We start from the raw sequence: 72,089 nt of genomic DNA, 5'->3' as shown, positions 1-72,089 counted from the left end.
ACAAAAAGATTGTCTCATTGTGTGTAGATTTATTTTTATTAACGCTAAATATTTTCTGAACGTTATTTATGACACAATATTTCAATTAGGGGAAATTTGTCCCACAATATTCTAGCCCCATATCAATTTCTGATAAAAAAACTGGGTAGAAATGAATAAATATGCTGTTCATTGGCTTGGATTTAAAAGTGTTGCAAATTGCAATTGCTCAATGTGATTACTGAAACAACAGTGGAGGAAATAATTTCAGGGGAAAAGCCACCTATTCAAGGACTTCTGGTATTTTGGGTCACCTGGGGGTCATGATCGCCAACCCGTTGGGTCTGGGCTTTGAATCCGCCTACTGACTACGGATGGATGTATACCATTCTGAGGCTGCCTGCACCGGGTCATGGACTAGCATCTAATCATACCAGGGAATATTTACCAACATTTCATGCAACACAGTGCAAAAAGGGAAGTCACTGTATTGCGTTGCATGAAAGGAAAAGAGCTGAAATATGGCATTTCTACTAAGATATTGCACAGTTCTGCTCTCTCGTACAAAGGAGCATTTCTGGCTGTCACCAATGCAGCACCCTTAAACATGACACAAGGGTTCCACCGTTCTGTCAAATAATGAACATGCCACATCAAAAAGTCTAATGGAGAATGACTCAATCACCCTAAAAACGGTGGAGAAGGGTGGAAAAATTGTTATTCTCGCTACAAAAGACTACATCAAGGAAGCATACAGACTACTACAGAATTATATGAATTTCAAGAAACTAAACAATAATCCAATTTAAAAAATGTCAGTACCCTTAATGAAAGCCTCAGGCAGTGGCATTAATATCTTTTGATAAACAATGTTAAATATAAATACATGAAGAAAGACCATCCTATGATGCCCACGTTCTACTTTTTACCTAAAATCCGTAAGACACTAGTAAATCCACATGGGAGGTCCATCGTATCGGCATGTGATTCACTTTTTGAAAATGTATCGAATTAAGTAGACTAGCATTGGGCTGCAATAGTCCAGACACTCAGGGGCTGATTACAAGTTTGCCGGGTCATTGGACCGCCAAACTCGCGGTGGCATGACGGGAACTGCCCCACTGGTGGTCCTACCATTGCATTACGAGTGTGGCGGTCCCTCCACCACAGGGCAGCCGCAACCTCAGGTGATCTGTGATCCCTCGGCTGTGGCGCCGTGGTCTGGCCCAGAAATATGCTGGTGATCCCCTTTTGTATTGCGATGCTGCTGCAGCACCACCAAGCATATTATGAGTTTCCTCACAGCAACAGGTTTCATGGTGGTGAACAGGCCATGAAATCTGTGCTAGTGAGGAAACTGAGGGAGCACTACAGGGTCCCTTTTTGCATCTGAGCCAGGGGACGCATGCAGCCTCAGTTCCTTCACAGCATGAACTTCACAGTCCATGCTGTGTGGAATGTGCTTTGGCACTCCCATTGCAGTGCCTTGCTAACAGGTACTGCCGTGGGACCGCCAAAGCACCGCCCATCAGACAACGATTAACTTGTAATCTGGTGGGCAGTGTGCAGATGAGTTTGACAGTGTGGGAGCAGGGTGGTGGCGACCCTTTCCCACACCGCCAAACTCATAATCAGGCTCTTAGTTCTTACATAAGGGATACAGGTAACATCCTATGTATATTAGAGAATACCAGTTGGAACAGTGATTACCTTCTGTTTACTATTGATGTGATATCATTGCACACTTCCATCAGACATGGGGTGGAACTAAAGGCCTGTGAGTATTTTTGATGCAACGTAACATTGAGGAATTACAACCTATGCAGTTGCCAAACATCACATTCAGAGCCATAAAAGCACTGGAGGACATTAAGATACTATGGAATAGACATTGTACCTAACCATGAACTGAACAGGGAGGGGATCGCATAAAAAAGCTATGCTGATTGGAGTCCAAATATATACTTCAACTAACAAAACAAGTCCCCTTTGGCTTGAAACAATGACGAAGAACTTTATTTACATCTGTAACAAATATTAAAAAATTGTGGTATTTTGGTTTGTATTTAATGAGTACTTGTAATAAATATGAAAACATGGTTAAGTTAAAATGTATGGCAATAATAATGGCACTAATCATAACCTGAAAAACGCAAAAAGGCCCTACACCATATAATGAATGATATATGGATCATATGTTGATGAATAGTACAGACAAAAGTACAGTAGGTATTCACAATTTTCAAGGCACAACGCCTCTTAGTCATGAGCTAGCAAAGACACAGAATTGCTTCACCTGTATTTTCACTTATTTATTGGTTAAGTTGGACCGCCTAAAGTAGGCGTGGCACACCACCATTGCACACCACCATCGTGCATGGTATGCTGGATGTTGCAGTCCTACAGGTACATTGTACATTTCCTATAGTAGGTCCCATGTCTCTGCCTTAATAATGCCAATGAAATTAAATGCCTTTAGTAGGGAAGGATTTTAGATATATACATATATAGACACACACACAACAGAGACATGGTGTCATGGAACGCCTCTCCATTCGGGTCGGGGCTCGCCACGAGCGGATTCCACCATTTTCCAAATAATCAAATAATATTACCGATTTCCAGCAAGAACAAGCCACTCCGATTGTGGATGCGAAATTAGTAATTTTATCGGACAAACAAACAAACAATGCTTTGTGACCTATCCAGGTCTTGGTGACATGACCATATTCACAAACCTTCGTATTCTCGAGTTTCAATGTGCCCCACATGATGCAACAACATAGTAGAAAGACTCAATTTAGTTTGTTACAGTGAATTTTGTAAAAAAAACCTACCCAAATTATTGATTTAAATGTGCATTTCAATGATTATTAATCAAAATAAAAGTGCAGGTGGAGTTAGGCTAACATTACATCAAATCTATACGTTTTATACATTTGTTCATATTCAGAGCCCTCGGAGCACCATTTGGGCTTAGCTTCCTCATCATCAGGTTTAGGACCCTTAATTAATGCCCCAAAACCTTTGTCATTTAAGAGGAAATTTACATAGCATTTTAATTATAATGTTGTACCGCAAATTCTCACCGCTATGATTCTCACATAAAACAGGAAATAATATCTTCCATTATCAGGGTACAGTACCTAAAAGTCATCTATCAATTCTTCCTCCAATGTCAAAGTATATTATAATCATAATCCCAACAATTCATCTCATGGCTCTGTGGTTTTTCATGAGCATAGACAAGCAATTAACAATTACAAGATTTCTTTAATCCTTGATCTAAATTATGACATTTCTTTTAAGGAGGATAACGGCTGTTACTAAGAACAGTTCCTGATCTCTGTGCTTTTAACTTCCTTATTTAGTGACTGGTGTTAAGAACCGTGGTTCATGGAGACATTCTGTAAAGGGACTATAAAAAAGAGGAAAATTATGTTTACTTTTTACTAAATATCTAAATAGGATACTATAGATTATTTATTCACTTGTTATTCAATTGTGATCTGTGAGAAAGTGCCATCTTTCTTGCCTTGGTATGCCTCCACTTTTTTTCTGAACTGCTGATGTGCTTTGACTGAGTGTGCCCTGGGTCCCTGCCAATCAGGTACCCAGGGCCTGTGTTCCTTCCCTAAAAACTATGCTGAAACAAAAATACCCAATTGGCAACTCTGGCCCCCTGTCAGCCCCTAGTAAATGGTACCCTAGGTACCCAGGCCATGGGGACCAGAGAAGACCCCTGAGGGCTGCAGCACTGATTGTGCTACCCTCAGGGGCCATGTACCCTGGGTACAGAACTAAAACGAGAGTCGACATGGCACACATCCTTGTGTGCCATGCCCACAGAACCCACTGCCCTGGCATACCTCAGCCACCCGTCTAGCTGGGTGTCTTATGCCAGAGGTGAGGGCACAGGTGCATGAGCCCTGTGCCCCTACAGTATCCAGGGCCATTCCTGGGCACTGTAAGTGCAGTGATGCCATTTAAAGAGTATATGGTGCTGGGAAGTTGTCATTACGAACTCCACAGCACCATAATGGCTACACTGAAGACTGACAAGTTTGGTATCAAACTTCTGAGGACATTAAACCCGCACTGATGCCAATATGGGATTTAAAGTAACATGCACCAGAGGGCATCTTAGGGATGCACCCTGAAAACCTAACCTACAATCCCCGTCTGGGCTGAGTGGCCGCAGAGGCTGCCACCCAGCAGACATGTTGCTGGACCCCTGGGTAGGAGAGCCCCCCGCCTGGACTACGGAAACACCCTATACGCCGGTACCACCGCAAAACTCCAGAAAAAACTCCAACGCATTCAGAACACATCAGCAAGACTCATACTAGACATCCCGCGTAAAGACCACATTTCTGGTCACCTGAAAAACCTCCACTGGCTCCCCGTCAATAAGAGGATAACATTCCGCCTCCTAACCCACGCACACAAAGCACTTTACGAACTTGGACCCGAATGCCTCAACACACGACTTTCCTTCTACACCCCCTCCCGCCAGCTACGCTCTTCCAACCAAGCCCTTGCTGCTGTACCTCGCATCAACAAAACCACCATGGGAGGAAGATCCTTCTCCTACCTGGCGGCTAAAACCTGGAACTCACTTCCCATTCACCTTCGCCTCACTCAGAACCACCTAGCATTCAGAAAGCAACTTAAAACCTGGATATTCGACAAGTAATTCCCCACCCTTCCCCAAGCGCCTTGAGACCCTCTGGGTATGTAGCGCGCTATATAAATTAATTGACTTGACTTGACTTGACTTGGGTCTGCAACAAAGTACATCCTGGGCGAGGTGCTATGTCTCCTCCCCCAGGATGGACAGGGGGAAGCTTCAAAGGCATACCGCCTCTGAGAGCTTCTCCAGACCATTTGCTGTACCCAGCAACCAGCCCCCCACCAGTCCTACCCCCTATCTGGCGGGAAGACTGGTGGGAAAAACTACGTCAGGAAGGGGTGTGTGCCAACCTGTGCCAACTCAACCCCTCAGGTGGAGGAGGAGAGGTGAAGCACGACCCCAGGCTCTGGCCATCTTGTAGATGGGGAGCCCTGCCCAATCCCAGCTAGGCTCCTGCCCCCTCCCACAGGAGAGGAGCAGGCTAGGGGGTGTACTCACCCCAGGGAAGGGACCCATTGGTCCCTGTCCTTGCCCTACCTGTAACGCCCCTAAACTTAGTGTTTAGGGGCTCCCTGAACCTTCCTTCCTCAGATTACGATACGAAAAAATAAGAAAGAAGATCAAGAAGAAGAAGACCCGCCGTGCAGCTGCTAATAACAGGACGACGACAACTGACTTGTCCCCAGCCCTACCGGCCTGTTGATCCTGGAACCTGCTCCTGCCTAAATCCGGCAACCATCGCGGGCAGCCACCTTGGGACACCCAGAGGACCTGCCTGCCTTGACCCTCTCGACGATTGGGACTCCCACCAGCAGAGGCTCTGCTGCAACAACCCACCTGGTGCCCACCAGGAAGCTCCGGACCAGACCACTCTGCACCAGCCGAGCCCGCGGCGGGCCAACCCGAACCAAGACTACGAGGACGTCCCCCCAGCGACTGGGACCCGAAGTCCAGTGCCCAAAGACCCTCCTCGATGAACCAGCCGACGCCTGCAGACTCAAAACCAGGGCCCCCCCCAACCGCGACCAGCCGAGGGTAAGCTTTTCCGACACCCAAAGACACCCCTGCGCCCGGGACCCTACAGCCCCCTGTGCCTCCCTTTGGGGTACCTACCTGTGCTCCAACATCCCAACTTACCTTTTGAAGTGCTGGTTGCCACTGAAGAGTCACCGGCCACGAGTCTGCAGCCTTTGTTCATTTAGCATGATCCTCATTGGATAACATTGAGCGCCCGACGGCTCAAAAGCACCCTGCACCCAACCGCCCGAGTGCCCTGGCTGTGACCTCTTTGCCCTATCCTACTTCCCCCCTTGCCCAGAGCAAATGACCAGGAGCCCAGCTCCCAGAGCTGCGTGGCCTGCTAGCCAGCAGCCACCAACCGAAGGCCCCCTTTCCCTCATTGGATAACATTGGGCCTACCTACCTCTGCACCCGGCCGCCCCTGCGCCGCTGGGACTGAACTAACTGTACTCACCTGACCCTGGGGGACCCCTGAGTCTACGCCCAGAACCCTAACTTCACCAACCAAGTACTCACCTAGAAACCGGTAATTCACTTACCTGCCATTGGTTAACATTGACCCATTTTTGACTCGAAAAGTTTCTAAGTGTGAAGTTTTGAAAACTGAAAATATTCCTATAAAATCAGCCAAAGTCCGAATTGGAAAATACTCACATGTGATCAGGAGAGAAGCCAGTACTGTACCTTTCAGCCCAGTACTGAACCACAAAAGTAATCCCTAGCGGGTTTACTAGTAACCTGTATTTTCTCCATAGGAACCCATTGTCTGCTTTTCTATGAAATTCCTTCGGTGTCTACTTTTGAAAACTGCAAATATTCATTAAAAATCGTACAGCATACTGAAACGCAATTACCTACCTATTTTGAGCTAAGCCCCCAGTGCTGGTCCTAGGAGACTAGTGCTGGGCTACAAAAGTAACGCGATCGTACTGTACCTGCAACCTGAATTTCCTCCCATTGAATAACATTGTGAGAATCACCTCGAAAAGTTTCTAAGTGTGCACTTTTAAAACAGCTTTATATTCAGGAAAAATCATCACTGTAACTAGAACGTTTTTGCTAATCTGGTTTCAGCTTAGACCCCAGGACTACATCCAAGACCTAGTCCTGTAACTACCAAAGTAATCCATAAAGTAATCAACTGTACTTTCCTATGAAAACCCATTGAGCTCAATGCTAGAGTGTGTTTCAGATCTGTATTGCTATTGGCTAACCTGTGATTATTGTGTGCACAACCTGTATTGCTCCTTTGCAAAGTAATTAAATGAGAGTACTCGTAACGAGGAAAGTATATTTTTTATAACTGTTGGTTCTAAAAATAAAACACCTATATCTGTGGATATAAAAACAATTGGCCTGGAGTCAGTCCTTGAGTGTGTGAAACCTTTTGCTGACTGAGTGTGTACAACAAATGCTTTACACTGTCCTCTGGTGCTGCCTTACTGCTCGACCAAGCTACCACTTTTGAGAGTAAGGTCAGTTCTGACTTTAACCTCTGTTATACCTTTGGGGTTTGTGGACTCTATACACACTGTACTACCTTAGTGTCCAGTATATATAGAGCCACTTTCTCACATGATCCCAACCTTCTGTCAAAATATTAATTCAATCAATAAATACTCAATTATACATTAGTGCAAACATCTGTGGTAATATACAAACAAACAAGAAATTGCTTGAGATCATATTTACAATTAATAGAACTCCGGAAACTCCTGTTCTAAAGTTCATGCGGTCAACCTCTAGCCTCTCATAAGTGTACATGTACCTCCTCATCATAGTTCATAAGTGTACATGTAACTCCTCATCGTTATTCATCCCTGCGGGGAAAACACTGCCTGACTGAAGGATAAACCTTGACTCTGTTCTACGTAGAGCTTGGATATGGTTGCCACCTCTGGGATTCTTAGGGACAGTGTCCAGACCAAAATATTTTGCAGTGGTCTGATCTCCCCCATGTACCTCATAAAAATGTTTGGCAGTACTATAACCAACATCTTTATTGGTTATAGCCCTACAACGCTCTAAAATTCTTTTCTTCACAGGAAAAGTTGTGGATCCAATATACCATGGCCCACAGGGACAAGTGATGACATAAACGACATAATCAGTTCCATACTGGATGCTTCTTTTGATCTTCCACTGTCTATTAGTTCACAATATTTTAACCTCATTTACATTCTCACTACGGCTACAGGCTTTACACTTTCCACACCTATGGAAACCTCCCCCTTCTCCAACTAATTCTTCTTATGTTGTGTCATGTGGCTCCTAACTAGAATATCCTTCAGGGAAAGACTTCTTCTGTACGTGATGGCTGCACTTTGTCCCAGTTTGGCCTTTAGGACGGGATCTTGCGTTAAGATGTCCCATCTTTTTTTTGATGATTTGCTTAAATTTTGTAGACTGACTACTGAAGTTGGTTATAAGTCTGATGGGGGGGCATCCTTGTCCACTGTCTCTTGACCTGTCTTAGGTGGTTGATATAGGGCTTCATTTCTATTGATGGTATCAGCATTCTGAGCTCCTAACTTGAGCATTTTTAGTCGATAGCCCTCTGTTCTCAATCTTCCCATCATTTCCCTTTTGTTCCTCTCATAGCTATTTTTGGAACTGCAATTCCTTTTGACCCGCAAGAACTCACTGTACGGTATACTCCATCTTAAATTGGGGGGGTGGCAACTGGCTGAGTGGAGTATGGAATTCTCTGCTGTTTCTTTTTTAAGCAGATCAGTGTGCAGTCTGCCATCTTGGACAGTTAACCTAATGTCCAGAAAGGCTGTGCTGCATCATGAATTTCAAATTTACAGTGTTACAATATATATATTTACGCATATATATATATTTAACACAACACAACCACTCACATACCCATACAAGTACTCACACAACTACCTACTCATCCATGGAGCCGCTGGAGCCACTCATACACCCACTCACTCATACAGCCACTCACACAGCTACTCACTCACCCATACAACTACTCACATACCCACTTATTCACACATAGAACAACTCACTCACCCATACAGCCTCTCAACACAGCCACTCGCTTACCCATACAAGCACTCACAAACCCATAAAACCACTTACATACCCATGCACACTCAAACATCCGCTTACTCACCCATACATCAATTCATACAGACACTCACTCTACAAGTGTCACTCCTACACCAACTTACTTAACCAATCACCCGCTCAAACAGCCACTTACTTACCCATACAGGCACTTACATATCTAGTCACTCACTGATACCGCAATTCAGACACACACTCACTCACCCATATAGCCACTCATGCAACCACTCGCACGCATACTGCCACTGACACAGCCACTAACTCACTCACCTATAGTCATTCACTTACCACTCACTCACCCATACAGATACTCACACACCTACTTATACACCCATGCATTCACTCAGATTCCCACTTACACACCCATATAGGCACATTGATACCCACTCACACATGGATACACAGTCACACAGCCATTCATCTAATATATGTTAGAAATAGTATTAATCATTAGTGGTACACAAAGAATACTATTTTTACTTTTGTAGTATCTTACTATATATGTTTAATACTCACGCACTTTCAGAAAACACTCACAATCACTGAATGATGTTATCAGTGATGTCATTTGAGATGTCATCAGTGATGTCACTGACCATGCCATTAGTGATGTAATATGTGAGGTCATAAGCAGTGCATTGCAGAGGCGTAAAGTTATAGTTGGCTCAGATAACTATAACTGCTGAATTTCACTGGTTTGATAGGAGTGAAATATGAGCCTAACTATAATGTCCCTGTAACCTTCGTTTTTTTCTGTGAATTTCTAAGGCTTTATCAATTCTATTTCCTAACTATAACATCCTTGTAACCTTTGTTTTTTCAGTGAATTTCAAAGGTTTTTCAAATTCCATTTATAAAGTAATATGTCCCTCTATTGTTTAGTTGTTCAGCTAATTTGTGTTTTTTTAATACTAAGTGTACTACAATTTATTTTGATTTTAATTTAGGTTTTCTTTTCTACTGTAGACGTTCTTTGTATAAATATACTTTCTATACATTTAAAAACATGCATGTACCTAATGTGAAGTCTAAGACGTTTTGTTAATGTAATTAAATACATTTTATTTTTTTTAATAATTTTTCAGATACCACCATTAATTTTGATCATGTGATCGTAAATAATCTGCGAGTCTGAATCCACAGATTCTCTGGAAATTTTATACATGACTCCAAATATGTACACCTCTCCATTGTCATTAATGACATCAATGTGAACATATTTACAAGTGTATATATAAACCACCTTACATTTGTTTTTCAACAAAGTTACCCATTTTACAAGTTTGGCGAATCACCAAATTTACTGGACGTATTCGCGAATTCACTGCAAAACATACCCCAAACTTGTCTTCTGGTTGGATGTATAAAGATCCCCCCCATGCACATGGAAAACCACACCCAAAAGCAGTAACCTCTCCAGTGTAGTCTCTAGAAGGAGGATTGAGAACCAGTGGTGCTCTGCTCTTACACAATGACTGAAGCTACATCATCCATCCAAAATGAGCATCCACAACTTGCAGTGATAGTGAACCTACTCGGTGCTGTGGTGTGACACTCCTGGGCTTTTCCGTACCATCCTGAGCCTGGGAGACGCCCCCGGACTTTGCTGCTGCCTCCCTAACTTCCAGCTGGCTTCCCTAGACCTTCATCTGCGGACCGTCTACACTGATACCCCCGTGGTCCAGCAGCCTGGGCATGCATCTTACAGCCTTCTGTCACCTTGGGTTTTCTAGCTGCCCCCCCTCCGACTGTACTCTGTGTAATCATGCTCTCTGGGTTTCCTTCTGGATTCATGATTTCTGTGACTTTTGTGCATCCCGCCATTTTTGGAGATGGTCTCCGTCAATTCCCTTGATCCGGACCCACCATCGTATCTGACCTTTGCCTGTTCCTTCTTCCCTCCTGACGACCCTCAAATGCTTTTCTCTTTTTTGCTGGACGGCCTTTACCCCCTCCACCCTCAGGTTTCCCTTCTCTCCTCTCAACTATTCTCTGACTTCTATTCTTGTCCCCCTTTTCCTTCTCTGCCCCTTATGATTTTCCATTTACTTTGTAATTTCTGTGCAACAAATGTTCTAAATATTATACCTTGTAACTCGCTATGTTTCTATTTTGTTCCTTATGTACAGCGCTCTGATACCTCTGGGTCTAGCCAGTGCTATATAAAACTCAAGATAAATAAATACATTTAAAAAAACCTGTCGAGGATGAGGTAGAAGACACACCACCTCACAGAAAAGAAAGTGATGTGTTGAAACACTTTACTATACCTTCTGGGAAAAAGAAGGTCAGCAAAATATGTGCAGTAAAATTTTTACAGCAATCAGTTATCCAGAGGCACTGCAAAGAAGTATTCACATGAGTTCCACGTGAAAGCACCTAAAAACAACTCATAAAAAGGTCTAGAACCAGATTATGCTGGAGAAAGTAGATGCAGCAGGACAGTCGACCTCTACAACAGCCTTGGGAGAACCATCATCAGCTGCAGTCATTACAATACCAGCTGCCTGCGAATAATTGAGTAACATGGTTATTCACTGAGCAAAATGCCGCATTGCTGTAAAAATGTCTTCTGTGAGTCAAGTCTTGGATACAGTGAAGAAGCATGGTTGTTTTTTTTTTTTTGTACAATGACCACATAATGTGTTTTGAAGACTGAAGCCAGTTGCTTCTTTGAACTTCCCCATCCTTACCCTTTTTAATGCCCTGTTCATTTGTTGTTCTTTTTTTTTTAAAGAAATAAAAAATTAAAAAACTGGTAAAAAAAACTAGAAAAAAAACAGTTCTTGTTAGAACCACCATCTGGTCAAAGAAAGAGCTAACTCTGTGTCAGTGACTGTATCGGTGTGTGAATAGGTATGTCAGTGTGTGCATCAGTGCTTGCCTGGGTGTGTTAATGCATGCATTAGTGTATGGCTGGGTGTGTGAGTTTCTGCATTGGTGTATGCCTGTATGTATCAGTGTCTGCATCAGTGAAAGCGTCAGTGCATCAGTGTATGCATAAGTGTGTGCCTAAGTGTGTTATTGGATGCATTAGTGTTTGGCTGGGTTTGTCAGTGTCAGCATTGCTGTATGCCTGGGTGTGTCAGTATATGCATCGGTGTATGCCTGGATGTGTCAGTGTGTGCATCAGTGTGTGCCTGGGTGTGTTAGGGTATGTATTAGTGTGTGCTTGACTGTGTCAGGGCATGCATCAGTGTCTGCCTGGGTGTGTGGGCATATTCATTAGTGTGTGACCGAGTGTGTTTGTATATGAATGAGTGTCCGCCTGGCTGTCTCACTGTATGCATTTATGTGTGCTTGAGTGTATTATTGGATGCATTATTGTTTTTCTTTGGTGCATGCCTGGCTGTGTCAGTGTCTGCACTGGTGTATGCCTGGGTATGCCAATGTATGTATCAATGTGTGCATGGGTGTATTATTGGATGCGTCAGGGTTTGTCTGGCTGTGTTACTGTCTGTATTAGTGTTAGGGTTTGTCAGGCTGTGTTAGTGTCTGCATTAGTGTGTGTTTGGGTGCGTTACTGGCTGTATCAGTATGTATGTGGGTGTTTGAGGTGCTGTTTCAGTGTTTGGCTGAATGTCTAAGTGGCTGTATAAATATGTGCCGGGGAGTGTCATTGCCTGTATGAGTATGTGCCTGGGTGTGTCAGTTTCTGTATTGGAGTGTGGCTGGGTGTATCAGGAGTTGTATCAGTGGGTTTGTCTTGGTATGTCCCAAGATGTGTCAGAGGTTGTATCAGTGTGAGCCTGGGTCTGTCAGTGGCTGTATCGGTGAGTGTCTGTGTGAGTCATTGGATACATTGGTCTGTGCATGAATGTGTCAGTGTCTGTGCAGTTTCACAGTGTGTGACTGGCCATGAGAGTCGCTGTATTGGAGTATCTGTGTGGGTGTGAGAGTGGGTGTATCAATGTGAATCTTGGCATATGACTCACTGTATCAGTGTGTGCCTTGGTGTGTGAGTTACTGTATTAGTGTGTGAGTCAGTGTGAGAATGGGTGTATGGATGTATACATTTTTATAACTTTACAGATGCAATTTTATTAACATATTCCTAAACAATTTTAATCAATTAAGAGTAAACATAACACAACATATTTAACTATTTACAAATACACAATACCGTCAAGGGAAAAAAGGTTATAGATAAATATCTGTACAGCAATACATGAAGCAAGCAGTTAACCAGGGGCACTACAAAGCATTGTTTACATGTGATAACTTCCATGTGGAAGCACCTAAAAACATTTCAAGAAAGGGGCCACAAATAAATCATGCAGGACAAAGTAGGTGCAGCAGGATAGTCAGCTAGTACAATACCCTTGGGAGAACAACCACCAGCTGCAATCATTATAATTGTACCTACCTTCAATTTTTTTTACTTAAATTAACTGTGCAAAATGCCACATGCTTGTGACCGTGAAAATGTCTTCTATGGGTGCATTTTCTCTTTTCCACTGTTCTCAGATTCTATACTCATACACCTAAAGTGATTCACTGTTGAAAGAATCATCAATGAACAGTGGGAAAAAAAGAATCCTAAAGATTGTTAATAAAAAAACAACTTGGGGGCATATGTACAAGCCCCTATCGACACGGGAACGTCACTTTTTGAGAAGATTCCGTGGTGATAGGGCTGCGCCTTATTCACAAGGCAGCATTAAGCCACTTAACGTGGCTTAACACTGCCTTGTAACTAAGGCTCCCTTTCATGCTTTGCTTAGTGTGAAAGGGTTGGTCAGTGGGAGTTGCGGTGGGCATTCCACCGCAACACCCATTGATTTCAACACTGTACTCTATTTACAAGGGCAGCGTAAGTAGGAGGCAGCGCCAAAATGATCAGTAGGGAAAACCTGGTCTTAACTTGCCAAAACGAGGAGAAATGCTCTATTTCTCCTTGTTTTTGCTTTCTCCATGTGTGCTGCCTTGTGCAGCACACATGGAAAAAGCAAAACGACTTGGATTGTTCATGTGTAGGAAGGTGACCCTTCCTGCATATAAACAATCCTTAAAAAAGTTATTTTGTAACTTCCATGTGTGCTGCATTGAGCAGCACACATAGAAGTGAAAAAATGGCACTTCAGGATTGTTTAAGTGTGGGACGGGACACCTTACTACACATTAACAATGCTTCCCTGCATGCAGACACCCTTGCACTTTGGTGCAAGGGTGCCTGCGTTGACGCTACACTGCTAAGTGTAGCGCCAGCGCAGGGGGAAACACAAGGCTACATCATATCCTTGTAAATATGGTGCAGCCTTGTGTTTCAGAAGTGGCGAGTGAGGTGTTATGCCATGACAGTTAAGGCCTCACTCCGCCACTTCTTTGTACATATGCCCCCTGGTTTCTAACTCTGAGCTGTGCAGAGTATATATGGGATAACTTACATAACTATTTCACTTGGATCCGGCAAATGTTTACAGGTGCTTTAAGCACATATTTGAAAGTATGCTGTCCTTCATTTGCAATAACCAATCCACTTCTTGGAGAAATTACTGATTTATTTATGCAAAAAGATTACCAAGCAAGAGGTGATTAACCCTGGGCGCCCGATTCGGCTACGCCCACGGAGTAGGCGTAGTGTTGCCTTCTACGCATTTTGCGTAGACAGCGTAGCCGGCAACACTACGCCCACTCCGTGTGAGTAGCCGAGTCGGCCGCCACCCGCCTCCCTCCCGCCCTCCCCTAGATACATTATTTAAGCAATTAGCCTTATTAAAACAATATTAAAGCACTTACCTTGTCCGGGGCTCGTCCGGGGCTTCCTCTTGAATAGCGTCCTTTTCCTGGATACCAATGCGCATGCGCGGGCGGCCGCGCATGCGCATTTCTCGGGAGAAATGCGCATGCGCGGCCGCCCGCGCATGTATTTCCACCTGCACTTCTCTGGGGTGAACTCATAATTACTGACAAGGGCCTCCTTCATAATGGGATACCTCAACCTCTTCACCTTCTCTAGGGCGTCCCTTTCATCACTAGGAATATGACTCTAACGGCCAGCTCCCAATCCTCCTCAGAGATCCTCTGTACCTCCAGAGCTACATCATATGTCTGAAACAACCTGTTTATATCACCTCCCTCCTTGCAGCCTGGCACCAGGTCTCTGGGTATAAGGACTCTTTATTCCGCATTGGACACAGTAGTTTTGCATCCACCCTTTTTGCCAGATCTAATAGCTATTTGGCCTTCAAGTCTACCTCCTTGGCAGTCACTTCACAAACCAACAAGACCATTTTCTCCTCCAAGGCTCTCTCAGCCTCAGCCTCAGCTTTTCTCTCCTCTGGAGCCACCCAGGTGAGCTGCAATAAGGAATGTGTCTAAACCACTCTACTTTTATGTTTCACTTTTATGTTTCAAAGTGCAGTCTCTTCACAACGCTTTCCCCCAACAATACCTTAGCACACTTTCATAACATAACTTGTTTATTTGTAAAGCGCACTTTCATTATTGGGCATCTTGGCACTAAATAGCACATGCTTATTGTTACCCAAATTAATGGTACTCATTTTATTGACTGCAGGAGGGTGAAAGGATGAGTGAACCCCCTCGAATTTAAACCTATGACCATAAGGTCAAGCACAGGCCCCTACAATGGACAAATTAGTTCACTAAACCAACAGACCCAGCTTAACCAGCAAGCACCTTTGGAACATTCTCTTGTACCAGTAGCTCAAAAGATCATAACACTTTCTGTGAACAGCATACTAGCTTCAAATTCTACTATAGCAGGAGTGGTTTACTGTTTGAAAATATAAGCAAATCCCAAGTAGCATCATTTTGTTTTAATTGTTCCAGAGCAAAGCACAATTAATTAATTGGGTGCTGTCCGCAGTTTAAACTGTCTCGCAGTTTGAAAACTGTCTCATTCAGCTCCATCCTTCTCCTGTGTTATATTCCTCCTTGCCTTCAAAATGATTAGGGTGTAGATTGTGGAACATAGCTTTGTGTTTTGGGCTTTAGAGTGCGGAAAGAGTGGCATTGACAAGGACTTGGGTTTACCTAATGTGGACATTACTTATGTTGGCCTGTGAGGGTTAAAGTGACATTAATTACTGCCTTTGATTGAAATCTGTGCAGATTGCCAAATCCAGACCTCATGATTGTGCACTGTGGTGTCAATGACCTGAGCACATTTCCTGTGGTTAGACTGTAAATCCCAATGAAGGATACATTTGCTTAATTAATGGCACTTTTCCTCACACTGCCTTGGTGTTCTCTAACATTTGGCAAAGGCAGAAATGGAAGTGGTCAATTGAATTCTGTCCACAGATAGACAAAGCCAAGAAACATGTCAATAAAATTGTGCCTGCATTCCTCAGACACCATAACACGGGCTCCATCTACAACAAAAATCCACTTAATAGGGAAAGAAAGCAGGGGGTATTATGATTATTATTATTATTGCAATTTATAGAGCACACGGCGACCTTCAACGGAAGTGTCCCAGCGCTAACATTAAGTACAGCAGGCATTGGCTTGGAGACTGTAAAAGCTCTAAACTAATCCCAAAAGCTTAGGGGCATATTATCAAGAACCTCGTTAAAATTATCGCCATTTTAGAGCAGGAAACTGCCGCTAAAACGGCGATAATGGGTTTGCTAATATGCGTTATAGAATTCCAATAGAAGCCCAGGTTAGATGCACAGGACATCTAACTTGGGCTTCTATTGGAATTCTATAATGCATATTAGCAAGCCCATTATCGCCGTTTCAGTGGCAGTTTCCTGCCGCTAAAACAGCGATAATTTTAACGAGGTTCTTGCTAATATGCCCCCAAGTTTTTAAAGCCTTTCTAAACACAAGTTCTGACTTAGCTTTCCATATTTGTTCAGGCGTGGAATTCCATAGGGAGACTGTTTTTACAGCAAAAGCTCAACCCCCAATCCTGGCTTTAGCAAAACGGGGAATCACCAGTAACTCCTAGAGAATTAACCTCAGAGACCTGGTTTGACAGTATTTCCAAATTCTTTGCTTCAGATATTGTGGACCAATGTCTCTGGTTGCTCTATAAGCCAAGGTCAATGCCTTGAATTCTATCCTTCTCCTAATCGGCAGCCAGTGTATGCTCCGTGAATGAGGAGAGATGTGGTAGCGGAGTGGCACGTTTCTAATAAGCCTAGCTGCCGCATTCTGAATAATCTGTAACTTTCTAATCAGATAGTCTGGGAGACCCAAATAGAGACTGTTCGCTTAGTCAAGCTGGGATGTGACCAAAGCGTGGACCACAGTTTTTCTGCCATCCATAGGCAATAGATGTAGGAATTGCCGTAAGGCTTTCAGTTTCTAGAAAAATGCTGAGGAGACTTGGCAAATCTGGGTTTGACCTTAAAGGTTAGAGTCAAACTTGAACCCCAAGTTCCTAGTCGACACCACTAAAAGAGGAGGAGGATTTAGCTCTGCAGGCCACCGGAGTTCAGTCTGTGGGGGAGAGGATTGATTAAAAAACAAAACCTCAGTTTTATCAGCATTTAACTTCATACAGCTATCTGTCATCCAGGTCGAGATTTTAAGCAGACACTGCCTGAAGTTAGTGAATACTGCCTCTGTGTGGTCCTTTAAAGAGAACACCAGCTGAGTGTCGTCAACATATGAGACAACCTTCACACCACATTGCTGAATTAGCAGAGCAAGGGGGGTAAGATAAACATTAAAAAGAGTAGGGCTCAAAGCCGAACCCTGTGGGACTCCACACCTGAGGGGGCTGGAGGAGGAGACATAAGGACGAAGGAATTTTTTTTATGACCGGCCCTGAAGAAAAGAACGGAACCAACTTAAAGTGGTTCCTGTTATTCCCAGTTCCTCATGAACTTCAAAGCCTGCATCTTGTATTATGTGTAGTACTCACCTACACATTATAAACACAAAGGCTCTTTTCAGAGCCAACCCTTTCACTAAAGACACATTTTTTTTTCTCAATTCCAATTCCTTAAATCTCATGCGGATCCACGGATCAGTTGCGGATTCACAAAACAAAAGCACCCACCCAATACACACCAGTAACACTACCGAATGCTGTATTAGGTACATGAGTGGTTCATCACTCTTAACAATAGGTGTGTAAGTAAATATGTGTATGTATAAGTAGGTGTATAAGTATGCGTATGGGTATGTGAGTGGATGTGTGAGAATCTGAGTCGATGTCTGACTGACTATCAGAGTGTCTGTGTGTGTGTGTGTGAGTGTGAGAGAGTTTGTATGGGCATCACAGTGGGTGTGAGTGTCTGGATGTGTGAGTTATTGTGAGACTGTCTGTGTGAGTGGGTGTGAGTGTGTGTATGTGGGCATCTCAGTGGGTCTAAGATTTCTGTCACTGGGTGTGAGTGTCTGTATGAGCATCAGAGTAGGTGTGAGAATGTCTGTCTGGGTGTGAGAGTGTCAGTATGGGTGCCAGAGTGGGTGTAAAAGTTTCTGGCTGGGTGTCATAGTAGGTGTAAGAGCATCTGTCTAGGTATTTGACTGGGTGTGAGAGTATCCGTTTGGGGGTCACAGTGGGTGTGAGAGTGTCTGGGTGTCACTTTGGGTATTAGATTGTCTATATGGGTATCACAGTGAGTGTGTGAGAATATATATATATATATTTTTTATTAGAAGGAAGATTCGCAGATCTGTCTCAGATTTAAAGGGTGGCCACACTAAGCCCTATGAGGAATCCGCGGATCTCACGCGTGGCCATAAAAGCTTTTTATGACATTTTGCTGACCAGTAAACATGCTTTCCCAACATCTATAACACACACATGGGGTCAGGAGAACTAGAACCTGACCCCTTCATTTAGTTCACATGCTACTTTTCACCCCTGGGGACCATTTCCTGATACATAAAATGGCGGCTGCAACTTTTCTGTCAAGTTGCGGCCAGCCAATAAGGACCTTGCGTTGGAATGTGGAGCAGCAGATTCACTGTGGGTTGATCTGCAAAGGGTCCGCGTTCCTAGATATACAAATTTGGTTTGCAGTTAATATCCCAAAAACTATTGACTGGATTTATACCAAATCACAAAAAGTATGCTTTCTGGACCAAGAGCTAGCTTTCTGCCAGATTTGGTGTAATTCCATCCAGCAGTCTAGGCAGTATGCATGCTAACTGTCCCTTTGGGAAAGTGCATGGGAAATACGTGTTTGGACCTCCCCTTTTTTCTCAGCCCCCACTTGATGAATCAGCCAAAACTTTCCAGGCGTGTTTATAAACAATGGGTTAAACCCAGAATAGTCATTGAGGACCTGGGTAACTATTAGAATGAAAGGAAGGGGTCCTAAGACTTAGAGCAACACAATTTACAAAAACATTCCATTATATTAAATCAATTCAAAGAAGCAAAGCTATTCAATGCAAAAGAAGTTTAATTCAAAATTTGCATATATATCCTGTTCAATGGATTAGAACTTATAAGGCAATAAACACATTTTCGAATATATTTGTGCCCACATTCACAACAGGGAGGGGTGCAGTGAAGGGAGTGTCGGGAATAGGATAAAAGTGATCTGAGTCATTCAGTGACAAATCTTATTGTTATTCAAACAAGTACATATGGGTGGTCCCTTAGAATAAAGGCCACATCACAAGGCTCATGGGGAGTCCAAATTTGTTCAAGTAGAAGGAGCCTAACTCCCTTAAGGCGATCAGTGTCTATATTGGGACAGGAGTTGGTCGTTGGTGTGTAGTCGTCTACGTTTTGACCCAAAAGGACAGTAGGAGTCTTTTCCTTACAAATGGGTCTTCATCAGGACAAAGAAGTTGTGGGCGGGCAACCTCCTAGGGAGCAATTGAAAAATCAATTAGAAGCCAACCCATCCAGTTATCTTTTCAATGGATGGTGGAATATAGTTAACAGATAGAAATTAAAAACCGTGTCGTCAATCAGTGTCTGAATTACACACTGTTACATCTAACATTAAGTACATGACTAGTTCTCACCTATCGCCAGGGGCGAGAGAAGTGGGAACTACTTCAAGATGGGTTACCAGGTCCGGAAGAGATTTGTGGCCGTAGATGGTCAGGTTGTTTATACAGCGTATGACTATCGTCTAAAGCAAACAAGAAACCAGACTTACTGAAAACAATTAAATCATCTCTTGACTTGGATCAAAAAAGACATCCAAACCACTACAAATATTTATGCACACATTAGGGAAATGCCACAATGGGGTTTTACCTATTAGCCTCTACAGAGTCTGCTCTTAGCTGATTCCAATAAATTTTCTTTCACAGTAGGTTGGGCAGCCTACAAAGTAAACGAGGTTGGTTATCATTTCCTTGGCGTCTTTAATAATACCCAACAATGTGTTGAGCATCTAACATTAAGTACACGACTAGTTCTCACCTATCGCCAAGGGCGAGGGAAGTGGGAACTACTTCAAGATGGATTATCAGGTCCGGAAAAGATTTGTGGCCGTAAATAGTCAGGTTGTTTGTACAGCGTATGGATATCGTCTAAAGCAAACAAGAATCCAGACTTAATGGAAACAATTAAATCATCTCTTGACTTGGATCACAAAAGACATCAAAACCACTACAAACAATTATGCACACATGAGGGAATGCCACAATGTGGTTTTACCTATTAGCCCCTACAGAGTCTGCTCTTGGTTGATTCCAATAAATTTTCTTTCACAGTAGGTTGGGCAGCCTACAAAGTAAACGAGGTTGGTTATCATTTCCTTGGCGTCTTTAATAATACACCACAATGTGTTAAGCAGGTCCATACCTAAAGACGAGATTCCAAAAAACCTTCAGCTTATTTTGGCAGTCCTATTGGGTTCAGCATCGAGTAACCCAAACCGTTAATGCATGAAGAGAGAGCGAAACCTTCATCATAAAATGACACACAAAATCATACATTAATTGCCTTTGCATGCATGGTCATTTAAAGAAGTGGGGCATAACATTACTATTTTGATCGTACTTCGAAGTTACCGCTTCTCCTTAAGGCATGGTGGCTTCTATCAGGTGGGAGGAATAAAGGATAAAGCCTAAAAATTCAAGAGAAAGTCCTTGTCAATTACTATTTGCCAGATATTCGTGACCATAAAGGAATCACAGATTTTTACATTTGTACCTTCAATAGATGGGGGCTATCAAGGAAGAAAGACTGGATCCTCTGTACTGTTAACTGCTTTCTGTTGGGCAATAAAACAGACAACCACGTTTTCACAAGGTCTGGCGTGTTTATACCGCGATTTCTACATGAATGCGGGGCTCACAGTAAATACCTTGGGACGTCTAGAATCCGCCCGCAAATCCGTCGTGTATTCCTCAAAAAAATATATTTACTTCGAACGCCAAGCAGTTGTTAACGTGCCATCACTCTCCGGTACCTCTCTGTCAAAGCTACCGCCGCGATAGCAACACTTCCTAGTTGGTTGGGGGAGGGGGCGGGGCTCGTATCGTAGAGGTCGAAGAAAGACTAACCCTGTTTGAAAATCGTAGTTCTGAATGAACTCGGGTTGTAGAACTACAAATTCCTAATTTTCAAAAGTAATTGTGCCACTTTTTAATGCAATATGCTGTTTACAAAAGTATATATATAAAAGTATATATAGGTCAAACGAATCCCTTCATTACTGATCAATTCTGATGGTCATTTTCTTTCATAACATTTTTGCAAGTATAGAGTGCACATGACTCACAGGTTAGTGTAGACTCATCACTCTAATCAACAGTGCGGACAAATTATGCACAAACTCCTATATACAAAAAAGAGATTTTTACCAACATTTGTTACGTATTATCAAGGTATTGCATATCTATTCAGCTCGTAGTGTGGAAATAAAGCGAGCACAAATCACATAGAAAATTACAAATTGCATGAATCGAATTATTACCGAAGTCGACATTATATGAAAATTAACATATTTTTTAGGAGTGGATTATTCAACATCATATCACGTATTCTGTAGTATTCCTTTAGGGAAATTACTGGTTTGAAGACAGGGAGAGTGCACTTATCTCATAGGATAGTGAAGACTCTGCCAGTTCGCCATGTAAATACTGGAATGAAGTTATACACTACAGCTAATTTTGGAACACGTCACACTTGGCCCAAGGGGTGGTGACTTACCCAGCATTCTGAATATCAGAGAACTAAAGTGGATCCATATTTTTAACTCTGTGGCTGATGGTCTTAATGAATCCGAGAATAGCTTTGCACAACTAGTGAATCTCTAGGCAAACACTTGAACTCTTTCCAAGTCAGATAACAGAGAGCTGTAGTGTATAACTTCATTCCAGTATTTACATGGCGAACTGGCAGAGTCTTCACTATCCTATGAGATAAGTGCACTCTCCCTGTCTTCAAACCAGTAATTTCCCTAAAGGAATACTACAGAATACGTGATATGATGTTGAATAATCCACTCCTAAAAAATATGTTAATTTTCATATAATGTCGACTTCGGTAATAATTCGATTCATGCAATTTGTAATTTTCTATGTGATTTGTGCTCGCTTTATTTCCACACTACGAGCTAAATAGATATGCAATACCTTGATAATACGTAACAAATGTTGGTAAAAATCTCTTTTTTGTATATAGGAATTTGTGCATAATTTGTCCGCACTGTTGATTAGAGTGATGAGTCTACACTAACCTGTGAGTCATGTGCACTCTATACTTGCAAAAATGTTATGAAAGAAAATGACCATCAGGATTGATCAGTAATGAAGGGATTCGTTTGACCTATATATACTTTTATATATATACTTTTGTAAACAGCATATTGCATTAAAAAGTGGCACGATTACTTTTGAAAATTAGGAATTTGTAGTTCTACAACCCGAGTTCATTCAGAACTACGATTTTCAAACAGGGTTAGTCTTTCTTCGACCTCTACGATACGAGCCCCGCCCCCTTCCCCAACCAACTAGGAAGTGTTGCTATCGCGGCGGTAGCTTTGACAGAGAGGTACCGGAGAGTGATGGCACGTTAACAACTGCTTGGCGTTCGAAGTAAATATATTTTTTTGAGGAATACACGACGGATTTGCGGGCGGATTCTAGACGTCCCAAGGTATTTACTGTGAGCCCCGCATTCATGTAGAAATCGTGGTATAAACACGCCAGACCTTGTAAAAATGTGTTTGTCTGTTTTATTGCCCAACAGAAAGCAGTTAAAAGTACAGAGGATCCAGTCTTTCTTACTTGATAGCCCCCATCTATTGAAGGTACAAATGTAAAAATCTGTGATTCCTTTATGGTCACGAATATCTGGCAAATAGTAATTGACAAGAACTTTCTCTTGAATTTTTAGGCTTTATCCTTTATTCCTCCCACCTGATAGAAGCCACCATGCCTTAAGGAGAAGCGGTAACTTCGAAGTACGATCAAAATAGTAATGTTATGCCCCACTTCTTTAAATGACCATGCATGCAAAGGCAATTAATGTATGATTTTGTGTGTCATTTTATGATGAAGGTTTCGCTCTCTCTTCATGCATTAACGGTTTGGGTTACTCGATGCTGAACCCAATAGGACTGCCAAAATAAGCTGAAGGTTTTTTGGAATCTCGTCTTTAGGTATGGACCTGCTTAACACATTGTGGTGTATTATTAAAGACGCCAAGGAAATGATAACCAACCTCGTTTACTTTGTAGGCTGCCCAACCTACTGTGAAAGAAAATTTATTGGAATCAACCAAGAGCAGACTCTGTAGGGGCTAATAGGTAAAACCACATTGTGGCATTCCCTCATGTGTGCATAATTGTTTGTAGTGGTTTTGATGTCTTTTGTGATCCAAGTCAAGAGATGATTTAATTGTTTCCATTAAGTCTGGATTCTTGTTTGCTTTAGACGATAGCCATACGCTGTACAAACAACCTGACTATTTACGGCCACGAATCTTTTCCGGACCTGATAATCCATCTTGAAGTAGTTCCCACTTCCCTCGCCCTTGGCGATAGGTGAGAACTAGTCGTGTACTTAATGTTAGATGCTCAACACATTGTGGTGTATTATTAAAGACGCCAAGGAAATGATAACCAACCTCGTTTACTTTGTAGGCTGCCCAACCTACTGTGAAAGAAAATTTATTGGAATCAGCTAAGAGCAGACTCTGTAGAGGCTAATAGGTAAAACCCCATTGTGGCATTTCCCTAATGTGTGCATAAATATTTGTAGTGGTTTGGATGTCTTTTTTGATCCAAGTCAAGAGATGATTTAATTGTTTTCAGTAAGTCTGGTTTCTTGTTTGCTTTAGACGATAGTCATACGCTGTATAAACAACCTGACCATCTACGGCCACAAATCTCTTCCGGACCTGGTAATCCATCTTGAAGTAGTTCCCACTTCTCTCGCCCCTGGCGATAGGTGAGAACTAGTCATGTACTTAATGTTAGATGTAACAGTGTGTAATTCAGACACTGATTGACGACACGGTTTTTAATTTCTAACTGTTAACTATATTCCACCATCCATTGAAAAGATAACTGGATGGGTTGGCTTCTAATTGATTTTTCGATTGCTCCCTAGGAGGTTGCCCGCCCACAACTTCTTTGTCCTGATGAAGACCCATTTGTAAGGAAAAGACTCCTACTGTCCTTTCGGGTCGAAACGTAGACGACTACACACCAACGACCAACTCCTGTCCCAATATAGACACTGATCGCCTTAAGGGAGTTAGGCTCCTTCTACTTGAACAAATTTGGACTCCCCATGAGCCTTGTGATGTGGCCTTTATTCTAAGGGACCACCCATATGTACTTGTTTGAATAACAATAAGATTTGTCACTGAATGACTCAGATCACTTTTATCCTATTCCCGACACTCCCTTCACTGCACCCCTCCCTGTTGTGAATGTGGGCACAAATATATTCGAAAATGTGTTTATTGCCTTATAAGTTCTAATCCATTGAACAGGATATATATGCAAATTTTGAATTAAACTTCTTTTGCATTGAATAGCTTTGCTTCTTTGAATTGATTTAATATAATGGAATGTTTTTGTAAATTGTGTTGCTCTAAGTCTTAGGACCCCTTCCTTTCATTCTAAAACTTTCCAGGCAGCAGCTGAAGTGTGTACACTAGTTTTGAAAAGTTACTGAAGAATCACGAAACAGCGCCAAAGTTGTTAGCAACAAAAGATGCTTTGTCTATGGGAATTAGGTCCTAACCATAACTACCTACTGGCGACCACTGCTAGGTGATACATATACACATACATATACATTTATATACATATACACATACATACACATATATAAATATATACATACATATATATATATATTCATATATTCACTGAAAAAAACATGGGTTTCAGGTACGTTATAGTTAGAAATTAGCATTTAAAAAACCTTAGAAATTCACTGAAAAAAACATAGACTTTAGGGAAAGTTATAGTTAGTTGGACATTTCACTCGTACAAAACCAGAGAAATTTCCCCGTTATAGTTAGTTCAGCTAACTATAACTCGCGCCCCTGTAATGAACTGCTGATGATGTCACATATTACATCACTCATGACATGGTCAGTGACATCACTGATGACATCTAAAATGACATCACTGATGACATCATCCATGTGATAATTTGATGCATCTTCTCACACCCTAATATAACCTTTGATACACCCACTCTAAATTACAGACTGCCATTCTCAAAACCATAGACACACCAACACCAATAACTACATAACCACTCACTGATTCTTATGGTTTTTTCAGTGAATTTCAAAGGTTTTTTTAAATGCTAATTTCTAACTATAACGTGCCTGAAACCTATGGTTTTTTAAGTGAATTTCAAAGATGTTTTTAAATGCTCTTTTCTAACTATGCTTACAGAGGTAGGACATGTGAAGAAAGAAGAAAACAATACAGAAAGAAGCAAAATAAATGCAGAATGAAGCAACAGAAGTCCACAAAGACGAAGAAAAGTGCAGGAAGAAGCAAGACATGTGCAGAAAGAACCAACGGAGGAGCAGAAAGAGGCCTTGTTGCAAAATCATCCCGTGCCCACAACTTTTTCAGATGGGTACTGGTGGTAACTGACTCTGACTAACCAGGCCTAGAGCCAATGTTATGCTAAAAGACACTTAGAATACAGTGAAAACACCTACTTACACTAGGGAACACTATGCGTTGGGGTACCCATGTGATTAGCATGACCTCCTCTGTAAGGCCCTAGTACATAATAGGGCAGGCGCGTTAAAACTATCTCTAAGTTAAAGGTACAGAAATATGCTACTTTAACTAGTAGTCGCATTTGCAGAGTGGTGGAGAAATGGTGCTGGGCGTCCAACCAACGCCCGGGAATTCCGCTGCGTAGGACTTACAGGAGATACCAGTAGGGATTCTTGGCCTCCAAACTCCCTCAGGACTAAATTGGACTTCATCCCCCATCCCGTAGTCTGCCACAAGGCACGTTTGCAGAGTGGTAGAGAAAGGGGGCCATGGCCTCCTAAGCCTTCTTAGCAATCCCACTGTGTGGGACTTACTGGAGGTAACAAGAGGGGTAGTTGACCCCCAAGGACATCCTTGGAGGCCAACTTCCCAAACTATTACTTCCAGTCAGTCCCACATGGCAGCACTGGTAAGTACTCATACCAGGCCCACTACTCTACAAACGCGCTCCCTGGCACGCTCTTGGATAGGGATTGAAGTCCCCTTCACTGCTGGGGGTCCTTTAGGGGCCAACTAGCCTACCTTTTACCTCCAGTAAGCCCCACGGAGTAGGATTGATGAGAGGTAGACAGAGGACATGCCCCCGTTCTACACCACTCTGCAAACGTGCCCCCTGGCACATTGTAAGTTGGGGCGTGGCCTGGACCACCTCTCTCCAACGCAGCGCAGTGGCGCTTACTGGAAGCACCTGGTGGGCTAGTTGGCCTCCAGGGGCCCTAAGGATTGAAAGGGAACTAATTCCCCAACTTAAAAGGCACCACAGGACATGTTTGCACACAATACACCTTAGGCCCTAGCCCCTCCCTTCACCACTGTGCAAACATGCCCCAGGGCGCATTTTAAGTTGGGGGATAAAGTCCCCTTGAATCCTGAGGGTCCCTGGTGTCCAACTAGCCCACCAGGTACCTCCAGTAGGCACCACAGAGCTGCGTTGCAGAGAGGTGTAAAAAGGGGCATGGCCTGGACCACCTGTCTGCAACGCATCCCTGTGGTACCTGGTGGGCTAGTTGGCCCCCAGGGAAACTCATGATTGAAGAGTAATTAATTCCCCAACTTCTAAAGGCGTCACAGGGTGTGTTTGCACACGTGTCACTTCAGGCCCCACCACTGTACAAAGACACCCCATGGCGTGTTTTAAGTTGGGGGATTAAGTCCCCTTGAATCCTGAGGGTCCCTGGGGTCCAACTAGCCCACAGCGTCTGCAAGCGCCACAGAGTGCGTTTGCAGAGTGTTGCTGGGAGGGGGTGGGGCCTCGACGATGCCGGTCTTTTTTTTTCATTTTTAAGAAGGGGAACTGTATGCCCCCCCCTTCCTTTGCTATTTTATGGGCCCTGGGGACTGCATCCCCCAGGGCCTGAATGTCAGGAACCTTAGTATCGCTACTATTAGCGTGCCTACATTAGCTGCCCGAAGACGTCCTTTGTTCAAGCCACATAGCGTAGGTATTTGGTTCCCCTGTTCACAGTTGAAGAATTCCTCCAAAGATGGCCGCCGCTGTGGCCGTCTTGTTTCCAGAAGAAGGTAGAGCAGCCTAGCGTACTTGGAACGTTCGCGCGCTGTTATCTGCGCACTTCAATAACGTTCCGTGTTGAGGAGAGTCGCAGTTTCTCGTTTCTCCGCGTCAAGAATTCGTGACGGGAGGAAACGGAATTGTCGAACTTGGTTCCAGAGTAGGTTAGTTAGCAACGGGTGTTTCCGAGTGAGCTCAGTCAGAGTATCACGTATCTCCAGAGTTCAGTGTGGATAATTGTGAGATAGAATTCCACTCAGTCTCCACGCAGTTCCTTGAGCAGTACCTTGAAAGGCAGCAGTCAATACTGTCAGTGAGCGCCGTTACCGCCAGCCACAGAGGAAGCCTGCTGAGAAAAGTGAAGTACAGACTCCAAGGAGAATATTCGAGTGAGCAGAATTCTTCAGCACAGACAGTAAGGACAGTCTCATTCAAGCTAGTGCAGTGTTCTGTTCCCTTGACTTTAACTCTTCCTTTGCGCTTTTCCTTGCCTTTCCTTCCCCTCTTCTCCTTCCCTGTACCTTTTTGCGCGCTACATGAGGATACCTGAGCCAGGACAGCGTCACTGCGCTTGAACTGTAATTGCAACCAGACCCCAGTTACAAGGTTACCTGCAGGAGAGCAACAGGTAAAGATAGGAGGCTTATTCACCAATAAGAAGAGTCAGGTAGAGAAATTGGTTGGATATTAAATACTCTTTTCTCAATTTCAGTCACTGCTTCCTGTAGGGTATTCAATCAATAGAAGAGAAGCATTTCCTTGTGAAGTTATGGTAGGACCGGTTTTAATTATTTCATAGAGTAATTGGAGTAGAGAGATTAGTGTTCTTATGTTTCCCTGTTCTGTGCATTAGGCTACCTGAAGAAAGTAAGCAGAAGAATCCATTTCAGCTTGCAACTACACAGAGGGAGCCAGCAATTCACAAGGATTTTTCTCTTCTCTGTCCACTTCCCCTTTTCCCCCCGACTAGTGACTCTGCTCTTGAAGCGGGTGCACTGGTGGGTGGGCATTTGGGACTAGCATCCATACTGCTCCTGCGAAGACCCTGGAAGCTTCTGACAGATTGAAGTGCCCACGTTAAATTCTTCACCTGGGTAGTATGGCTGAGGGAATGGATTTAAAGTCCTTAGGTCCGATTTTAGAAGGAATTCAAAGGGAGATAGTTGCAGTTAGGGATGAAAATAAAAATCTTCAACTAGAGTTGGTGGCTTCTCGTCTAGAGGCAAGAGCGCTAGCCCAGAAGGTAGATAATTTAGCTATGGGAAACCCAGTCAAGGATTCCACAATCCCCAGTACTAGTCTCCCAATCACAGACCCAAAGGCAGTGACGCAGGTTATTCATTCCGTTTCTCCGTTAATTCCCTTAGCGGCCCCAGAAAGGTTTTCAGGAGACCCTCAGAAGGCACAGATTTTTTTGACACAGTGTTCCCTCCATTTTATGTGCCGTTCTACCCTTTTCCCAGATTCACAATTTAGAGTGGCCTTTATTCTCTCTTACCTAAGTGGAGATGCAGCTAATTGGGCTATGCCCTTGGTCAGTAGGGATGATCCTCTACTCTGTGATTTTGTTAAATTCAAAAGTGAATTCCTTAGGATTTTTGACAGGAGAAGGATTTCCCAGGCTACCGACAATGAGCTATTAGAATTGCGCCAAGGTTCAAAAGATTTAATTACTTACCTTACTCAGTTCAACAAACTCATCTTAGAGACCAACTGGCCAGAGGAGAAGAGGACCGCTCTGTTTTATCGCGGATTGAGGGATGAAATCAAAGATGTTTTAGCACAAGTTCCGAATCGCCCTACTGAGTTGACAGCATTGGTGGATCTGGTGTTGGAGTTGGATTTTAGAAATTCGGAACGTAAAGGAGAAAAGAAAAAAGATTGGAGAATAAATTTTCCTCGCTTTGACAGGATGAGAAGTGAAAAGGGTACGGGAGGCAATAATGATGTGGAACCCATGCAAATTGGAGCGGTGAGGGGCCCATTAAGTAAGGAAGAGAAGGAACAAAGACGTCTCAAGAAGTTATGTCTATATTGTGGGGACTCTGGTCATTTTGTGAAGGAATGTCCCAAACGTCCGAAAACTCAGTTTAAGGGAAACGATTCGAGCCATCAGTAGGCGGAGTCGCTCTGGTGGTGAAGGATGAGAAAACGGCTCCTGAACCTCATTTAATCTTGAATACTTTACAAACTCGAACTCCCCATGTGATTTTGCATATGACCATCAAGTTTCGAGAGTATCAAATTGCTGGAGTTGCCATTATGCTGGATTCCGGAGCTACCAGCAATTTTTGTGACATAAAATATGCTCATCGACTGGGCATACGAGCCATTCGTAAGGAAAAGAAAGAGCCGGTTTGTGCTGTGGACGGTACTAATCTGTCATCGGGACCTATCACTAGTCATACCGAGCAATTGGAATTGCTTCAAGTTGACGGTCACAGAGAGGTGTTGCAATTTAATTTGATTGATGCGCCACAGTTCCAGTTAATTCTGGGACTGCCTTGGTTAGCCACCCACAACCCTACAATTGACTGGGAAAATCGGACAGTGAAGATGCAATCCAGTTACTGTCGAGAACATTGCTATCATCTTGAAGGAAGTACATCCGAACCTTCTGTTGCGTCTTTGTTATCCTTCGGAGGACAATCAATTGGTGTCATTAATTCTGGAGAGATTCCTAAAGAATATAAAGACTTTGCGACCGTTTTCAGTGAACAAGAGGCAGAGGTGTTGCCACCCCATCGAGCTTATGATTGTACAATAGATCTGGAGCCGGGAGCAGTCCTTCCGTGCAGTCGAATTTATGCATTGACAGAGGCGGAGGATGAGCATTTAAAAGAGTATCTGGACCGTTATTTGGCTAACGGGTTCATTCGACCTTCGCAATCACCTGTCTCTTCGCCACTCTTTTTTATTCCTAAGAAGCAGGAAGGAAGTTTAAGAACTTGTATCGATTACCGTGCATTGAATCAAGCAACCATCAAGAACCGGTACCCACTACCCTTGATTTCAGTTTTATTAGATCAGATTAAGGAAGCTCAAGTCTTTACCAAGCTCGATTTGCGTGGTGCTTACCATCTTATCCGTATGAAAGAAGGGCACGAATGGAAGACCGCCTTCCGCACAAAGTTTGGACTCTTCGAATATTGTGTGATGCCATTCGGTCTATGTAATGCACCGGCAGTGTTTCAACACTTTATAAATGATGTGATGGGAGACCTGCTTGACAAGATTGCAATCATCTATCTGGATGACATCTTAATTTATTCCAAGGATGTGCAAGATCATTCCAGGCATGTAAGGGAAGTGTTGGAGAGATTACAGACCCATCGCTTGTTTGTAAAATTGGAAAAGTGCATCTTCCATGCAACTACTGTTGAATTCTTGGGGTTTGTTCTTTCCCCTAATGGTGTCACCATGGATCCGGGAAAGGTGCAAGCAGTAAGGACCTGGCCATCTCCACAGAACGTCAAAGAAATTCAGAGATTCCTGGGATTTGCCAACTTTTACCGACGTTTTATCCAAGGGTTTTCGCAATTGATTACACCAATTACACGTCTACTGAAAAAGGGAGTTAAGTTCGAATGGTCTACAGGGGCGGAACAAGCCTTTTGCGTCCTCAAGGAGCAATTTGTGACAGCGCCCATTTTGTTGCATGCTGACCCCGAGGAACCTTTCTTTGTGGAGGCGGATGCTTCCGATCAAGCCATCGGGGGGGTTCTTTCGCAGAGGCATGGCAAGACTGGTCAACTCCATCCGGTGGCCTATCATTCCAGGAAACTGAATGCAGCGGAATTGAACTACACCATTGCCGAAAAGGAACTTTTGGCTGTAAAGGATGCATTTGAAGTTTGGAGGCATTACCTATTGGGTGCGAAACACACAGTCACTGTTTTCACAGATCACAAGAATCTTCAGTTTCTAAAGTCGGCCAAGACTCTTACTCCTCGTCAGTTACGATGGTCTCTTTATTTTGCAGATTTTAATTTTGCAATCACATATCGTCCTGGCACCAAGAATGGCAAAGCTGATGCTTTATCCCGCCTGTACACAGAAGATTCTGAACATACGGTGGATCCGCAACCTATAATTCCGGAGGAAAAGATTATCTGTACCATCTCTCTAGATAATTTTCAAGAAGAAGTTCGGAAGAGTTTTTCAAAGGAAGATATCCAGCAGTGGGTACTTCAAGGTAAAGAGAGACATACTCATCAGCAATTACCTTACTACAAGGAAGCCCTGTACCTTCCTAACTCAACCCTCCAGCAGAAGGCCTTAAAGAGTTGTCATGATCATCCCTTGGCAGGACATAAAGGAATCACTAAAACCTTGGATCTGGTGCAACGTTATTTTTGGTGGCCTGGGTTGTCTGCTCATGTCAAACAATATGTACAATCTTGTGAGTTATGTGCTAAAAGTAAACCTACCAGACAAGCCCCTCAGGGATTGTTACAGCCACTTCCTACCCCAACTCATCCATGGCATACTATTTCTATGGATTTAATCGTAGATCTGCCCCTGAGTAAAGGTTTTGACACTATCCTGGTAGTGGTGGATACATTCACCAAAATGAGTCATTTTATTCCTTTGGCAGGCACACCAACAGCTTCTGAGTTAGCACGAGTGTTTGGGGAAAACATAGTGAGAATTCATGGAGTGCCCAAGGTGGTGGTATCAGATAGAGGCCCTCAGTTTATTTCTCAGTTTTGGCAGGCTTACCTAAAAGGGTTGGGAGCTGAGAGTAGACTTTCAACTAGCTATCACCCAGAATCAGATGGCCAAACGGAGAGGATTAATCAGGAATTAGAACAGTACCTCCATTTATTTCTAATTGATCAGGGTGGAGAATGGGTAGATAGATTATGGATGGCAGAGTTTGCTTGTAATAATGCTAAGAGTGTTTCCACAGGTTACTCTCCATTTTACTTGAACTTCGGTCGTCATCCTAACCTCTTTGTTACTCAGGAAGAGTTGAAAGTGCCTGCAGTGCAAAATTTGATGACTGAGTTAGCCTCTCTTCATAAGGTCGCAGAGCAAAACTTACTTAAAGCAAAGGGAGTGTATAAAGCGAGTGCTGACAGACACCGACGTCCTGCTCCATCTTATCAGGTGGGAGAACAGGTGTGGTTATCCACTAAGAATCTACATTTAAAAGGCAATAGAAAGTTTCAACCAAGATTTGTGGGTCCATATTCCATTGAGAAGGTGTTGGGGCCAGTCACGGTGAAGTTAAAATTACCAGCTAACATAGGTATCCACCCAGTCTTTCACGTGTCTTTAATAAAGAAGGCGAAACCACACATGAGATTGACTAGACCTCCAGATCCCCTAGAAATCCAAGGTCACACTGAATATGAAGTCAAGGAGATTCTGGATTCTAAGTTAAAGAAAGGGAAACTATTCTATTTAGTTGACTGGAAGGGATATGGACCTGAGGAGAGATCTTGGGAACCAGTGTCTAATATTCATGCCCCGCAGCTGATAAAACGATTTCATGTACAGAAACCACTCAAACCAGGACCGATAAATCGGTCTTTGAGAGGGGGTACTGTCAGGAACCTTAGTATCGCTACTATTAGCGTGCCTACATTAGCTGCCCGAAGACGTCCTTTGTTCAAGCCACATAGCGTAGGTATTTGGTTCCCCTGTTCACAGTTGAAGAATTCCTCCAAAGATGGCCGCCACTGTGGCCGTCTTGTTTCCAGAAGAAGGTAGAGCAGCCTAGCGTACTTGGAACGTTCACGCGTTGTTATCTGCGCACTTCAATAACGTTCCGTGTTGAGGAGAGTCGCAGTTTCTCGTTTCTCCGCGTCAAGAATTCGTGACGGGAGGAAACGGAATTGTCGAACTTGGTTCCAGAGTAGGTTAGTTAGCAACGGGTGTTTCCGAGTGAGCTCAGTCAGAGTATCACGTATCTCCAGAGTTCAGTGTGGATAATTGTGAGATAGAATTCCACTCAGTCTCCACGCAGTTCCTTGAGCAGTACCTTGAAAGGCAGCAGTCAATACTGTCAGTGAGCGCCGTTACCGCCAGCCACAGAGGAAGCCTGCTGAGAAAAGTGAAGTACAGACTCCAAGGAGAATATTCGAGTGAGCAGAATTCTTCAGCACAGACAGTAAGGACAGTCTCATTCAAGCTAGTGCAGTGTTCTGTTCCCTTGACTTTGACTCTTCCTTTGCGCTTTTCCTTGCCTTTCCTTCCCCTCTTCTCCTTCCCTGTACCTTTTTGCGCGCTACATGAGGATACCTGAGCCAGGACAGCGTCACTGCGCTTGAACTGTAATTGCAACCAGACCCCAGTTACAAGGTTACCTGCAGGAGAGCAACAGGTAAAGATAGGAGGCTTATTCACCAATAAGAAGAGTCAGGTAGAGAAATTGGTTGGATATTAAATACTCTTTTCTCAATTTCAGTCACTGCTTCCTGTAGGGTATTCAATCAATAGAAGAGAAGCATTTCCTTGTGAAGTTATGGTAGGACCAGCTTTAATTATTTCATAGAGTAATTGGAGTAGAGAGATTAGTGTTCTTATGTTTCCCTGTTCTGTGCATTAGGCTACCTGAAGAAAGTAAGCAGAAGAATCCATTTCAGCTTGCAACTACACAGAGGGAGCCAGCAATTCACAAGGATTTTTCTCTTCTCTGTCCACTTCCCCTTTTCCCCCCGACTAGTGACTCTGCTCTTGAAGCGGGTGCACTGGTGGGTGGGCATTTGGGACTAGCATCCATACTGCTCCTGCGAAGACCCTGGAAGCTTCTGACACTGACCCCTATTTTTTTGATTTTTTTCAAAAATGGATGGGGGCTGCGTGGCCCCCCCTCCCGAGGCCATATTCGGCCCGAGACCCCATCCCCTGGGGCATGGCCAGTGTATTTAAAAATATGTATATTTGGAGGGGGGCCCCCTCCTCAGGCCATTTATGGCCCCGGGGACCCCATCCCCCGGGGCTGGCTTTTGCGCATTTAAAAAATATATATTATGGGGAGGTGGGCCAGGTGGCCCCACTCCTGGGCCACTCCTTGCCCCGGGGACCCCATCCCTCAGGGCCTGGCCTCTCGTTGAGGACTGTGGGGGGGAACCCCAATGCCGCCTTGGTCCAAGCCGGCTCCCCGCCTTCTGCGGGAGCCAACATTGCTTTTCCACACGGGGAGCTGCTGACATGCAGCTCCCCGTGAGAGAACGGCCTCAGCCCCACTCACCGGGCTCTGCAGGCTCCTCCGGTGACTGGTCCCATACTCCGGTCTTCTCCTCCAGTGCGGCGGGGGCAGGCTCGGCAGTGTATGTAGAACCCCCCACTCCTCAAGGACTCTCTTCTCCAAACGGCGGAGCCACGCGGGGCTTCCCTCAGCTCACGGGAGCCCCGCTCGGCATTTCCTGAAGTCTGGCCACACGTGGCAGGCCCCGCCCCTAGTCACGCGGACACGCCTGACTTCAGGGTCGGCCGGCGGCTCCTCACTCGGGCGCAATGCGGGGTGGGCACCCGCCTTTGTAATACCAGCATAAAGCGGGATGGGCACCCACTCGAAAGGTGCATGAGAGCGGGGTGGGCTCCCACTCTGTTCAAATAAGCAAGGATGCGGGGTGGGCACCTGCCTCTAATTCAAAGTACAAAGCGGGGTGGGCAACGACTCGGCTGCGCAAACTACGTGGTGGGCTCCATAAAGCATCCCAGGGGAATCCCTACGCAGGGGATTCCCTTTAGAGGATGTGCAACTCAGCGCTGTAGATGCAGGCAACTATGCTCCTCACCTGGGGCAAGTAAAATACAGCGCTCACAAGGCGCTGGATGTCCAAAAAGTCCTGGAAAACACAAGGCAATTTTCTATGGGCATAGCTGGGCCCAGGGAGGCCAACACACCGGGCCCTCCAGCAGGGAGGCAAGCCCTGGGGCGGTTCCTCCTGGGCCTCCAGCAGCAGCAAGCCCCCAACAAGTCCAGGAACCGCAGCACACATGGGGTCACAGCCCCTACATTTATATTACTTCTCTCCTTTGTCTGCGCTGGCACAGGGGCTTGGGGGAACCAACCAAAACTGGTTCAGAGGGGAATTGGAGCACTCTGTTTACCAGGCTCCTCTTCCCTTTTGTCAGGTGGGGGCTCGGTCATCAGACACACCAAAGTGGGCGGAGCCAGCATTGTACAGGGCAGGTACAATCCTATTCAGGGTCAGGGGACTACTCCTTCCACTACTCCAAATGTAGATGTCGTAATCAGCCTAGGGCTGACTCACTGTGCCCCACCTGGAGCCACACACACCTCCCAGCCCCTGTCACTCAAAAGCTAGATATGAAATTCACATCAGGCAGGCAGACACATAGCACACAGAAATGGCAACTTCTAAAAGTGGCATTTCTAAAATAGTTATAATAAATCTGCGCACACCATTGCTTAGCATTTATTATCACTATTCCAAACATACCAAACTTGAACGCGCCTCTCATATCAGGAATTACCACTGAAACACTTATCAGGGAATCCCCAATGCATTCCTATAGGTGGACAGCCCCACAGTAGTGAGAAACCAAAATGGCTGTTTGTCACTACCAGGACATGTCACACACTTAAGGTACATGTCCTATCTTTTACTACAATGCACCATGCCCATAGGGCTAGCTAGGGTCTACCTTAGGGGTGACTGACATGTAGTAAAAGGGGGGGTCACAGACATGGCACATACTTTAGGTGCCACGTCACAGCAGCAGTGACACTGCGCACAGGCCCTGCAATGGCAGATGCCTAAGATAGGTTTGCAAGGCTACTTGGGGGGGGGGTGCAATCCGCGTTGCAAGCCCACCAGTAGCATTTGGGCTCTCTTTAGAGGATTTATATAAAGGTTAACAAATGTGACCATTCAGAAGCGCTGTGTAAATGGTAAGGAGATGAAATAAAATGAAATCACTGTTTCTATTCGTTTGCAGTCTCTGTAACTTTGAAAGCAAAGTTGGATAGGGTGCCATCACCTGTTGCCTTGTATGAGAGTAGTTTACCATTCTTCTGCTTTGTTTTTCTGTGCTTTCTTGAGACAGGTTTGACAACCTGATATTGAGAAAGAAAAATACTGACCAACAATCACATTTAACAGGTATGTGCATTAAGCTGTAGCATGAAAAAAGTTGAGACATAACATAACATAACATGTGCAGAAGGACTGAGTGTGAGTAAGGTGGCTGAAAGTGATCAGAATGTTTTACAATAGTAAAAGGAAATGTTCAGAGTGAGTAGAAGATGAAAATAAAGTAAACTGTATTAATCAGGAACTATAAATAAAACCTGCTGAGGAAAAATAAAACAAAGGTATACACCAATGTAGGGAGTGACACAAGGAGTGAAATTCTAATGTATGCAGTGAGATTTGAAGGTATTTTATTATGTATACAGTTATGCAATAACATCTACTCAGGTATGAATATTAGGATGATCTGGTTTACACTGATGCTTTTGGCAAGGGAGCAAGCTTTAGTTAATCATATTTGCATTTTACACATAATTATTACTTATTTTTTTACAGAGTTTTATATAGCGCAAACCTGACCTGAAGGTATTGGGTAACAGAGCGCTTTACATGAGCACCAGTTGCATTACATGAGGACACATTCATTTTTGTTAGGCACGGGGAGATTAAGTGATTTGCCCAGAATCACAGGATGTTGCACATCCTTGCTGAGACTCGAACCTGGTGCCCCAGATTTGATGTCGACAGCCCTAGCCATTAGGCCAACTCCTGATATAACTATACATATAGTAACAGATCAAAAGATAGTTGATGTGTACATTTAGATAGAAGTAGGCTGATGTGTGCATCCTTTCGCATACCAATTCAAACCTCCTTTATTCTCATTCACATGCTTTAACAGACAGTGTTATACCTATTCTCATACTATTACAGAGGTTCTGACATCCTCTCATAGACCCATACACAGACTCACACCCTCTCATGTACCCATATATGCACTTTCACACCCTCTCACATACCCATTCAGACTTCCTTTATTCTCATATCTATACAGTTTGACGGTCATTTACATATCCATACAGAGTCACAGCCTTTCACATACGCATACAGAGACTCTCACATACACATATAGATTCCCTTATACCCATTTAAATACTCACACAGAGACTCTCATGCCCTCTCATATAGTCATGTGGACACTGTTATACCCATTCACATACCCATACAGAGACTCTCACACCAACTCACATACCCATACAAAGACTGTCACTGTCTCTCACATACCCATATAAAGACTCTTACATCCTCTCACAAACCCATGTAGACACCATATATACCCAGTGACATATACATACAGAGGTCCGCACACCCGGTCAAGTACACATACATAGGCCTTCAAACCCTCACACATAGCCATTGAGATAGTATGACATTCATTCATATAGCCATACAGACTCACACATTCTGAGCTGCTCATGTAGAAACCTTTATATCCATTTAATTACCTATACATGTCTCTCACACCCTCTCACATATTTATTCACAGACTGTCAGACCCTCTCATATAGCTAGACAGACACTGTCACAACCATTCACATATCTATAGTTACTTTCACACTCTCTTATGCATTTATACATACACCCTTATACACATTCATATATCTATACTTAGACGGTGACACCCTTTCAGATACTCATATAGAGCACTTTTAATCTTATTGACATACTTTTACAGGCTGTGACACCCATTTATATACCCATTAAGAGACTCTGACACCCTTTCACTTACCCATCAGTTACTGTAATACCCATTTCCACACTGATAAAGCGACTTAAACATTTATTTTCTCACATACTCATAGAGAGACTCTTATATCCTCTCACATACTGATGTAGATACCCTTATAACCATTGAGATATGCATACAGAGATTTACACAACCTGCTACACACTTTCATATACTCATATACAAACTCATATTTATTTGGGTATGTATACGCAGGCTCTTACACCCTCTCAGATATACATTCATAGACTGTCACACCATATCACTTAACAATACAGACACTGTCACAACTATTCATATTTCTATAGAGATACTGTAACAGTCTCCCATGTATTCATACATACAGCCTTATACACATTCATATACCTATACTCAGACTCTGAAATCCTTTTAGATAATCAGAAAGACCTCCTTTATTTTGATTTATATACTTATGCAGAGTGTAACACCTATTCACAGTAATAGAGAGACTCTTACACGTACCCATACATATACTATAATATCTATTCATATACTGATTCAGTGACTCTGACATCCTTTTTAAATATTGATAGAGAGACTTACACTCTGTCACATACCCATACATAGAGTGTTACAGCCTTTCGCTTACCCACACAGGTAGTGTCATAACCTTTCACACACACATACATAAACTGTTACAGTCTGTCACATACCCATAGACATAATGTCATAATCATCCTTATATATATTGATACACTCGCACATATTTTCACATACCATGTACAGAGCTTTATGTCCATTGACAAACCCCTCACATACTGTCAGACCCTCTCAAATATTCATACATACACTGTGAGACCATGTTACATACCCATAAAGGGACCCTTATACCTTATTGACATACCTACACAGATACCCTCACACCCTCTCACATACCCATACAGCCACCCATATACCCATTCTCATAAATACACACAGACTCTGAGACTCTTTCACATACTTATACAGACCTGCTTTAGTCCCATTCACAAACTTACGCAGACAGTGTAACACCCATTCACATATTCATACAGAGACTCTCCCACCTTCTCCCATACCCATAGTCTCTCACACCCTTACAAATACATATTGATAATTATTTTATTCCCATTCAAATACGTCTACAGACAGTATACCATCTATTCCCATACTCACACAAATACTCTTATAGCCTGCTAGATATCCATACAGACACTTTATAGTAATTCAAACATTAAATCACAGACTCTGACAACTTGATACATACCCACAGAGAGATTGTCACACCATGTTACATACTTGTATGTACACTGTTCTATCTTGTCTCATACGTATCGAGACCTTCTTTTTTCCTATCCACACATGCATACAGGCAGTCTCATACCTATTCACATACCCTTGTAGAGACTTTCACACTCTCTCACATACCCATATGCCCATATAGATACTCTTACAACCTCTCACATTCCCAATTAGACACTCTTATACCCATGCTCATATCCATACATAGATTCAAACACCTTTCCATATATTTATACATAGACCTTCACACCCTCTCACATAGCTATATAGACAATGTCACAACCATTTACCGACATACAGAGAGACTCACATACTCTGATAAAGCCATATAGAGACCGTTATATCCATTTTCATACCCATACACAGGTTTTTCGGCCCACTCACATATCCATTCTTGGACTATGAGACCCTTTCACATAGCTATACAGACACTGTCACAGCAATTCACATACTTATGAAGATACTCTCACATCCTCTGAGATATCTGTACAGATACTGTTATACCCATTCACATACCTGTACACAAGCTCTCACCCCTCTCTTAATATGTTCTATTGTTTTATTGATAAAGGAGATACTTAGTGAATTAATAATTAGTTGATTTAATCTGGACTTTTTGAAAAAGAAGGTCAACTGCAATGCCTGACAAAATGCAAAAAAGAAAGAAACAGAGGTAACAGTATTACCAACTTCAGAGTGTGAAAGAAAAACAAAACAAGGTGGAGAATATGCAGAGAAAAAAGACAAGCTGTTAAGAGTACCTAGCAGTTTTTCAAAACAATATGTCGTAAAAGGCAGAAGAGATCTAAATATGGAATTTGTACATCAAGTGGAAAAAAAGAAGTATGTGTAATAATAAAAGGTGAAAAATTAGCAAATAGACTCTTCTATTACTTCAACACGAAAATAATGTCTTCAAATTTTCAAATGTCTTCTTGGGGGAGCCACTATTTAAACTTTAATGGTGGCTGATGAATATTAATTTTCAGAGATGGTTGGCTAATGGTACATCTTCCTGCTTCTCCATCACTTGAGGAACTTCTGGTGTCTTTATCAACTAAATCATTAGCACATGTGTTAGTGCTTTTACACCAAAACAAAACAAACAAAAAAGAATTAACAGCAGTGTCCCTTCACTTCTCCAATATGGAGATAAGGTCACCATTTTCTTTGAAAACAAGTTGTTAGCATTTAGAACAATGAACAACAATTTATTTAAACTCTGTGCAAGTTGTTGCAATGGTGGTATATGCAGAAGGTTGGTTGGATGTATATGACGATACCCTTACATCAGTAGAAGATGGTGCTTTCTCCTTTACCATTCTTAAATATGCACATTCATAGTTGCTCTTGATGTCCTTGAACATTGAGACTGTGCTGTAACTGTACTTTTCCATACTAGATCTGCAAAGCTGTTTCCCACACAGCTTACTACAACGTATCTGGCACTGGCTTTCTTTTCTCAAGAAGGTACAATAAAACAATTCCACACCCAAATTCTGAGAAAACCACACCCAAAAGAGTCACTTTGATCCTGTGGAACTGTTTCATTGTACCTTCTGTTGAAAAGAAAGCCAGTGCCAGATCCGTTGAAGTAAGCTGTGTGGGAAACAGCTTTGCAGAGCTAGTATGGAAAAATACAGTTATAGCGCAGTCTATAGATATATATGTATATGTGTGTGTGTGTACAGTTGAAAAGTTATAATAGTTATAGCTATATGTATATTATTAATGTTGTTTAATTGATTTGTGCAAATAAATGTATTGTTCTATTTATATTTGGTGTCATTGTTACTTGTTTTTTACCTATTTTCCAAGTCTATCCACTGCATTGTTTTCTACCTTTTTCATGATTTCCACTGCTTTGACCTTATTGTTTTTTTAGTATTTACAATTATAATGTATTTTTCCCAAAAAGTAATAGTTTCTCCTTTCTAGGTATACGCTGACACAGCCAGTTAAAAATTGATGTATACACTAACGCACCTAAGTACTGATTGAAGCATATACTAACACACCCAGACGCACACATGCATTCACTCTCATATTCACCAACTAACTCATACACACAGTGAGACACTCTAGGACTCAATCATACTTACACTAATACACCCATCAACACACCAATCCATTCAGTAACACATACTCACACTTATCCATATACACTCTAATATACCCTAGGAGTGAGTGATACATACACAGACACAGTCACGCACACATGCATGCATTAACTGACTTACTCACTTACTAACTCATACATAGACGCAGACACCCCATAACACACTAATAGATATAATAACACAACCCTCTACACACTGGAAGTGTTTATATTACCCTGTTCACCTCAATCGTCACATATTCCCGTGTCCAAATGGAAGGGGCTAAGCAATAGTAGAATGAGTTTGACAAACATACTAATTGGTGGCCCAATAAAGCTCGTAAAAGTAACCCAGAGATTTTCCATAGATGAGGGGAGATAACCATAATGAAAAATTACAATATTACTCAATGAGAGTTGTTATGAACAGGGTAATATAAACACTTCCGGCTAAATAGAACGGTCAGTAATGCTCGAGAATACAGTACTACTTTGTTCGCGCATGCGTCTCGGTTTGACGCATGCGCATATCTTTATGCGCGAGTCTGGCTTCGCGCATGCGCGTCCCAGGCTGCACTACTCCGGAGCAAGCGCAATGATCTCCTACACAATCCCGGGGACCGCGTAAAGATCGGAAACGACAGGGGTAGTATTGGCCTTATTTGGGCATCCTTCCGCTATTGATTATTCAATTTACCTTAACTAATTAACCTACCATAGAGTATAAAAAGCGGGCCACTCTTCCAACGGCTCACTTCACCGGAGCAGCGTTGAGGGGAAGGCAGGCGATCGATCCATGCAGTCACCGTGAGTAGGGAAACCTGAGACCAGGGATGCGCTTCACGTATCATTAACCTTGGTTTGTTAATCTCTGCTTCACTACCTACAATGCAGTTATTACTATCTTTTAGGTTGTTTACTGGGCAACGAAGAGAGATACCCCCAATACCACGCTCAGGCTCATGAGGCCTTCCGAGTTTTTGAACATAAGTAAGCCTGCACCATTGCTAATCTTTTTCTCTCTATTTATATCTGGGAGATTACGTGTATGTATGTGTGTGTGTTTATGGTTATATGTCCCCTTTATGTGTCTTTTTTTCACAAGGTACCAGAGCCTCAATTGTGTTCTGCAATTTACCTTTATTAGGAAAGAAATACTTTTTCCTCAGTTCCTGGACATCCGACTAGCATGTTTTCTATGTTCCTGGACATCCGACTAGTACATTTATTATGTCTTTCTTTTACAGGTCTTTTAAACGCCAATTGGGCGCAACGAACATACCTTTTCATAAAACATTGATAGGTACATTACACATTGATTTTTCATAAATTTTACTTTTTTGAACACTTTTACATTTCATGTGAGTAAGGTGAGGATAATAGTGCATATCCTCGTCCTGAAGAAGGAGCCCTGTGCTCCGAAACATGTTGACACTGTTAATGGTTGATATACCCTAGTACGTATTTTTTCAACCAGATTCTGCACCTTTTTATTAATACCAGCCAAGGACAGAATAAATATTTGTATCCTATGTGCCAGGTATTTTTTATTCACCTTTTTCACCTCACCTCACTCACACCCTCCACGATACACCCTCACATAGTTCACTACCAAGTGCTCCTACGTAGCCGTCTGTCGCAGCACGCCGCATCCCGTAGAGGGGTGCGAAGGCCCCGATGATGAAGCATGACACCAAGGGGCCTGTTGGTGTGTGAGGGGCATTTAAACAACACTGTGTGCTCCCCATCACTTTAGGGACCACTGCCACCCTCTAAGTGCATATACACTGACACACCTATACACACAGTCATTCATTCACTGATAGACCGATAGCAACACAGTAACACTTACAGAGTTACGCCGAGAGATACACTGACAGGTAGACTGAAACACCCATGCACACTCTTTTTTCTGCAGAGACACATCCAAACACACAGTAACACATACACTGACACATCAACACACACTTATTTAAACACTGACATACACAGCCACAAACATATGCATGCACTAAGACACCCAGGTATAAAATTATTCATATAGTAATACACCAAAGCATACACTAACATATATATTTCCACATGCAGGCACACATTAGCACATACATTGACACATCTATGCACATAATTATTCATACTGAAACACACTGAGATACATAGTAACATATGTAGTAAGACAGTCTTACACACACTTATTAAAACACTCAAACAGCTATAAAATAATAAGAACATTGACCTAGCTGTTTAAGGAAGATGTGTTGTTTTTATTTTTATTTTTTTACTTTGTATAAGAAATGTTCTATTTCTGATAGTGCATGTGCATAAAATAGAATTCTATGCAAAACGGTGCATATGAAAAAAACAACTGTTTTAAATCAGTACACAAATTACCAAACGTCTGTTATATTTCTTGAAAAAGAAACTAATGTCATGAGATTTCCAAATGACATCTTGGGTCAACTGCTTTTTAAAGTTCTCAGAGGGTTGGATGATGGTACGTCTTCATCATTCTCGTACACTTGAGGAACTTCCACTGTGTTTTACAAATGTTACATTAGCACATGTCCTTGTGCTTTTGTACTGATAGAAAGCAAAGAAGAAGAAATTAACATCAATGCCCATTCACCTTTTCCAAAATGGTGATAATGTCATCATTTTGTTTTAAAACAAATTCTTGACATTTGGAACAGTGAATAACCATGTCTTTGAATTCTGAACAAGTTAATGCATCAATTATGAAATTTTAGAATATGCAGTGATGTGGGCAAAGTTGTCATAGAACATGTCAATAATTATGTAATCAAGTAAAATATTAGTGCAATTGCTAACTATAACTTCACTTCAACCTTTGTTTTTTAAGTGAATTTCTATGTTTTTTGTAACTTTAATTAAGATATCTACCACCTTTGGCTTGCATGACGTAATGATGGGCCTGGCCACAAACCTCTGTGGCCATGCACGACTGTGATGTAGCAATATAAAGGGTGTAATTTTAAATAAGGTGGGCCTACTGACTTTGTCAAAATATAAAAAAGCAGACCTATTGGATTTATCAAGGGGTCAGCACATCAACATGTATAAAGCACACCTATTGTGTTTGTCAAAAAGTCACCAATAACTAAAATCAAACATATTTATAAATTCATACATTTCAATGTTTAATGAAAGTGATTGTCATAAATGTTTTCAATAAAGCCATACTAAAAAAAATGAGCTTGTATTTTTTACACGTTTTTTAGGCCAAAACATTCAACCCTAGAACCCACGACATGGGGTTCCCGTAATCCAGTTGAAGAGGATATAGGTCCAACTCAGAATGCTTTTAAACAATGTGGCAAGGTCTCTTGTTGGCATGGATTCAGTGACCCAGGAGATTCACTTTGTTTTTTAACCCCTTCCCTGCTGCCGTTGGCCGTCGCGAGCACTACCTCGCTGGTGCTGCAGATGTCCAACGACCGACGCGGCCCCGCCCGCTCCGCGGAACCACCGCACTGCAGCGAAATAACGGCCGCGGCTAAGGTGTTAATGTTGCTCAGTGGCCATTGCACTCCTTTCAGCCCCCAACAACATTAAAAAAAGGTTTACTTGTGCCACTGCCCCTTCTAAGGAAGAAAAAATAAATAATAAAAAAAGCCGTAGGGCATTATGGGCTGTTCCCCATAAACGAGTGGTTCCATTATTATTCTTTTTTAGTGTTGTTTTATTTTTTATGGGCACCCCATTGCCCACTGGGGGCAATCACAACATGGCAAGTGTTGAGGGCTGCAACAGTGCCGAAAGTCTACCGCAGCCCCAGCCAGCAATTTTTGTTTTTGTAGGTGACTCAGTACCCACCCGCGGTATACACATCTTCAAAATACGTTGGGGGTGCAGGGGCCAACCCAGGGCTTTCTCCCCAGCCAGCACTCATCCTCGAGGCTGATGGGAGATGGACACTTTTTGTTTTTGTGGGTGCCCTAGAGCCCATCTGGGGCATCCATATCTTCAAAATAAGTTGGGGGCCACAGGGGGAGCCCCAAGGCCCTGTGGCCAGTACTGGCTCCCCTGGGCTGGCAAGACCAGCAACAAGTATGCTTCTGCCCTGCAAGAGCAGATTTTCACTCTACCCCTGCACATTTTTCCCTGCCCATGCTTGAGTGCAAGGGAAAAAAAGAAATGTTGGCTTCCGCCCTGTGAGAGCATTACTGCTCTCGCCAGTGGCGGGACCCATACTCACAGCCCCTGTCAATAAGGTCTCCAGGGCTGCAGAACAGCTTAGGGGGCTGCAAGCACCCTTTTCCTAAAAAAATAAAAACAGGGCTCAGCAAAGTGGGTCCCTGGGGCTATTGTATGGTTCAGGAGGGGCTGCATGCCTCCTTCCCCCGAAAAAAACACAAACAGAGCCCAAGGATGGGGTCCCTAGGCCTTCACGGCTCGGAGTGGGGGGGGTGGCTAAAAAGAATTGGCCCTTCCCCGGGGGGTATACTAAATGGGGAGGTTGTGTCCAAGTGAGCGCTGGGTAGGACAACGTTTCAAATGTATCAAAAAAGAGAAAGAAACCCAGTCGCTATTTATTTCTGCTGCTTTATTTTATTTAAGGCAGATTCCACCCAACTTTTTAGTAAATTTCGTGGGCGTTGTGATTTATTTATTCATAACCACATTTTGTCAGTTGCTTCACTGTGATAAGCCAATGTGTTAGTCCGAGGGTTTTTTTTTTGTCAAACACCAGAGGTTGGTGTTTTGTATACAAATTTTACAATCAACATTTACACAAACAATTTAGACAACAACACTATACATTACTATACATATTCACATATATTTACATTAAGTAGACAACCAGCTATAGTTGAACCCTACTAACAATTTTAACCACCAGGCCGTTACAATCTAACTTTAATGTATTTGGGCTCTGGTTTCGCCAGGGCATGCCATTTCCATGCACCTTTCAGTTTTAGTTCAAAGTATTCAACTAGTGGCCCTTGGCGCATAAAAAGTTCGAGAACGAATCAGGTATTGAACAAGCCGACGCGTTTCCAAGCCTGTGGATTGCTCGCCAGGCTTTTCTTCAGGGCTTTTGTTAGTTGGGTACCTACAAGATTGAGGGGAAATCTTATTTACAATGGGACCTTACATTTGCGTCAGTTTTGTACATTAAAACCATTTGCAATGGTGTTACCTTTATAGGCTGTAGGTTGAGTCTATCATGGTGAACTGCAGGGCATTCAGTAATTCTGTAGGGGTAAGAGGAACTTGTTATATCCCTGATTTACATTTATAACACCAGTTGTCACGATGATAGAAAACGACAATTGACTTACGTTTTTTTGGGGCCTCGTTGTTTATATTAAAGGTGGGGGTCTGTTTATCCTTATCCTTCACTTCCTTTTTGGTTCCCGTATGTCTGGGATGCTGCGGCGGGGTCTGTATTAGATGAGACGTGTAGGGGACCCTTGGTAAACATTTTGTGTGTTTTCTTTATGAATGAACGATGACATTTTAATAGGCTTGCTTACTTGTGGGTTTTAGTCCGCAGCGCGCCGCCGCTTTCTTTAGGGTGCACACTGCCGCCTATGGCTGTTGTTTCATAAGGCTCGCGTGTAACTAAAACAACAAGAAAGGCGGAACGGATTAATTGGAATTTCTTCCGCATTAGGGTCTCGTTTGCCCCGCTGTCTAATGCCCTTACCTTTCAGTCTTTTGGGAGCCCGTAGTTCTCCTGCCCGCTTCAGTGACAAACTGGTGTTCCATAGTGTATGATCACATGACTGCTTCTATTTTAAATCTAGTCATGTGATTAGAGAATTGTGGGAGATGTAGTCCTAACTTAACATTTAGTGGATCAGTGTATTTACAGCGGACACCAGTGTGCATTCAAATTTCGAATTGTTTGTTCAAACCAGTATTCACACAGTTGAACTTTGCTATCAGGTACGCTTCTCTTCTCAGTAACAGATTTTCCACATTTCCTCCTCTTGGAGGAATTTTTATTCCAGATAAGACAGACCAACGTAGATCTTTTTCAGTATGGTTTTTCTCTACAAAATGTTGGACCATTGGTGCGGTCATTACTTTCAGCTTTATTCTAGAGCGATGTTGGGCCAGTCTCTGGGCGATTTGTTGGTTGGTTTTGCCTACGTATATTTTGTCACAAGGACAAAGTATTACGTACACAATATTTTTGCTTTTACAATTAGTGAACTCGTAGTGGTTCCATCTAATGGAGTTGTGTTCAAATGTAGTCCCCTCTATTGTGCTTGCACATGAAACACAGGTGCCACATTTATGATGGCCCTGTATTGGACTCAAATTCCATAATGTGCGTAAATCACTCTTCACTGTTGATACCCCTAAATCGGCTCTTATTAATTGCTGACCCAGATTTTTGTTCTTTTTTAGGGCGAACAATGGTCTTGCGAATGGGGCTTCTAGATTTGACAACATGTGCCAGTTTTTCATCACAATTGATTTAAATTTGTTTGTAAGGGGACCATACGTGGAAACACACACTAGTTGTTCCAAAGGTTTTTTTCTCTTTTTTTGTTAATAGAACCTCTCTTGGGGTAAACCATGTGCGTTTAGTTGCATGTTTAAGCATTTTTTTCGGGTAGCCTCTCGCTCTTAGTTGCTCACAGACTATTTCAACATGTGTAAAATAGTCCTCTTTTCTTGAGCAATTGCGCCTGATTCTTAGCAGTTGGCTGTACGGTAGATTTTCTTTTAAACTCTGTGGGTGAAAGCTTTGGTAATGTAGAATGGTGTTTTTATCTGTTTCTTTGCGATGTAATGTGGTAACTAGTTCGTTGTTGTTAACGAAGACCTCAACATCCAAGAAGGTTAAGCGGGTACTGCTGTGCGTCATGCTGAATTTGATGTCTGGATGCCTGTTGTTCAACCAATCATGGAACTGGGCCAGATGTTCTTGGGTCCCACTCCAATGGCACCAGACATCGTCTATGTAGCGATACCATTTTAAGATATGCTTGTTGTAAGGGTTGTTTTGATAGACAAATCTTTCCTCGTACAGGGACATGAAGAGCACCGCCATCTCCGGGGCATAAGGACACCCCATGGCGGTGCCCTTCACCTGCACGTAGAAAGTGTCCATAAATCGGAAGAAGTTTCTTTTCAGTGCCAAGCTGGCCAAATCTGTTATGAATTTGTGGACACCAGACCACAACCACAAAGAGTAACCACCAAATTCATAACAGATTTGGCCAGCTTGGCACTGAAAAGAAACTTCTTCCGATTTATGGACACTTTCTACGTGCAGGTGAAGGGCACCGCCATGGGGTGTCCTTATGCCCCAGAGATGGCGGTGCTCTTCATGTCCCTGTACGAGGAAAGATTTGTCTATCAAAACAACCCTTACAACAAGCATATCTTAAAATGGTATCGCTACATAGACGATGTCTGGTGCCATTGGAGTGGGACCCAAGAACATCTGGCCCAGTTCCATGATTGGTTGAACAACAGGCATCCAGACATCAAATTCAGCATGACGCACAGCAGTACCGGCTTAACCTTCTTGGATGTTGAGGTCTTCGTTAACAACAACGAACTAGTTACCACATTACATCGCAAAGAAACAGATAAAAACACCATTCTACATTACCAAAGCTTTACATTTACATTTACATTTACACCCACAGAGTTTAAAAGAAAATCTACCGTACAGCCAACTGCTAAGAATCAGGCGCAATTGCTCAAGAAAAGAGGACTATTTTACACATGCTGAAATATTCTGTGAGCAACTAAGAGCGAGAGGCTACCCGAAAAAAATGCTTAAACATGCAACTAAACGCGCATGGTTTACCCCAAGAGAGGTTCTATTAACAAAAAAAGAGAAAAAACCTTTGGAACAACTAGTGTGTGTTTCCACGTATGGTCCCCTTACAAACAAATTTAAATCAATTGTGATGAAAAACTGGCACATGTTGTCAAATCTAGAAGCCCCATTCGCAAGACCATTGTTCGCCATAAAAAAGAACAAAAATCTGGGTCAGCAATTAATAAGAGCCGATTTAGGGGTATCAACAGTGAAGAGTGATTTACGCACATTATGGAATTTGAGTCCAATACAGGGCCATCATAAATGTGGCACCTGTGTTTCATGTGCAAGCACAATAGAGGGGACTACATTTGAACACAACTCCATTAGATGGAACCACTACGAGTTCACTAATTGTAAAAGCAAAAATATTGTCTACATAATACTTTGTCCTTGTGACAAAATATACGTAGGCAAAACCAACCAACAAATCACCCAGAGACTGGCCCAACGTCGCTCTAGAATAAAGCTGAAAGTAATGACCGCACCAATGGTCCAACATTTTGTAGAGAAAAACCATACTGAAAAAGATCTACGTTCGTCTGTCTTATTTGGAATAAAAATTCCTCCAAGAGGAGGAAATGTGGAAAATCTGTTACTGAGAAGAGAAGCGTACCTGATAGCAAAGTTCAACTGTGTGAATACTGGATTGAACGAACAATTCGAAATTTGAATGCACACTGGTGTCCGCTGTAAAGACACTGATCCACTAAATGTTAAGTTAGGACTACATCTCCCACAATTCTCTAATCACATGACTAGATTTAAAATAGAAGCAGTCATGTGATCATACACCATGGAACACCAGTTTGTCACTGAAGCGGGCAGGAGAACTACGGGCTCCCAAAAGACTGAAAGGTAAGGGCATTAGACAGCGGGGCAAACGAGACGCTAATGCGGAAGAAATTCCAATTAATCCGTTCCGCCTTTCTTGTTGTTTTAGTTACACGCGAGCCTTATGAAAAAACAGCCATAGGCGGCAGTGTGCACCCTAAAGAAAGCGGCGGCGCGCTGCGGACTAAAACCCACAAGTAAGCAAGCCTATTAAAATGTCATCGTTCATTCATAAAGAAAACACACGAAATGTTTACCAAGGGTCCCCTACACGTCTCATTTAATACAGACCCCGCCGCAGCATCCCAGACATACGGGAACCAAAAAGGAAGTGAAGGATAAGGATAAACAGACCCCCACCTTTAATATAAACAACGAGGCCCCAAAAAAACGTAAGTCAATTGTCGTTTTCTATCATCGTGACAGCTGGTGTTATAAATGTAAATCAGGGATATAACAAGTTCCTCTTACCCCTACAGAATTACTGAATGCCCTGCAGTTCACCATGATAGACTCAACCTACAGCCTATAAAGGTAACACCATTGCAAATGGTTTTAATGTACAAAACTGACGCAAATGTAAGGTCCCATTGTAAATAAGATTTCCCCTCAATCTTGTAGGTACCCAACTAACAAAAGCCCTGAAGAAAAGCCTGGCGAGCAATCCACAGGCTTGGAAACGCGTTGGCTTGTTCAATACCTGATTCGTTCTCGAACTTTTTATGCGCCAAGGGCCACTAGTTGAATACTTTGAACTAAAACTAAAAGGTGCATGGAAATGGCATGCCCTGGCGAAACCAGAGCCCAAATACATTAAAGTTAGATTGTAACGGCCTGGTGGTTAAAATTGTTAGTAGGGTTCAACTATAGCTGGTTGTCTACTTAATGTAAATATATGTGAATATGTATAGTAATGTATAGTGTTGTTGTCTAAATTGTTTGTGTAAATGTTGATTGTAAAATTTGTATACAAAACACCAACCTCTGGTGTTTGACAAAAAAAAACCCTCGGACTAACACATTGGCTTATCACAGTGAAGCAACTGACAAAATGTGGTTATGAATAAATAAATCACAACGCCCACGAAATTTACTAAAAAGTTGGGTGGAATCTGCCTTAAATACAATAAAGCAGCAGAAATAAATAGCGACTGGGTTTCTTTCTCTTTTTTGATACCTTCCCCGGGGGGGGGGGGGCATAAAAAATAAAAAGGAGAGAAGTCCTTCGTTAGATAGATGGCTAGATAGATAGATAGATAGAGTGTGACTTTCAGCTGGGGGAACGTGTGTGGGGAGTGGGAAATTTCCTCACTCAATCTTCACTCATGCAAAAGTAGTATGTTTTCAGGTTATCAAAGTGCATCAGTGTTTGAGTTTGAACTGATGCCCCAGGCCTAAAGGTAATAAAAGGTGAAATCGTACCTTCTTACAAAATCATAGGAGGAAGGTACCCCATTTTCGACTGAATGTACAGATTGAAAGAGACAAAACAGTAATCTGTTAGCCTGGGGCTGAGCTTCCATTGGTGCAGCAGGTGCACTGACACTGGGTCCCATGCCCTGAGGGACCCATTGAACTCTGATGATTGCTGTAATTTACAGTTCAACTAGCAGCAGGGAGTCCATTTCCTTCCTTGTTATAGGGCCTATGACACATTGCCTATGCTACTGCTGTCAGCACCCGCTGGGCATTTCCATATCTCTGCTTAGCGGATTTAGGAGCTTCCTGAAAAACATGCATTCCTGCAGTTCGAGCTGGCGCCAGGCGTAGCTAGAGCTTGTGGTGCCCGGGGCTATCCCTCAGATTGCCGCCCCTGGGGGGAGGGGTGCTGGGGAAAAGGACGGCGAGCACTTGAAAGAGGTCCGAGAGACGCATAGTATCGCTGCTAATAGTTACCTCGATCATGCAAGTTACATGCACATACATGACACGGTCCAAGGCTACACAGTTGAATATACCTGTGACCGGCAGTACAAAAGGAGAACACACACACTGCATGATAGATCTGGGGACTCAGAAAAACTGCATGTGACATCCATCAGAGAGCTGCGTAAACAATTACAACACGAAAGGAGTGCATACCACATATTAGCCCTACATGAAGTTAGAATTATTGAAATCCTGTTTTCTGCTGCTAACGTTTTGAGAAATTTCAATTTTATACTGTCTGAAAATTTCCCAAGGTAATTTAGTCTTTGCCTTCCTTACGTGTTTGCATTAAATTCTGCTATGTGCGGTAGCTCCTGGAACCACACTTATTCCACTTATGAGTTTTGGAATGAAAACCATGTTCCCTTGATAAATGCTTTCAGGCCAAACATACTGATATCTATCAGGGGAAAATCGGAAGATGGCATTTAGGTGCAGTAAGCATCAAGATATGGACGTTGATCCTCATTACGGGGGGAATAACCACTCGTAATGAAGGGTATAGCAACAACAAAACAAAATAAAAAATCAAATCAATCTGTCTGGTCGGGCTGGTCGTTGAAAATGTTGAGGTGTGGTGCTGTCTCAGGTTTTTGCTCGGGAACGCCTACTCTGCATATCATTAGCGTTAGTTGCCTGGGTCATATGGGGCGATGTTTTTGATAGCTGCAATCGCAGGTAAACTGGTGCTATGGGCTGTTAGCACCAGCTTGTGAATGGTGCAATGTATTTAACACCACTTTGGCTGTGATGAAGTGCCGATAACTCTGCGATAAATCCTTGAGAATATGCCCCTAGAAGTTTTAGACTAAAGAATAGTGAGCTTGTTATACATGCATGAACATGACACTGTACATGCAAATGTAAAGATAATTTTTTGCGAATATCTCCTTTGCAGTGTGTTAGTGATACTAGGCATGTACATTTGGTTGAAGGGCGTGCTATTTGTCTTGTGAACTGTTTTGTAGTGTTTAGCTGTGATTGTGCCACATCAGTTGTCACCTCTATTCAGGTGACTTTTCTCTTCATAAGTCGAGGTAGTGAACACAATATCTGCATTGTCATTTTCTCATGTGTACTGACTCCTTCTGAGGTTGACTGACAATGATTTTCGATATTTAAGTGCTTTCTGTTCTGTTGTGAAGTGTGGTGTTTCCTGGTTGCTACATTCGTCAGATGCTGGTGTCAATATACTCTTGTAAATATGTCCCTTTATTTAAAAAACAAAAATACAAACACGCTCTCCATCTTCAAGGAAGCATTAAATACGTCCAGTTGTAAAATGTTGTGTGCTAAAATCTGCACCTCCCAACACTGAAGACTTAAACGACAGTTGTACACCCTCACACAAATTGTTTGCACGGTATTTGGGTAATTCATCAAGCGTCTATGCATATTTGAGGTCATCTCAGAGCTACAGTGCCGTAATAATATTTAGGCATACTGTTGCATTTGTAAACGTGTGTTTGTTCTTTTGATCTCTTTGTTTTTTTTTTTTCATTCAGTCTGGTGTTTATATGTGATGTTTCCATCTGCACTTTTTGCTCCATTATGCGGAGAAACTGCCACGTGCAATGTCCAAATTAATCCAAAACTAACCCATATTTAAAAAAAACGATTAATTCCAAACTTCGTCATTGTGCTCAGCTGCGAAGCCGAAGATTATCACTGGAATCCATATCAATGGCGACGTAATAAAGAGTGCTACTCACTATTCCTGTTACACCGTCTTCACTTCCCATTTGCAGCTGGTCGCAAAGGCTTTATGGAGAGTAGAATAAATGATTTGTGCAAAAAGCCCCTAAATCACCTTACTCAAAGTTCATTCAGGCCCCGATAAGGTCGAAAACACAAAGCACCCCAGCTGTGTCTGGCAGGACAGGTGCGCGCTGCTGTTAACTGCCTGGGCCGCGTGCGTGGCACTGGCCGCGCGGCCGCCCCCAAAAGAGTGCCGCCTGGGGCGGACCGCCCCCACCGCACCCCCCTAGCTACGTTGGTGCGGCCCCAGCCCTCAACACTCCTTTGTGGCTGACCGTCAGAGCAGATGGGAACTCAGTGGCGCAAGAATGGCTACTTTCAGTGCACATTCTTATTGAAAGCAAATGGTTTACAAAGAAACAAGCTAAGCCATATCTAGTTTTGGGAATGGAGACGGAAACTGGCTTCTACTCAGGGGCATAGCTTGGTCGGTATGACTGGGGGGATGTGAGCTTCAGATTTCCCAAAAATAACGCTGGGACAGCTTGTTAAATCACATTGTATAAGAAGCAGGCCATAAGGTGGTCTTAAGGAGCAGTGGAAAGAAAGAGGAGTGCGGATTGTTAGGGGTACTTTGAACGCAATATTTTTCGAACTAATCAACACTTTTTAAGGCATTCAAAACATAAATGAGAGAGTGTGTTTTTCTTAGTGTGGACATTTGAAAATTCCAGGTGAAATCGGACAGACTCTTCACATTACCCGACTGAAATCACTTGTACCCAACACTGTACTACAGAATACATTTTTAGGTCGAGCATTAGTGACCTCTTGTCTTTAGTATATAGTTATATCCTTTATTATATACTTGTATGTACTTTGTGGGCTCTGGAGATCAACCCTAGGACTTGTCTGCTTCCGCTTAGGGACTTTTTTCTGTGCAACTGCCTCTATTTAACTGTCTTGATAGAAAACGACCAGCAGAGGTCAGTAAAATACTAGAATTGCTTTCTGCTGAGAGACTTTCTATTTTCTATTTTTCTGTCAACTGCCTCTATTGAACTTTCTTGATAGAAAACGACCAGCAGAGGCCAGTAAAATACGAGATTCACTTTAGCCTTCTCTAGATTCCAGTCCATAGAAATTGTCTTTCATGAGCACCCGTAGACAGTAATATTTTTTCGTTCGTTTTTTTTATTAATTTTTATTTTTTCATTTTTAATGACAATAATTATGGCAAAACATACATCAAAGTATTCATTAGCAAATCAGTACTAAGAAAAAAACAGAAACTGTAGAAGAGGTGATACATTTACCATAAACTAAAGAAAATCACAAAAACATAATGTCAGATATGTGGAAAGCAAACATTGTTCACCCTATCCAGCTAGTTACTGGCGCCCATATTTTCGTCCGCATTTTACGTCTCCTGCGATCTTTTAATCTGTATACCGCTGATTTCATGCTATATATAGCAATTAACCTAGCCCTCCAGTTTATTAATGTGGGGGGATCGCGGCTAATCCATTGAGATATAATACATGCTCTCAAAATGGCCATTGCAATAAAGACTAAGCCTATTTCCGATCTAGTCCACCCTGCCATGTTCTGAGTCCGATCTATCCCCAGGATAACTAGGACAGATGTTATTGAGATCGCCTTGCCAAGAATCTGGCCCAAAAATAATTCAATATTTTGTAAATATTTAACAAGCTTAGGACAGGCAAAGAACATGTGGATTGTATCAGCAACAGTATCCCACATCTGCTACATGAGTTCCCACGTAACTTAGAGATTCATTTTTCCCGGGGTGTAATATAAATCGAAGGCCGACATATAGTGTTGGGTCCTCAAGCTGCCAGTTATTAAAATCTGATTAGCCAATTCGAGAGATACTTCCAAATCAGTGCCCTCCTGTACAAATTTCCTGTCCTATCTATCATTCTGGATAGCCAAGTCATCAGGGAGACCGGATAGCAGCATTTGATAGATTTTCCCAATCCGGAACCTAGTCTCTATAATGCCCACCAGAGGTATTTCCCCAAACTTGACCCTCCCCTGTGTCAAGGTTTTAACCAAGAAACATCTGATCTGTAAAAACTTAAAGAAGTGTCTTGTGGGGATCCCACATTTTTCTTGTAGTTTAGAGAACGAGGTAATTTGCTCATCAGAGAACAAATCTCCCAGAACATTAATTCTAAGAGTCCCCCAGCTAATAGTTATCTGCTCCTGAAAAATTGGCGGCAGGAGACATGTGAAAACAGAGGGGTATGAACGTTTAAATACAAAATACCAAGCCGGTGCCACATTTCTTTCCAAATAGCATAAGCAGATTGAATGATTTTGAATTTTGTGTTCTTGTAATAACTTGGTTCAAGAATTTTAGTTAAACAATGTTGAGCATCCTCCCCAAGTAAGACTTTGTAAATAGTAGGTCTTGTTGATTCAGGGTCTACCGCCTTAGCCTCGACTAGCATAATCCCTATTTGTTGTAGTAGTGCTGCCCAGTGATATAGCATTAAAGAGGGTAGTCCCCAGACCGCCCTGAGTCTTGGAAAAATTAACCATTTAGCTGCTCTTCTAGCTTTATGATAACCCCATACAAATCTTGTACATACTCTTAACGCTCTAGAGATGCACGAAGCCAGGAATTCTAGCGGAATGGTCCGAAACAAATATACAAATTTAGGGAATATCGACATTTTAATAACATTGCACCGTCCTGCAACGAAAGATGCAGGTGATCTAATCGATTCGATAATGCTTTATTCGATTTTGTTTTAAAATCATAAAAGCGTACATATAAAACAATCTTAAAATGAATACATACATACAGTGACAATATGGCTACAAGTTAAAAGACATATGCCCAACCTCAGGGTTCCATAATAAGACATGTTAGTCATACAGTTAATCATTATCGACTATGGTAATACATAGAGCACTCAAGAATTGCGACAATTGTGTGATGGTTCGGATCTATTGGGAGCGGAGAAACTAATGCCACTGGATACACGAACCCCCCCTTCCCAGCGGATGGTGATGCTCTACTGTTGGTCTAGGCAGGGGGATGTTTGGCGTACAAGGATAAAAATCAAGTAGGTCACAAGTGCATATAGGGCCATCTCCTTCTTGGGGCGGGCAAGATCTTAGGAACGGGACGATGTTCCTATTCCTGAATTTAACCAATACCAAGTCCCCGGGAATGTTTTTAGGTGATGAGCCCAGCCAGCTCACCCTTCAAACGCTCAGGATTCCGCCATCTTGGTCCGGTGGTAGGGGTCTATTTTTCCCCAACCAGAATATGACCTTATTTAATAGGTCCTGCTGTCTTTCAGTTTCCCGAGGGCGAGTGCTGGTACTCCTGAGAGAACGGACACATATGGCACGGCTTCTGGAGGAAGGTGTATACGTGGTGGTTTGTTTAATTCTGTTCGAACCCCTATGTACCTTGATGAAACGGGTTTGAAGGGGGCTTTGGGTGCAATTGGGGCTGGGATTTTGGGTGGTTGTGATGTAGGTTGGGCGTTTGTACATAAAGGGGTTGGCTTAGGTGTTGCCAAGGTTGTAAGTGGCTGGGAACGGTTAGATGTTACCATATTATTGATAGGTGTCAGAATGGTCGTGATTGTATTCTCTAGACTTGAGAGCCTTTCCCCTATGGAATTGATTTTTTCAACTAGTGGAGAAATGATGGCTTTGACAAGATGCTCGATCTGGGTCAATAGAGACAACTGGGGGTAGAGTATTGTATCGTCTGATTTATCTGCAGACTCCATGGTAGTAGGCAGGTTGTTGACAGGTAAAGTAGGACTTACGGATAGTTTTTGTGATTTGGAATGATTCCCTTCGGGATTGTCCTCGTAGTCCTTCCTTTTAGTGGGTAGAGGCCGGGGAAGGGCTAGATCTTGGATATTGTCTTTCATAGGTGAAAAAGATGGATCCCGTAGACTACCGTTAGTACATGAAGAGCTGGTGCCTTTAACAGGAGAAGGTGAATCCACTACTGCGTACTTGGTGTTGCATAGGATGTTTAATTCGTCCCACAAAGACAGATTTTGCACTCTTACTGGAGTTTGTAAGGGAGATTGCATACTGAGTAGAGAGTGGCAAGGAGAGTTGTAGTCTATCTCATGAACAGCACGCAGTGTGCTGGCGCTATTCATGTGATGCTCTTGTATCCCTTGGCACGGACCCCTCTCAGAAGCAGTGTTTGTGCCCCCCTTGCGTGACATTAATAAAGTAAGATAAATCAAACCACAAAGGTAGTCAATTAATAAATGGAGTCACTCTACCTCTTCTCACAGTACAGTCAAGGGAGTGGGCCCGTCCCGACCCCTTCAGACCACGGAGGGCCACAGAGAGCCCGCCCTTTGCCCGGGCTTGGCCCGGCACGTCCCGCGCGCGATGAGGGAGCAGGCAGGTCTTTATACGCCTCCTGGTGCGTGAGAAAAGCACGTTGTGCCCCTGAGGCTCCTGGGGCTTGTGGTCCGGAGCGCTGGACCGGCGGAGCAAAGCCCGGCCGAACGGTGAAGGCGGGGGGCGGAGCTAAGCCCGGCCGCGGGAAGGGGAACCGCAAAAGTCACTTTCAAACACTGGACGCCACTAGTGGTGTTAGCGCTGACTGCGCTTTGATCAATTAGATCCCCAATTCCCCCGGTGATTTTCCTGTAAGGATGGTCGCCCCGTTTCACCCCAGGCCGTTTTCACCTCTGTTCGGTACTCTACCCTTCCCCTTTGTGTGAGAACCCTGCCCCAAGCAACTCTGAGGCCCCAGAAGTTCCAAAGGAGGGGGGGGGGGCGGTAGTGAGGCTCTACTCTGCAGCGAGGGTACTGCTGTGTTCTGAAGAGGAGCAGGTGGAACCAAAGGACTGTGCAGAAATAAGTACCTCAGCGCACGGGGGTCTGGTGATATTCAGGAAAGTCAGGCGTCGTGGACTCCGGCCCAGAAAGACGGATTTCACACTCAAAGCCACAACAACAGAGCAGCTCGGGCATCAGACTCGAGCGCCGAATTCGCGCTCAATGTTGCAGTAGGAGGGAGGGGTGCTCGGGCTTCGAAACTAAGGCATCAAGACCCCTGCAGGCAGCGGCGAGCGAGGCAAGGCGTCCTTCGGAGACGGCTTGAAATCAGCCGGTAAATTCCCAGCGGAGCGGCCGCTATCAGCAGGGAACCGGCAAAGCAGAGCAGGGAACCCTGAGGTGATCTAATCTTGCAAGTATCTGATCCGTATTCTTTATAATCGAAAATAAATTCATCTCCGGTATCTGCTCAACCGCAGCCGTGATCTTCAAACCCAAATAAATTGCTGCCGATACGGTTGGAATATCTTCCGGCATTAAAATGTCCGAGTGTATGACCTGGGTTTTGTCGGCATTTAACTTATAACCGGAAACAGAACCAAACTGTTTCGCTAGATCATACACTACAGGAAGAGCAGATCTTATGGCAACATCATCCGCATAGGCTAATGTTTTATTAGCAATGCCATTGGCCATAGCAGCTGCTGTATTTTCAGTGATATGACCACCAAAGGCCCTGATTTTATATTAAAAACAGAGCTTTGGATTATACCATATCCCACTGAGAGGCTATATTTCTCTCCAGGTGTTCCCATACCTGGCGTGTCATGCAGTTTGGGGCTTATTTTCCCTTCATGTTAAAGAACAGTAGATGTTTCAGCACCCAGGCTAATGTGCTGTATAGCTAAATACATATAAGGTCCCAAAGGCGAGACCGATTGCATTGAAAATGCTTGTTTAGGGGGGTGTAACTACCAAAACACCCCCCTGGAGCTATGTCCCTACCACGATTCTACTGGTTCTTTGATCACCAGCATGACTATTTAGATGCCACTTGAAAAGAACATAATTTTCTAGCATAAACGGCTTAAAGGATAAAAAAAGAAACTGTTGCCGTGGTACACAGCCTGGAGAGAGAAATTTAATGATACTCCTGAAACAAAATGTGGCCTCCAAGGTCAGCATTTGACCTATCTAGTCACAAGCATACAAAGGAAGCTCAAGAGACAATAGGGACCTTGGGTATATTAATCTAGTGCATGAACGGTATGTAACGTTTACAACGAAATTTTTACAACGCACTACCATTACAACGCAGGCATTACCACGCATACCATTACAACGCATTGCGCTGGGGGGCGCTCTAGGATAGGGAATAAGTTTAATTTTCTATCCAACACCTTCCCTAGTGTCCACGGGGACTGGAGTTGGAATAGAAAATTATACTTACCACTATCCAGCACCTCTAAGCGCTATGCGTTGTAATGGTATGCGTGGTAAAAACCGCGTTGTAAAGGTATGCGTGGTAAAAGTATGCATTGTAACGTCATACATCTGCATGAACAATGGGCCCTAATGGAGCAATTCAAGCAAACTATAATCAAAGCCAAATTGTGATTTAATGTAGAAATAAAAAGCAAAAATGTGATAAACAATGAAGTGGGTGCTAGTGACAAACATGCTCGGTGCTCTTTGAGATACAAATGTACAACAAAGGTGATCAACGTGTGTATCAAACCAGTAAAAAAACTAGCACGGCTGGGAATGATAAAATACTTTGCCATGGGGCTGTGTGCAGTCCATGATGTTTCAATCCTATTGTAAATAGAGGATCATTAGGACTCGGTCAAATATGGAGCTTGAGAGAAAGCTGTAAAGGGACAGAGAAAGTAGTCATAATCTGAGATATAAGTAAAAAGCAAGAATAATATGTGAAGGAAGAAAGGATGTGTGCTACTCACTTCCTCAAGATACCATGCACACTGTAGTAGAAAAGTAAAAGAATTATACGTAAGGTGGGATGCCAACGGAAAGGGTTCTATGTACGAGGGAGTAATTGCGCTCAGCTGTGTACCTGTCAGATTTGTTCATGAATTGCCTAATGTTGTGGTGCTACAAGGAGAGGGGTGACCCTAACAACCCCCCAGGAGCTGTTTGTACAAGACAACAACTGTAACTGGAACAACAAAAACCTGTGCACACACATATAATTATACATATAATATGTCCAGATTTGGTGAGTCCATCAAGGAGAAAAAGAAAAGTTGACGCCTTGTTGGTCTTGGTGCTTTAATACTCGTACTGAACAGCGCCAGCCTACACGTGTTTCGTCTGAGTAACCATAAACTCAGACTCTTCAGGGCTGGAAATAAGACAAAATAGATATACAACTGACTATTCTAGCCAGAATGTCAGTTACACACAACATCCTTAGGGATGTACTTTGACAAATCACATGTCTTATAATTGTGCGTTTAATATACGGTATGTGAACAAAACGAAAATTTCCTCGAAAGCTTGAGGATGTGAAGTGAGCATGCAAGAAAAGAGGCATGCGATTTATATAAGGTACTATCTCAAGAGTGAACAACATATTTTATACCGGATTTCTCATATTATCCCAATAACATGTTAATATGTCATACTAAAAGTTTGATTTAAATTCCAATTACAAAACAATCCTCACAAAATCCGGTAGTCCAATTGTATGGGCGCATAAATCATTTTCACATCTTTGTGGTAAGCAATTCACATAGAGTTGCATCTAAACGAGATGCAGTGCCACCAATGTGATGGTCAAACACCGGAAAGAATAAAAATGAAAGAATAAAAGGAAAGAACTTAGAACTGATCAATTATTTAAGACCTCCACACCGTTGGAGTTCCCTGTGACAGTGTAGCGTGAAGCACAAGTATAGTGCTCTCGAAAGTATTGGCATGCTGATACATACCTTACTTCTTATGGAAGCAAGAGGATCAATCTCTAACAAAAGAGGGGAGAAATTCTATTTTAGTATCAAATAAGGGTGTTGGCAGTTACTAAGCAATGAACAATGAAAAGGTGGTTGTAAACACCACAAGTTCACTCACCCCTTAACCGGTGATATTTCCAACCCTGTTAGGGTGTCAGTAGATTGTCAAGTGGAAGATGACGAATGAAAGCATATATCCGCTCTGAGCGATGATCCGGCCCCAAAGAAGAGACAGCGGTGGAGACAAAAAAACTCCAGTTAGGCACAATCTTAATGTTACACACGTATCTAATGAATACCAAGACCCTAACAGAGGCATGTTCCTTATTAAGTGGATAATAGGCATTGTTTCGTTATGGCATGAATTGTATTTATTAACCTGCCTTTCTATACGCATGTGGGTACCATATTACTGTCCCCATTTCAACAGTAGCCTGTCCATGTGTCACAATACTATAGAATGGCCTTCAATGAAAGGTTATAAAATGACCCGTTATGCTATTGACTAAGATATTGTACTTGAACTATGCAGCCCAACCTACACTTATTCATCACTTCGTCCGTCCTAATTACGGATACACATGAATTACACGGCGAGTGGCAGTAATGAGGCTGTTCAAGAAACAAGCTCACCTGATGCGGTGTGCTAAGAAACAGTATCGCTGTAATCTAGATCGGGGCAGACCACGGGGAATGGCTCGTAACACTAAAATGAAATAGGAAAATTAACGTTATAAATGTGTTTCTAAATCAAAGCTAACAATGGCAGTGTAATCATACATGAATCAAAAGCGTCACTTACATTAGTTCAATAACTCCTAATTCAAAGTGGTCCATTCCATAATATTGAGGCTCCTCCGTATCAGCCTATGGTTAAAAAATGAACTATCATGAGTTAATGTGTCCGGAATCAACCACCACGTAACGACGAAACGTGCATTCAATGCACCTACCTGATAGTCTGCCCGAAATTTCCTCTGGCGACCTCGGTAATGGCGAAAGTTTCTGTGCGCGATTTGAGAATCTACGCATGCGTTAAGTAAAGGCAGGTTCCATGCGGTTTGCATGAAACTAAAACGTTGACCCCACTTCCTGTACGTAAGTGAAGGCATACCGGAAGCGCAACCCCGTGTCTGAGGCTTTTGGTGGATAAACCTAAACGAAACGAAACTCGCCCCAACTCGAATCCGTGTGATGTCTATGCGAACAAACAGTGCCAAACCAATGTCGGGTTTACGTAAGATTATTAAACCCATCATACTTTTGCATGAGAACATTTTTTTTTCTTTTCCCCCCTCATTGTGGATGCACTGAGAAAAATAGCGTGGTTTTATTAGGCAACAACATGCTAATGCTGTTGTTGCTCGACTAGGTGGCAGGATAATTGTCGGTATATAATATGTTATTTCTCTAACATTATTGTTAAAAAAGAAAAAACTCCCCATTATTAATTAGACGTACTAAGCATAATATTGCACACTTAAAATGTGTATACCTACTAGTATATGAGGTATACGACAATCAGGTTCTCTCACGTACTGAACAGAATTTTTCTAGGGACCAGCGAAGAGAGAAGAAAGAAAGATAGAAAGGAGGCTGGCATAAGAGAAATATGAGAGGATGAATCCGTCCATCTCATTGCCTATGTCCGCGGGTGGACTTCACATATAATTGTGCAAAGGAAAAATGCAAATGGAAGGGTAAGGAAGATTGCAGTGGATCTTAGGTGAAATATCTGAACTACAGTTCACGCTGGTTACCAAAAAGAGAGTGCTTTCATCTTGTGGTTGTGATCCCTTTCTTAAATATGTCAAATTTCACCCGCCACCATTGTGACTTTATTTTATAGAAACAGTTTCTTATTTCAGACGTACATGGCGAGATACATTACGTTATGTGATTCAATACAATATTGTTGTCCCCTATTTTGCATTTGTGTCATGGTTTCAGATATTTGGTCAGATGCACCCATGAGTTATCTTACATTTTAGCCCAAAAAGTATTGCATCTCAGAATCGCAATTTAAACCATGTTTTACTGATTGCAAATGCATTATCCATCCCGCCTCTGTTCTGCGCAACTTGAGCTCTCTATTTCCTCTTCTGGGATGTTGGTCAATGGTTTCTATGCCAAAGAAGGAAGATTCTTTATGACTCCCTTGTGCAGGACATAATGTCGCATGTATGGCCACCGGATATCTGGCATCTGCTTGTTTCAGTGCCCTCACATGTTCCGTGAACCTTTCTTTAAGGGGTCTGATTGTACTCCCTACATACAGTTTCTGACATTTGCAAACAATCACATATACAACATACCTTGAGGAGCAGTTAATATTGCTCCTAATGATTTACATCTGGTTGTCAGGACCAATAAAGCTTTTGACTTTATGTTGTGCCCCATTGCAAACATTACAAAAGCCGCATTTATGAAACCCCAATGTGTGAGGTGTGAGCCATGTGTTACACTGTGTAGTTTTGGGTAGCGATGGACTTAATCTGCTGCACAGGGTCCTGCCCCGCCTGTAGGTGATAATGGGACGTGCTGGTATATTACGTGCCAGAATGTTATCCCCCTTCAATATACTCCAGTGTTTGGTAATACTCTTCCTTAGCAGGTGATTTAGTCCATTATATTCCGTGATCATACTCACTGTTGTCTCATCCCTGATTTTCGGTGGATTGGTTCTCAAGGTATCTGCCATTGTGACCCTGCTGACCTTTTTGGCTGCCTGGTTCAACACATTTCTGTTGTAGCCCCTATTCTTGAACCTCTGTTCCATGTCTTTCATACATTTGTCAAACGCTTGGTCATTTCTGCAGTTGCGCCTCGCCCTCAAATATTCCCCATAGAGTATTGATTTGATTTGGTGCAATGGATGCCTACTGTTAGCATGAAGAATTGAGTTACATGAGGTATCTTTCCTAAACAGACGACTGTGCAGTTTGTCATTCTCCACATACAGTTCTAAGTCTAGAAAGCTAATTTTTTTGGCACTGTATTCCATAGTAAATTGAATACCATAGTTGTTGGTGTTCAGATAGTCTTTAAAGTTTTGTAGTTCAATGGCCGAGCCCGACCACACTAATAAACAGTCGTCTATGTAACGACCCCAATAGACGATTTGGTTGATCCAAGGTGCACCCTTCTCTCCCCAAATGTATTCCGTTTCCAAACAACCCATGAACAGGTTGGCAAAGTAGGGTGAAAACTTGGATCCCATTGCCACACCTTTGTTTTGCTTGTACCATTTGTTGTTAAACATAATGAAATGTTTTCTAGGATGATTTTCATCATCCCTATCAGCATCTCATTATGCAGCCATTGGGTGGCAGGTCTGTTGCTCAATAGGCGACTAATTGCTTTCAGTCCCTTGGTTGTCTCGATACTGGTGTATAGTGCCACCACATCCAGCGTGACCAACAATAAGTCTGGCTGCCATTGTAGGTCTGCAAGTATATCCAAAATCTGTTTCGAGTCTTGGATGTAGCTTGCCATTGTGCGTACAAGTGGACCAATGAAAAGGTCCACATATTTGGATATTCTCTCCGTTGGACCGTCTATGCCCGCTACAATGGGTCTAACAGGTGGGAAAGGCTGGTGTTTATGTATTTTGGGTAGTGTGTATAATATTGGATGAGTCGGCCGGGAGATCTTCAGATATGCTAGCTCATTCTCATCCAATATACCCAATGTGTGCCATCTGAGTAATTGTTGATTAATTTCTATGCATAGTGGTCCCATGGGGTTGTAACCTGCTTCCTCATAACATGTGTGGTCATTTAGTTGACATAAAATGTCATCATTGTAGTCTGCCAGGTCCATCACTACCACATTGCTACCTTTGTCTGCCTCCCTGATTATAATGGTGTGGTCGTTGGACAGTTCTAATATGGCCCGTGTTTCACCTGTGCTCAGATTATGTTGTAAGTGTCTTTTGTTCCCAGTTCTTGCATGATTAGTGTAGTCCAAGTCCTCCATGACCCTTTTAATAAAATCATCAATAGCATTGCCCCATGGTAACGTTGGTGTCCACTTGGACTTATTCCTGAACCCACTAGAAAGAGACAAATCAGTGTCTATATTCAGTTCTTCTAGCAACTATGACATGGTGAGTGGTGATTCCTCCCTCTCAGTACTGGATAGAAGTATTCTGGTATCTTGTACATCTTGTATAGATGGAAAATCGCACGCATTACCCAGAGTGTTCTTGCAAATTCTTTTATTCGGTGTTTGGTTGCAAAAAAAATTTTTTTTAAGTTTCAGAGTCGGTATGAATTTATACAGATCTATCTTCAATGTACACAAATTGCCTGTCTCAGATGGATTAAAACTAAGGCCTCTGCTTAGGAGACTAATCTGGTCTTTGGTCAGGATTTTCGAGGAGAGATTTACTACTTGTACCTCCTCTATTTGATTATCTATATCGTTTCCCTCTTGCCTGATCTGAGTTGCTGCTTGTAATTCTCGCCTTCCGCCCCTTTTGCCTCTGCGGGTTGTGTTTGTTCTCCTGTTTTGGTACCCATGCGCCGATTGCCTCTCCTGGCTGTCCAAACCTCTTGATAAAAACTAGGGGCCAGATGTAGGTCGGTCGGTAACGGCCGAAAATCGGTATTTTCGGCCGTTACCGACCGGTATTACAGATTTGACATGTAGGAGCACAATTTTACAGAATCGGTAAATTTACCGATTCGGTAAATTTACTGATTCTGTAAAATACCGAATCGGTATTTTTACCGATTTGGTAAATCTCAGATGTAGGTGGGACTCTTCAGAGTCCCAAAGGCCCTACAAATTCGGTATTTTAACACCCAATCCAATTGGGTGTTAAAATACCGAATTCAGGTGTGCATGCACATGTGTGCATGCACACCTAGCCATGTGACAGACAGACGTGCCCTTAGGGCATGTCTGTGTGCCACATGGCGCACATGCCTATTTTTGGGGTGCCAGAGGGTGTCAAAGTGACACCCCCTGCACCCTTGCTAAAATCGGTATTTACCGATTCTGTAATTACAGAATCGGTATTGCCCATTGATTCCTATGGGCTTCACAGCCCATAGGAATCAATAGGAAATACCGATTCGGTATTTCCAGATTCGGTAAATACCCAATCTTAAAGATTCGGTATTTACACATCTGGAAATACCTACATCTCCCCCCTTCATATTTACCACTTCTTAAATACCGAATCGGTAAAATTCGGTATTTAAGAAGTGGTAAATAAGAATTACCTACATCGGGCCCTAGATTTCTTGGGTAAACCCCTGGTGTTCCCGTCTGTGTCACCATCGCTTGAGGGTGGTATATTAAGTGAGGATGAGCTGGAAGAGATGGACACTGTTTCCGCTCTAGGCGTCTCTTTAGGTTTAGGATTGGTGCCTATTACTGCATCATATTTTCTTGCGTATGTGAATACTCTTCCTGTATTATAATCGATCTCATCCCTCTTTAATTGTCTTAGTTTTCTGTCTTTTATTTCTTTCTGATGCACAGTTAGCACTTCTTTAAGAAATACATAATTTTTGTCTGTCGCATCAGTCATGTTGAGATCTTAAATTTCACTTTCCAGTGTGCTAATTTCTGATTGTAGTTTAATTACTTTCCTCTCTGAGCTTTCTACCAAGATATCCATGAGTGTGAAAGAGTTCACATTCAAGGAATCTTCCCATCTGGCAAGCAAATCGTCATCCAGCTCATCGTATGTAGGCAAAATCTGTGCCCTCAGTCCTCTAGGGATCCTTTTCAACCTGAGGTACTGTTTAAGAGTAGTTCCGTCCCACCATCGGGCATTCTCGATTTTCTTCAATCTCTCTAACTTTAGAAATTTCTCTCTCAAGCCTTCCTTGCGAGTACTTGGCATATTTGATGATGCATTGCTGCTGCCGGCACCATTTGTTATGTTGCCAAACAGCTGATCCGCTTCCTTGTCTCTGTCCATAATTGTATCAGTTGTCTAATTTTTACCACACAGAATTATTACTCAATACTACTTGCACTCTCTATCAATTTATCAGTATAGTCAATGCGGCTGCAGTCCCTCTGCACTATTTTGTTGTTGCCAACGGAAAGGGTTCTATGTACGAGGGAGTAATTGCGCTCAGCTGTGTACCTGTCAGATTTGTTCATGAATTGCCTAATGTTGTGGTGCTACAAGGAGAGGGGTGACCCTAAAAAACCCCCAGGAGCTGTTTGTCCAAGACAACAACTGTAACTGGAACAGCAAAAACCTGTGCACACACATATAATTATACATATAATATGTCCAAATTTGGTGAGTCCATCAAGGAGAAAAAGAAAAGTTGACGCCTTGTTGGTCTTGGTGCTTTAATACTCGTACTGAACAGCGCCAGCCTACACGTGTTTCGTCTGAGTAACCATAAACTCAGACTCTTCAGGGCTGGGAATAAGACAAAATATATATACAACTGACTATTCTAGCCAGAATGTCAGTTACACACAACATCCTTAGGGATGTACTTTGACAAATCACATGTCTTATAATTGTGCGTTTAATATACGGTATGTGAACAAAACGAAAATTTCACCGAAAGCTTGAGGATGTGAAGTGAGCATGCAAGAAAAGGGGCATGCGATTTATATAAGGTACTATCTCAAGAGTAAACAACATATTTTATACCGGATTGCTCATATTATCCCAATAACATGTTAATATGTCATACTAAAAGTTTGATTTAAATTCCAATTACAAAACAATCCTCACAAAATCCGGTAGTCCTATTGTATGGACGCCTAAATCATTTTCACATCTTTGTGGTACGCAATTCACATAGAGTTGAATCTAAACGAGAGGCAGTGCCACCAATGTGACAGTCAAACACCGGAAAGAATAAAAAGGAAAGAATAAAAGGAAAGAACTTAGACCTGATCAATTATTTAAGACCTCCACACCGTTGGAGTTCCCTGTGACAGTGTAGCGTGAAGCACAAGTTTAGTGCTCTCGAAAGTATCGGCATACTGATACATACCTTACTTCTTATGGAAGCAAGAGGATCAATCCCTAATGGTAACAAAAGAGCGGAGAAATTCTATGTTAGTATCAAAGAAGGGTGTTGGCAGTTACTAAGCAATGAACAATGAAAAGGTGGTTGTAAACACCACAAGTTCACTCACCCCTTAACCGGTGATATTTCCAACCCGGTTAGGGTGTCAGTAGATTGTCAAGTGGAAGATGATGAATGAAAGCATATATCCGCTCTGAGCGATGATCCGGCCCCTAAAAAGATACAACGGTGGAGACAAAAAAATTCCAGTTAGGCACAATCTTAATGTTATACACGTATCTAATGAATACCAAGACCCTAACAGAGGCGTGTTCCTTATTAAGTGGATAATAGGCATTGTCTCGTTATGGCATGAATTGTATTTATTAACCTGCCTTTCTATACACATGTGGGTACCATATTATTGTCCCCATTTCAACAGTAGCCTGTCCATGTGTCACGATACTATAGAATGGTCTTCAATGAAAGGTTAAAAAATGACCTGTTATGCTATTGACTAAGATATTGTACTTGAACTATGCAGCCCAACCTACACTTATTCATCACTTCGTCCGTCCTAATTACGGATACACATGAATTACACGGCGAGTGGCAGTAATGAGGCTGTTCAAGAAACAAGCTCACTTGATGCGGTGTGCTAAGAAACAGTATCGCCGTAATCTAGATCGGGGCAGACCACGGGGAATGGCTCGTAACACTAAAATGAGGTAGGAAAATTAACGTTATAAATGTGTTTCTAAAACAAAGCTAACAGTGGCAATGTAATCATACAGGAATCAAAAGCGTCACTAACATTAGTTCAATAACTCTTAATTCAAAGAGGTCCAATCCATAATATTGAGGCTCCTCCGTATCAGCCTATGGTTAAAAAATTAACTATCATCAGTTTATGGGCCCGGAATCAACCACCACGTAACAACAAAACGTGCATTCAATGCACTTACCTGATGGTCTGCCCGAAATTTCCTCTGGCGTCCTCGGTAATGGCGAAAGTTTCTGTGCGGTAAATTTACCGATTCTGTAATTTTACTGATTCTGTAAAATTACCGATTCGGTAAAATTACCGAATCTGTAGCTTTTTCAAACCCCTACATACCAATGTCCAAATACCGTTCGGAAAAGGCCGAAAATCGGTATTTTCGGCCGGTTTCCGACCGGTATTTGGACACCTACTTCTGGTCCTAAGTTCTTTCCTTTTATTCTTTCCTTTTTATTCTTTCCGGTGTTTGACTATCACATTGGTGGCACTGCATCTCGTTTAGATGCAACTCTATGTTTTGTTTTGTAATTGGAATTTAAATCAAACTTTTAGTATGACATATTAACATGTTATTGGGATAATATGAGCAATCCGGTACAAAATATGTTGTTTACTCTTAAGATAGTACCTTATATAAATCGCATGCCTCTTTTTCTTGCATGCTCACTTCACATCCTTTTGTTCACATACCGTATATTAAACGCACAATTATAAGACATGTGATTTGTCAAAGTACATCTCTAAGGATGTTGTGTGTAACTGACATTCTGGCTAGTCAGTTGTATATATATTTCGTCTTATTTCCACCCCTGAAGAGTCTGAGTTTATGGTTACTCAGACGAACCACCTGTAGGCTGGCGCTGTTCAGTACGAGTATTAAAGCACCAAGACCAACAAGGCGTCAACTTTTCTTTTTCTCCTTGATGGACTCACCAAATTTGGACATATTATATGTATAATTATATGTGTGTGCAAAGGTTTTTGTTGTTCCAGTTACAGTTGTTGTCTTGTACAAACAGCTCCTGGGGGGTTGTTAGGGTCACCCCTCTCCTTGTAGCACCACAACATTAGCAATTCATTAACAAATCTGACAGGTACAAAGCTGAGCGCAATTACTCCCTCGTACAGAGAACTCTTTCCGTTGGCATCATAAAATAGGACAGAGGGACTGCAGTCACACTGACTATACTGATAAATTGATAGAGAATGCAAGTAGTATTGAGTAATAATTCTGTGTGGTAAAAATTAGACAACTGATACAATTATGGACAGAGACAAGGAAGGGGATGAGCTGTTTGGCAACATAACAAATGGTGCCGGCAGCAGCAATGCATCATCAAATATGCCAAGTACTCGCAAGGAAGGCTTGAGAGAGAAATTTCTAAAGTTAGAGAGATTGAAAAAAAACGAGAATGCCCGATGGTGGGACGGAACTACTCTTAAACAGTACCTCAGGTTGAAAAGGATCCCTAGAGGACTGAGAGCACAGATTTTGCCAACATTCGATGAGCTGGATTTATTTATTTATTTATGCGATTTTCTATAGCGCGAACTTTACCCGAAGGTGTCAGAGCGCTTTACATGAGCACCAGTTGAAAAACATACGGACTTAGGATTACATGTGTTACAAAAAGGATACACACGGAAAAAAATTGCAAATGTACAAGATGTAAAGTCACACAAGGAGGAGATACACGTGGATATACTCTAAGAGTCACATAGGAATGCTAGATAGTATAAAGGTCTACTGCATATACTAGTGATTAGAGTTATCTCTATATACATAGGGAAGGGATACGAATGTATATACTCCATGGATGACGATTTGCTTGCCAGATGGGAAGATTCCTTGAATGTGAACTCTTTCACACTCATGGATATCTTGATAGAAAGCTCAGAGAGGAAAGTAATTAAACTACAATCAGAAATTAGCACACTGGAAAGTGAAATTAAAGATCTCAACATGACTGATGCGACAGACAAAAATTATGTAATTCTTAAAGAAGTGCTAACTGTGCATCAGAAAGAAATAAAAGACAGAAAACTAAGACAGTTAAAGAGGGATGAGATCGATTATAATACAGGAAGAGTATTCACATACGCAAGAAAATATGATGCAGTAATAAGCACCAATCCTAAACCTAAAGAGACGCCTAGAGCGGAAACAGTGTCCATCTCATCCAGCTCATCCTCACTTAATATACCACCCTCAAGGGATAGTGACACAGACGGGAACACCGGGGGTTTACCCAAGAAATCTGGTTTTTTTCAAGAGGTTCAGACAGCCAGGAGAGGCAATCGGCGCATGGGTGCCAAAACAGGAGAACAAACAAAACCCGCAGAGGAAAAAGGGGCGGAAGGCGAGAATTACAAGCAGAAACTCAGATCAGGCAAGGGGGCAACAAAATAGATAATCAAATAGAGGAGGTACAAGTAGTAAATATCTCCTCAAAAATCCTGACCAAAGACATGATTAGTCTCCTAAGGAGAGGCCTTAGTTTCAATCCATCTTAGACAGGCGATTTGTGTAAATTGAAGGTAGATCTGTATAAATTCATACGGACTCTGAAACTTAAAAAACATTTTTTTTGCAACCCCACACCGAATAAAATAATTTTCAAGAACACTCTGGGTAATGTGTGTGATGTTTCATCTATACAAGATGTACAAGATACCAGGATACTTCTATCCATTACCAAGAGGGAGGAATCACCACTCACCATGTCACAGTTGCTAGAAGAATTGAATATAGACACTGATTTGTCTCTTTCTAGTGGGTTCAGGAATAGGTCCAAGTGGATGCTA

This window comes from Lissotriton helveticus, chromosome 1_1, assembly GCF_964261635.1.
Source record: "Lissotriton helveticus chromosome 1_1, aLisHel1.1, whole genome shotgun sequence".
Classification (NCBI taxonomy): Eukaryota; Metazoa; Chordata; class Amphibia; order Caudata; family Salamandridae; genus Lissotriton; species Lissotriton helveticus.
This window is presented reverse-complemented; position numbering follows the sequence as displayed.